We start from the raw sequence: 72,089 nt of genomic DNA, 5'->3' as shown, positions 1-72,089 counted from the left end.
TGATGTGAAGTGCATGGAGACGAAGAAATGGCAATCTTTGATCAAGGCCGCCAAGCCGAGCTCGAAGAAAATCCTCGCCTTCCTCGGATACAAACCAACACCTTCCTCCAGTTCTGCCAAACCGGAGGTCAAGTAGATCGCTCTGCCTATCTTTTTCTTTTCTTTCTTTTGACGCTTGTCGCCATAAATGTAGCCTGCGACAGCGTATGATTGGTTCACTAGGATCCAACCTTTTGTAAGCACTATGTAAATATATCAATGGAAGTCTATTTTGCGTGATGATTGATGTCGAGATTTTCTTTCCAGTTGGTATTTGACAACTATACTCCAACTCCTCATTCCTCCGATGCTCTGCCTGCGTCCTTGTACTCGAAGAAAATCCCAGCTGACGACGAATTCATTGAAGATTCTTCGAGTATGGGTCCAACACATGACTTAAAAGAACTCCGCCAACAACTTCAATCAATGAAGAGACAAGCACTCGTGATAATGGAACAACCTCGAAAGTCATCTGAGAGGGAAAAAGTTGCGCTACAGCAAGCTCAGGAAGCTATAGCTTCAAAAGAGGCTGCTGACAAGGTATTAACTTGTCAATGCCTACGGATTGTAGAATAGGGTTTAGTTAGATGTAGAGGGCAAGTAGATCTCGAAGGTTTCAGCCGAAAAGTACTCGACGAATATAAAACTAGGGTTGTGTTGACAGTAGATTCGATTATTTCTTTGTCCCTCGACTCCCCCTTATATAGGAGGTGGAGCCGAGGGATTCGTATTGTACAAGTTACAGAGTCCGGGAAGGTTTCTAACTCATCCCGCAAGATTACAAACATCATCTCCTAATACAACTCTAGCTTTCCTTAATAACAACTTGGGCTTCCGATTCTTCTTATTCTTCGAGTCATGGGCCTTCAGTAAACCCCGGGTACTATCTTCGGCAGGCCCATTGGGGATGCCTATGTCAGTAGCCCCCGAGATTTTGCTTGAATTGCAGAGTCAGGGAAAATCTCCACTGTTTAGATTTACTCTACAACTTTTAAACTTCTCTATATTTCTTCATACGAATTTCTATATTGTACAGGGATAATGGTGATTGGGGCTAGTTCATCTGACGGATCAGGTACTAGTTAACTGCTCTAGTGGCAATCCGCAAAAACCTACTTCAAGATCACGTCCCCGGACATGATCTCGGGATACTGGTGTAAACTTCGACAAGTGCCACTTAAGGTCTTACCATTCTGTCGAGTCCCAGTCATATTTTATCGGGTACCTAACGCGTCCGTTAGGATTTTTCTTCGTATCTGTTGATACGGATAGAAGTAGCAAACCAACGTCAGAGACGGCGCCATGCCACTCAGAATGGATCTGGGGTCTTACCTTCGCAAAGTTTTGCGGCATTCAGAAATTGTTCGCAACTTTGGCGTTCTGAGAATATATTGTCGAGTGCTTATTCGGCTGTTGGAATGGCACATTTTATTGAGTCAACGGATGACTTATATTGCTCTCCCGATGGGAGTATATGTAGAGTTACCTTAACTCGAAATATACTCTCTCGGTCTTCTATCCTTCTTTTTTATAATTTCATCGGGCACGCGAACAGCGTTCCCGATAGGAGTTGCCCCCGAGGCTACAGCCAAGGACTTGTGTTTGGGTGTAGGCTCCACGCTTTATGCCGCTATATTTTCTTTCTCTCCCAAAATTTCCAAATCTCTCGGGTGCGCGAACAGCGCTCCCGATGGGAGTAGCCCCCGAGGCTATGAGCAAATATTTTGTATTTGATCATAGGCTCACACCATATCTATTTTGTCTTTCTCAAACTTTTCATTTGTTTCAAAGTAGCCCCCGAGCATTTGGGCAAAAACTTGTACTGTCGAAATTTTTTGCTGTCGAAATTTTTTATCATGCGTCTTTGTCGAAAATTTCTCTTGTCAAGGTGACATCATTGCTTACGATAGCCACGATTACTGTATCGGGAACATGCGAAAACCGCTTCTCTCTCTGCCTTGTGGGTCCAATTTTCCTATCCAATTGACACGTCGTGCAAGTGGGGGACACACGTCCTCCGCTTTTACGGCACTCATCTTGTATCGCTCTGTCCGTTCACTTCTCAGTAAAAATCCATTTTTACCCCTTGTCCACGTGTTTGCCATCTGCATCATAATTTTTCCATCCAACGGTTGCGTCGACTCACCGCACCACTACATAAAGCCATTGTCTTCCTCCTTCAACACTTTCGCTCGCGCCGCATCTCTACTCCTCCTCTGCAAATCCTCCATTGCTTCCCTTGCTTCAAGCGCTCAACCACTCTCACACCCTTCGCCGCCAAGTCCATTGATGCCGCCACGCATTCGTTTGACTAGGCATAGCACGCCGGAGTCGAAGATGATGACAACAGATCTGGGAAGCGCCGAGTGGGAGAGATCCAAGATCTCTGCCCAAGACATCAACTTGCTGAGGAAGATGGGATTCAACAAGAAAGAGGACTCGCTCCAATTCCCCAAGGAGGAGAGCTACCCGAAACCTCCAATCGACTATCGGGTTAGTTTCGTTGACCACCTCATCCGAGGTCTTTCTCCTCCAATCCACGAGTTTCTTCGTGGTCTCCTTTTTGTCTATGGGCTTCAGTTACATCATCTGACGCCCAATTCCATCCTCCACATCTCGATTTTTATCACACTATGTGAGTGCTTCCTCGGGGTCCAACCCAATTGGGCTCTGTGGAAGCGTATCTTCTGCATCCGCCGTAATGGCTCTCACAACGTCGGCTATAACATTGGCGGCGTTGTTATCTGTGTTCGTTATGATGTCGAATATTTCGATGTCAAATTTCCCGACTCCGTCCAAGGTTGGCGGAAGAAGTGGCTGTACATCCATGAAGAAAGCTCTAATCCAGTGGAGGAAAACATCGCCCCTTTTGACGGAGAAGCCAAAATCCTTCGCCGCCGTTCTTGGGATGCTGAAGCTACTGATGCTGAGAAGTTGGCGACAGAGGCGTTGATGACTCGCATCCACGAGCTACAAAACACCCGTGGCAAGGAACTTTCGGGTATTGAGATTACCGCTTATTTCCTTAGGACTAGAGTGCAGCCTCTTCAAGCTCGCAAAAACCCCTTCTGGAAGTACGCTGGTGAAAAAGATGTCGATAGGCTCTCAAAAGATCTTCCTTTGAAGGATTTTGAAAAGCTTATCCGCAAAATCTCATCGCTCAACAAGAAGGATTCAGTTCCAAGTTCTTGCCGTATTGCGCCATATAGTAGCGCCAATCCCCTTCCCGAGGTAATTTTTCTCTTTTAATTGCTATATTGCTTCCTCGAGTTTATTATTTGTCGACTACTATGTTGTTAACACCTTTTTGTCGACGTTTTTTTTTTCTCAGGACCACCCTGTCCTTGTTTCTCTTCCTCCTCTTCCTGAAGGTGGAGAAGTTGAGGACCGTACCGTTGTCGATGATGACAACCAAGGCACCTCGCGCCCTGCCACTGAAGTCGCGGGTTCCCACAAATCCACGGCTTCCGCTGAGTCAGAAGCCACTGCCTCGACACACTCTCTTCCTCACGCTTCTCCAAGGATGAAGAGGAAAAGGGATGAAGTCAAAGATTCTGGCACCTCCACAGCCGAAGAAGCTGAGCCTTCAGATAGGAAGGCAGCTTTCAATCCATATACTGATGCCCTCGTCAGCTCGTAAGTTACTTCTTACTCTTTACTTTTTTGTTTTGACGTTTCTTGTCTATCTTGCTTCTTATACTCGCCGCCATTTTTATTGTAGTGATGACGAGGAAGAGGAACAACCTATCGACGCGGCTGCTCGAACGAGTACGTCGCGTACTTTAGTTGTGTCCGAAACTCAACGTGATGGGGAGGAAACTTCGCCTCCTCAACAAAACGTCGAGCATTTGACTCCACCTGCGAGCCCCCGTGCCTCTTCGCCAAAGAAGGCAAGGGTCGAGCCATACAAGGAAACCATCATGTTCCCTGGTGACTCTTCGACACCTTCATTAGTTGATGTAAGTGTTTCAATCTTCTCTTTTTTGCTCACGTGCCGAGCCTTTCAGTGTTTTTATCTCTGCTTTGTTTCTTACGATATGCTGTCGACTCCAGACTAGCTATATTGACTTATTTTTCTTTTGGTCCTCCTTTCAGCCTTTAATGAAGGAATTTATCCGTCTTGGTACCCAATTCGTCGGGTATCGTGATCATAGCACGAAACTGGAAGGTACTATCTTCATCCGTCTCCTTTGTTGCATTCACTCCACTATTTTTGTCATAACATTTAATTGTTGCGTATTTTGTCAGGACAACTTGCGGAAGCCAATAAGCGTGCTAACGCTCTTGCTGCTAAGTTAGAGCAGAGCGAAAGAGCCCGCAAGAAAGCTGAAAAAGAGGCTGCCGCCATTGAAGATCTTCGAAAGAGGCTTCATGACGCAGAAACTTCCTTGAGCGAGAATATATCTCAGCAGTCAGCTCGAGAAGCAGAGATCCTCTCTCGCTTCGAGTCGCAGAGTCGACGTTTTGTTAGTAAGTGCCGAATCCTTGTGTATTTCCTCGGGTTACTTCACATTTTCCCCGCGTTCTTTATTTATAAGCTACTCTTTGCTTGTTTTTAGGGAGAACTCATCAGGAATACGAAGTTGAGGGTCCTGAGGGCGACGAGCTTCTTGATGCGTTGACCCTTCTTGAGATTCATGGGGATGAAGCACGCGACGGCATTGAAAACACTTAGGCAGGTCTATCGAAGCTTTTCCCCTACTTCTTCCCGAAGAAAGAGGTCCCCATTACCTTTGTTGATCTCGCCAAAGCCTTCAATGAGCCGGAAGATCTTGGGCTAAAACTTCGCCAAGAAGGTCTGAAGATTGGCGTTGAGGGCATGATCGCGCTGATCGCTAATAGTCAGCAAAACGTTGACTGGGCCAAGGTTGGCGACATAGGGGAGATGGAGACGAAGAAATGGCAATCTCTAATTAGAGTTGCCAAGCCTTCCGCTAGACCAATCCTTTCCTTCCTTGGTGTGAAACCAACACCTGCTCCAAGTGCATCCAAGCCGGAGGTCAAGTAGACCATCCTGTCCTCTTGTTTTTTAGTTCTATCTTTTGATGTTGTCGCCTTAGTAGTTTCGGCGACAACTGCTTCAGTAGTCCAGTAGTGACCTTTCTTTTGTAATAGCAATGTACATACCTTGAAATTTAATGGAAATCTATGCTTGCTGGATGATTGACGTCGAAAAATCTTTATTTTCAGTTGATTTTTGACAACTATTCTGCAACTCCTCGTCCTTCCGATGTTTTCCCTGCCTCTTCTCACTCGAAGAAAGTGCGTGTTGATACTGAACTTGGTGAAGATTCCTCGAGTAAAAATTTAGCTCAAGAATTAGAAGAACTTCGTCGACAACTTCAATATACGAAGAAGCAAACACTTGTGATGATGGAGCAAGCTCGCAAGGCATCCGAAAAGGAGGAATTTGCACTCCAGCAAGCTCGAGAAGCCATAGCTGCTAAGGAAGCCGCCGTTTCTGAGGCTGAAAAGGCAGCCGCTCGAGAAAATTTAATGCTAGATTTGATGAATGAAGCCAGTACAGATATGTCAGGAATGCTTTCCCAAATCAACACTTCCCCTGTCTTCTTGTTTGTTCTTTTCTCTGAAATTCCTATGCCATCGCCAAATAGGTTCTTTCCTTGATACTGCTGCTGAAGACGAGAGGGTGAACACAAGGACCAATCTCCTCGTTAATCTTTCTCTTGACCATGGGTCTCTTTTCTGGGCCACTCCAGAACGTACCCGACAGATTGTTAGGTTTCAGGACCGCGCCTGTCAAGTTCGCGAATTCCTTGATTTCTGTACTAGGACCTTGTCCCTGGTGTACAAGACAATGTTTCCTCGGAACGAGGCACCCGATACTCTTCTTGGTCTCATAGAAAAATTTCGGGATGCTCCTCGTATTCATAACTTTGTGCGAGCTCAACTGTCTGCTGGAGCAAGATTCGCCATGATTATGATACAAATCTGCTACCGAAAATTAGACCTAACGACGATTGTCTCCAAGTGCCTGGCTAAGCAGTCGAAGAGGAAAAGGAACATCGACAAGATCAACGATATTGTAACTCCTGTAGCCGAGGAAATGATGGACGAGCTTCTTCGGATGGACTCTGAATTTTTTGTCAAAGGAAGTTATGCCGAACATACGACGACTGCTGCAAATAACAAAGGGCTGTCCATAGATAGTATATTGGGTAGGGATTGATATTTTTCCTTGTAACTTGTCGAATTTTTTCAGGAATTGCATCTTGTGTGTTGTGAACATATTCTATATTGTAAAGCCAAAGAATATATTTATTTTCCTTCATCTAGCCCCCGAGTACTTCAGAGGTGTATTTTTACCGTGGATGCGAGGTTTTTAAACCAAGGCAACCGAACTATATTTGCGGGTACTAGACCCCGAGTGTTTTGCTCTGTTTTGACTGCTATTTTGTATCTTTGCTTTATCTGGCGAGGTATTTGGTGCCAAGGCGAAATAACTTTGTCAGCTAAACTCATCTATATTGTATATATATTGTAACTTCAAGGCGTAAATCCTTGAGCATGTCGAAGGAAAAAATATATGTCTCCACTATCTTTATTATATTGCAGCACCGCGAGCCCGCCTCATTAAAAACCTTTCCCGGCCCCACTCGGTGCCCCGAAAAAGGAAAAGAGCGCGTCTGAAAACTCGCGGGCGTTTCAGTACATTGTATTTTTACAAGGAGGACTATATTTCGACACTAAGCGTAAAAACGCCTTAGCTGTGCCACGTTCCAGGGGTTCTTCTCGAGATTCCCTGTCTTCTTGTCCTTGATCCTGTACGCTCCTCCTTCGATGACTTCTGTGATGACGTAAGGGCCAAGCCATGGCAACTCGAGTTTTTCAGTGCGCTCTTGATTGAGTCGCAAAACTAGGTCTCCAACCTGAAAGGATCTTGGTCGCAAACGTCGACTGTGGTAGTTTTTCAGGTCCTGCTGATATTTAGTTACCCTTGATAGTACTTCGTCTCGAGCTTCGTCAAGTGCGTCGACGTCATCTTCCAATGCTCTCCTGGAAACTTCTTCATTGTACTCTGTAACTCTAGGAGAGTCGTGCTCTATTTCTATCGGCAGTACTGCCTCTGCTCCATGGACCAGAAAAAACGGAGTTTCTTGTGTCGCTGTATTTGGTGTTGTTCGGATGCTCCATAGCACACTTGGTAGCTCCTCTGGCCAAGTATGTCGAACTTTTTCCAGTGGCCCTAATAAACGCTTCTTGATGCCATTGCAGATGATACCATTGGCTTTTTCGACTTGACCATTGGTTTGAGGATGTGCAACTGACGCGAAGTGCAATTTGATGCCTACCTCTGCACAGTACGCCTTGAATTCCTTGGATGTGAAATTACTGCCATTGTCCGTGACGATGCTGTGGGGTACGCCAAACCGAAAAACGATGCCCTTCACGAATTTTATTGTTGATGCTGCATCTGGTGAGTTTATCGGCTTTGCTTCTAACCACTTGGTGAATTTGTCGACAGCAACCAACATGTACTCGTATCCTCCTGGCGAAGCCTTGTGTAACTTTCCCACCATATCAAGGCCCCACTGAGCAAAAGGCCAAGATAAGGGTATTGGCATGAGTTCTGCTGCCGGAGAGTGGGGTTTTGCGGCAAATCTTTGACACGCGTCACAAGTTCGCACTATCTCCTTCGCGTCCTCGATTGCTGTCAACCAGTAAAAGCCAGCCCGAAAAACTTTGGCTGCAATAGCTCGGCTGCTCGCATGATGACCACATACTCCTTCGTGCACGTCCTTCAGGATTATCCTTCCTTCTTCGGGTGTGACGCACCTTTGTAACACACCCGAAATACTTCGTTTGTACAACTCCCCTTTGATCACCGTGAAAGCTTTGGATCGTCTAATAACTCGCCTTGCTTCAACTGGATCGTCGGGTATTGTTTTTCTTAGGATGTATGATATGTACGCCTGCATCCATGGGATTTGCACCATCAGTACTAGATCCTGTTCCTCTTCTTCTTCTTCTTCCAATGCTTCTTTCGCAGCCCCCGAGGGTTTCTCGTTCTTCTCCTTCTTTGTTGATTTCTTCGGCTTTGTGGATCTCTCTGTTATCTCCTCCCAGAACACGCCTGGAGGGATTGCGAGGCATTGTGACCCGATGTTTGCAAGAACGTCGACTTCATCATTACTCAGCCTGCTGATGTGGTTTACCTCGCATCCATCAAACAGCTTCTCTAGCTCATTATACATCTCTTTGTACGCTACCATGCTATCATTGACTGCATCGCATTGGTTCATGACTTGCTGAGCCACCAATTGTGAGTCGCCAAATATTTTTAATCGAGTTGCGCCGCAGGCTTTCGCCATCTTCATCCCATGTATAAGAGCTTCATATTCTGCCTCATTATTAGATGCGTTTGGGAACGTCATCCGCAGGACATATTTCAATTTGTCGCCTTCAGGTGATATGAGTATCACCCCTGCTCCAGCTCCTTCTAACCTTTTGGACCCGTCGAAGTTCATAGTCCAGGTTCTCGATAAATCCGGAGGTCCTGTGTTTTGCAACTCCATCCACTCTGCGATGAAGTCTGGTAAAATTTGCGACTTTATTGCCTTTCTTTTTCATACGTGATGTCCCGAGGAGAAAGTTCTATTCCCCAAAGGGAGACACGGCCTGTAGCTTCTGGATTGTTGAGTATATTGGATAAAGGCGCCTCATTGACCACTATTATCGGATGCGCCAAAAAATAGTGCCGCAATTTTCTTGCGGTTGTGAATACTCCATATGCCAGCTTTTGGTACTGCGGGTACCTCTGTTTTGAAGGCGATAATACTTCACTAATGAAATATACTGGCCTCTGCACTCCATGGAGTTTTCCTTCTTCTTCTCTTTCAACAACTAGCGCCGTGCTGACCACCTGAGGTGTAGCCGCAATATATAACAGGAGTGGTTCCTTCTCTTTTGGCGCCACTAAGATTGGTGGTGTCGAAATTTTCCGTTTGAGGTCCTCGAAGGCCCTATCTGCCTCTTCGTTCCACTGGAACCTCTCTCCTTGTTTGATTAAGGCATAGAACGGTAGCGCCTTTTCTCCCGACACTGGCGACGAATCTGCTAAAGCTGCGACTCGCCCAGTTAACTGCTGTATTTCCTTCAACTTTGTTGGCTTCCTCATTGTTACGATAGCTTGGATTTTTTCGGGATTTGCTTCAATCGCTCTCGCTGAAACTAGGAACCCGAGAAGTTCTCTTGCAGGGACACCGAAAGAACATTTCGTCGGATTTAACTTGAGACAAAATTTGTCGAGGTTGTCGAAAGTTTCCTTCAAGTCCTCGATTAATGTTGCCCCCTTTTTTGATGTGATGACGACGTCGTCGATGTACACTTGTACATTTTTCCCAATCTGTGTTGCTAAGCACTTCTGCATCATCCGTTGATATGTTGCTCCCGCGTTTTTCAACCCGAAAGGCATTGTCTTGTAACAGAATACGCCATACGGTGTAATGAACGATGTCTTGGCTTCGTCATCTTCTTTTAATCTGATCTGGTTATAACCAGAATATGCGTCCAAGAAGGAAAGACGTTCACATCCTGCCGTGGAGTCGATAATTTGATCGATCCTTGGGAGGGGAAAGTGATCCTTTGGACAATGTTTATTGAGGCATGTAAAGTCGACACACATGCGAAGGACTTTCGTGTTTTTCTTCGGCACCATTACTGGGTTAGCTACCCAAGTGGCCTCTGTGGATATCTCTTTAATGAAACCAGCTTCTCTGAGTCGATCAATTTCTGACTGCATAGCTTTGCGGTTTGGTTCCGAAAAACGCCGCAAAGGTTGTTTGATTGGTCTTGCTATTGGATCCAAGTTTAAGGGATGCTCGGCAAGTTCCCTGGGTACTCCTGGCATGTCAGCAGGACACCATGCGAAGATTTCCCAGCGCTCACGGAGGAACTCGACGAGCGCGCTTTCCTATGCGAGGTCCATGTTGGTGGCGATAGCTGTCGTCTTTTTGGGATCTGTCGGCTGTATCTGCACTTCCTTCGAGTTCTTGGTAGTATCAAAGGTTGGTTCCTTGAGCGGCCTCCCGACGTCTGGCAATACGTCCTAATCTGTTGTCAGTTTTGACGCCGTATACTCTGCTTGCATCCCGAAAGTTTCCGACAGGCGATGGAAGTCATTGTCGCACTTGTCCGCTAGCGCAAAACTACCTTTCACCGTAATTGGTCCCTTGGGTCCAGGGAGCCTCCACAGCAAGTACGTATAGTGGGGTACTGCCATGAATCTGGCATATGCAGGTTGCCCCAATAAAGCATGGTACTGTGATGGAAAATCCACGACCTCAAATTCCAACCTCTTGATTCTGTAATTCTCTCGGGTCCCGAACTGAACGTCGAGATTGATCTTCCCCAATGGATAACTTGGCTTGTCTGGTGTGATACCATGAAAACGCGTGTCCGTTGGTTTTAAGTTCGCCAAGGATATATTCATCTTCCTCAATGTATCTGCGTACATAAGGTTTAGACTGCTGCCGCCATCTATAAATACTCTTGACACGTCGAACCCTGCGATCACTGCAGGTAAGATTAAGGCTGATTGCCCTGGCCGAGGAACTTGCTGCACGTGGTCCGCTATGGTGAAGCCAATGTCTTGTCCCGACCTATTTAGATACTCTATGGTTGGTGGCGGCATCTTCTCTGCCATAAAAACTTGTCGCGAAATCACTTTCTGAGCTCTATTGGATGGCCTAGCCTTCTGAATCATCGAGACCGCGCCGTTGGCGTGGGTGTCGATATATGGAGTTGGATGTGGTGCTGCCGCTATTCTGAGCTGTGCCGATTTTTGTCCGTGATTGCGGGAGGAGGCGGAAGGTGAACCTCGCTCCTTGGTCCCTGAGGGTATATGTTTGCTGCCTGTGCGTTGGCATGCCCTGCAATTCTGTTCAATGCCTGAAAAGTTCTGCAATCTTTCTGCAAGTGTCCTGACTGCCTCTTTCCATTGTTGTCGAGATAAAAATGCATTTGGCATGGCCCGTTCATCATATCTTCGGGAGATGTGTACGACTGATACGTCTCAAACATATCTATAATTTCTTATGTTCCATGCTAGTTATATGACAATACTCACATGTTTTATATACACTTTACATCATTTTGATGCATTTTCCGGCACTAACCTATTAACAAGATGCCGAAGCGCCAGTTCCTGTTTTCTGCTGTTTTTGGTTTCAAAAATCCTACACAGGAAATATTCTCGGAATTGGACGAAACAAAAGCCCACGGTCTTATTTTGCACGGAGCCTTCCAGAAGTCCGAAGAGGAGATGAAGAGGGGCGACGAGGCGGCCACACTCTAAGGGGGCACGGCCCCACCCCTGGCCGCGCCGCCCTATGGGGTGGGCCCCTCGAGCGTCCCCCGACTCTGCCCCTTCGCCTATTTATTCTCTCCGTCGCGAAAACCCTAGTACCGAGAGCCACGATACGAGAAAAGTTACTGTGACGCCGTCGCCGCCAATCCCACCTCGGGGGATTCAGGAGATCGCCTCCGGCACCCTGCCGGAGAGGGGAATCATCACCGGAGGACTCTACATCATCATGCCCGCCTCCGGATTGATGCGTGAGTAGTTCATCCTTGGACTATGGGTCCATAGCAGTAGCTAGATGGTTGTCTTCTCCTCTTATGCTATCATGTTTAGATCTTGTGAGCTGCCTATCATGATCAAGATCATCTATTTGTAATGCTACATGTTGTGTTTGTTGGGATCCGATGAATATGGAATACTATGACAAGTTGATTATTGATCTATTATATATGTGTTGTTTATGTTCTTGCATGCTCTCGGTTGCTAGTAGAGGATCTGGCCAAGTTGATACTTGTAACTCCAAGAGGGAGTATTTATGCTCGATAGTGGGTTCATGCCTCCATTGAATCTGGGACAGTGACAGAAAGTTCTAAGGTTGTGGATGTGCTGTTGCCACCAGGGATAAAACATCAATGCTTTGTCTAAGGATATTTGTGTTGATTACATTACACACAATACTTAATGCAATTGTCTGTTGTTTGCAACTTAATACTGGAAGGGGTGCGGATGCTAACCCGAAGGTGGACTTTTTAGGCATAGATGCATGCTGGATAGCAGTCTATGTTCTTTGTCGTAATGCCCTAAGTAAATCTCATAGTAGTCATCATGATATGTATGTGCATTGTTATGCCCTCTCTATTTGTCAATTGCCCAACCGTAATTTGTTCACCCAACATGCTATTTATCTTATTGGAGAGACACCACTAGTGAACTGTGGACCCCGGTCCATTCTTTTACATCTGAAATACAATCTACCGCAATCATTGTTCTCTCGTTGTTCTTTGCAAACAAACATCATTCTCCACACCATACGTTTAATCCTTTGTTTACGACAAGCCGGTGAGATTGACAACATCACCTGTTAAGTTGGGGCAAAGTATTTTGATTGTGTTGTGCAGGTTCCACGTTGGCGCCGGAATCCCCGGTGTTGCGCCGCACTACACTCCTCCACCAACAACCTTCACGTGGCCTTCATCTCCTACTGGTTCGATAACCTTGGTTTCTTTCTGAGGGAAAACTTACTGCTGTGCGCATCACACCTTCCTCTTGGGGTTCCCAACGGACGTGTGCATCACGCGCCATCAACGGCCTCTGGAACCTTGGACCATTATTTTGCCTATTTTCGCGGGAACCATCCCGCTGCTCACCGCTCTTTTGATAATCCTCTCGATTGTTTCCTTCATTATTTCCTCGGAAGCCGGCCGATATTTGGCCGGGACCGTTGTGATCTGAATACTGACGAGGAAAACATCGTCTATTTTGGAAGGTCCTGTTACGATCCTCCTCTGGCGACCTATGTTGCTTGTTGTTGACAGCATCCTCTCCATCTGCCCACCGATTAGCTATCTCCATGAGTGCCGCTATTGTCTTTGATTTAGTCCTTCCGAGGTCCTCGATGAAGTCCTTCCTTCGGATCCCATCGACAAAAGCATCTATCGCTCTCTCATCAGATACATTTTCCACTGAGTTTTTGATAATATTCCACCTCTGTATGTACGCTCTCATCGACTCGTCATACTTCTGTCGACAGGCTCTCAACTCCTCTATTGACGCGCGTTTCTTGCATGTGGATAAGAAATTCTTTACGAATAGGTCCTCGAAGGTTTCCCAACTGTCGATAGATCCAGGTGGTAACTTCTTGATCCAAGATCTAGCTGCGCCACTTAGATACACCTGTATGCTTTGCATAGCTGTCGCCTTAGTTCCACCTGTTAGCTTTACTGTTTCCAGGTAATCAACCAACCAATCCTCGGGATCTTGCAATCCGTCGAATTTCTTATAACTATCAGGCAACTTGAATTCTGACGGTACTCGCGTTTTGCGAACTCGTCGGGTGAAACAAGGGAGTCCACACAAATCTTCGTCATCCACTACACCACAACACTAGAACACCAACTGCTAAGTTGGTCGGGAAAGCCGCTTACGCCAACAGAAAGTCGGTCGGGGATTAGTTTTGCCGACCAACGTTGTCGGTCACTGTAAGTCCGGTCGGCAAAGGCCTTTCCCGACCGACATAGGTTTGCCGACCGACGGTTCGACACCATTCCTCCAGCTTTCCCGACCGACGTTTTCTTTGCCGACCGGCAATGGTTTCCCGTCCAACATTTCTTTGCCGACCGAACTTCGGACGAGGTTAGTTTTACCGACCAACTTTCTGTTAGCACTTACCAGAGAATGCTTCTTTCTAACAGTCGGTCGGTGTTTCTTTTGCCGACCAACATTTCAGTAATTTAGATATATGAATGGAAAAACTCACTATATTCTCATATTCGACACAATCATAAATGCATACCACATAAATAATAGCACACATGACTCTGATATGGATTAAACTCTTACAATATCAATTGTTCATATGTTCTCATCTGATTACAACATAGTCAACATAACATAGATAAGTTGTCACCGCATATAAGCAGGTTTTACAAAATGGAAGTCGATGACTACTATAGTCAACATAACATAGATATCCCCTTCAGGTGATTGCCGACATTCTCTCCTTTCTTGGCGCGCCCTGTCAACTCGTGTATGCGCCACTGTATCTCTAGCCGATGTTCTTGAGGGTTGTTGGACTGCCCCTGTAGGTCGTGGACTATTTTGTCTTGCGGCACCTTCGGGAGTTGTGCTCGCACTTGCAAACGCAGTTCCAATGACTCCTACTCCTGCCAAAGCCATGTTATACAGTGCCTCTCTTGGATCTCCTGCCGGTGGCCTGTTCGCCAGTATGAAGGCCTGTGTCGCCATATATCCTGCTTCCGGGGTTTTTGGGATAATGTTCCCTCTCGTGTCGATTGACATGAAAGACATGTCGAGGTTCTGGATCAAGGTCTCCCTTTCAGCCTCAGGTATATTTTGCAGCCGAGATCTTGCTCTGTTTTGAGCTGATCTGTGACTATCTCCGGAAGTCCTTGATTGTCGGCTCAACTCCGCCCTTCGCCTGCTTGACGCGGAAGCCGCGGCTTGCCTCCTATCTAGCTCAATTTTCTGTTTTGCAAGCTCCCGCCTAGTACGGGCGAGTCTATATTGATATGCCTGTAGCTCTTCAGCTGTCGCCGTTACAGTCATTGGCTCTGTGCCATCAATGGCTCTTGTGACTCTATCCCACACTGTTTGCGGGAATTGCACCATCTCCCGTGTTTCAGGTCCAATATATTTGGTTCCCAAACCTCGCGTAAGATCCGCGGGGTCGACATATGGATTCCCTGCGTCATCGAATTTTTCTGATGTTTCTTCTTGTGGGAGACTTGTATCCCCTATTGCGTATATTTGATGATACTTTGAACTTTGATCTTTGTCGGGATTGGTGACACCATTATATAGATCGGTGAAGACCACTCCAACAATAGTGGACCTGTCGATGAAATCGAAGGCGTCGATGCTGTCGGAATCGCTGCTTATATTTGAGTCCGCAAACGACCCGACGGATATGTTGTTGAAGATCTTGATAAATTCACCGCTTGATGCAAGCTTGGTGGAGATTGCCAACGAAATCTCTTCATCGCCAGATTCGAACGATGAAATCGATCCTGATGAACCGGAACCAGCTGCATCCGATCCCGCCGAATCCGATCTTGCGAGACGATGAGATCCTTCCTTCCCGACGCGGAAGTGGAACTTTCCGAACGCCATGTCCATGGGCTCATCCAGATACGCATATGCATCCATACGGGAGGGTGGGTGAGGAACAAAATCGACTAGATTGGTTTCGATCTATTTACCTCGATCCATCGCGTTGCTTGCTACCGAAGATGTTGATGATGTCGAATGTGCCATCGAGATCAGAACCTTGTCGCCTCTAATCCCCACGGACGGCGCCAATTGATAAGGCATTAACTTATCAATGCCTGCGGGTTGTAGACTAGGGTTTAGTTGGAAGTAGAGGGCAAGTAGATCTCGAAGGTTTCAGCAGGAAAGTACTCGACTGCTATGAAGACTAGGGTTGCGGAACACAATGAATCGATCCTCTCTTTGTCCCTCGACTCCCCCTTATATAGGAGGCGGAGCCGAGGGTTTCGTGATGTACAAGTTACAGAGTCCGGGAGGGTTTCGTAAACCATCCCGCGATATTTACAAGTTGATATTCCTAGTACAACTCTATCTTTCCAAACTATGTAAAACTTCGGGTCGTGGGCCTTCAGTAAACCCCGGGTACCTTCTTCGGCAGTCCCATTGGGGATGCCTATGTGACTCGGTCAATGCGCAAGGACTAGTCATTTCCTAACTGACCGCGCAGAAGTAGGGTGGGCCAGTCCAGTCACGACCTGTCAATCGAACTGCCGCAGTAGCAACGTCATTGATGATGTCATGAAAGGTATCGACTCGTCATGAAGCATCCGAAGGAAATTAAAACATCGAGTTGCCCGACTTGAGTCTACGCACGGTTGCAAGCATCCGTCCCTAGACTCGGGGGCTACTCCCATCGGGAGCGCTGGACGCGCACCCGATAAAAGGCTAAGGACTCGAAGATTTCAAATTATTTCCAGAGTCATGCCCGGGGACTTGATTCTGAGTAGAGTAACGTTGTTGTGCCATTGGCAGTTAACCAGTGTCGATTTATCGAGTAAAACTGGGCACGTTACTCAAAATCCTTTACATACAATCAACAGGCATGGCCTAATTCGATGGTACTGAAGACCCGATATACAAAAGGTATCGGATGACCACGTCAGTTTGCAGAAAACATCGACAACATAAATAGCATTCGAGTAGTGCAACTTGAGTCTATGCACTGATGAGGACACCCTACTACACTACTACCTCCGTCATTACAAGATGAAGACGATGCTGCTGTGAAGCTCAAGTCCAATGAAGACAGGATTGGACCAATGACATGCGCTCGTGCGAAGCTACTTAAACAACAAGTGAACTTGTTCCTAAGTGATACTTTGATCGATGAGAACTTTATACTGCCTAAGTCGTATTACTTATGTATGATCAGGTATGAAGAGGAAGCAAGCATTGCACGAGGAGGAGAGGATCAACTGGACAAGAAGATGGACGTGAAGCTGGACATGGAGCTGGACATGAAGACATCCCATGGACGCGCGAGGGAGGAGCGGGAGGAATGCGCGAAAGGAGGAGATGCAGTTCAGGCCGGCGCCAGCCCGGTCAGACCGGCCGTGCCACCGGGCCACCCGGTCCCAGCCCCGGTACGACCGGCTTCCACGCCGAATCCGTCCAGTCCAACCCGGACGCCACGCTTGTGCCAACCGGGCACTATCCAGTATGCCTGGAACAGTAGCCCGGTCACCACCCGGCGCCAGGCCCGGTTTCAACCGGCCTGACCCTGTCCCAGGCCCGGTCGACCAGCTCCTGAGCCGGCCGTGTCCGAGTCTGTCTCGACCAGATCCCGATCTGGGTCGGTTATTCTTGTATTTTCTCGAACCTTGGTCGTCCTGAACCCCTATATAAGTGCCCAGGATGCCCCCAAATTAGGTTTAGACCACGTTTAAGATAAACCCTAGTTCATAGTTGATTGCTTTGCAACTCTATCGAATTCATACACCATATTGCATTGATATTGGTGTATACCCTGAAAAGTCTTGTGTGATCTGCTGTTCCATAGGGAATTAGACGGTTGCAACTTACCGCTTCGTGGTTGGCGGCTACGTGCGCAAATGTGTGGAGTTGCGAATATCTTGCAGGGTTGAGAGCTGTTGCACTGGCGACAGGGACCAATCGAGAGATCTCTTTGTGTCATACAAGTTATCATCCACTTACTCATCAAGTTATCTCTGATGTGTTCATCCCGTGATCATCATCACCACCTCGCTTACTGAGAAGATCGGGCAACCCCATATCACGCACGGTTGCAAGCACCCGTCCTTAGCCTCAGGGGCTACTCCCATCGGGAGCGCTGGACGCGCACCCGAGAAAAAAATGTGTTTTTGTTTCAAAGAACTCAAGATCTTCCGGCAATTATGAATGTTCGACATAAGATAACTTTAGTCCTTGCCCGAAGCTTCTTCGACCAGTCACTCAGGGGCTACTGATGTGGGCATTACCCTTCCAGTAACTAGTATTACACTACCTCCTACGACCCAACCAGGGGCCCATGAAGATCATCCACCAACCAAGGCGGGCCGTTATGTCGGTTCCAAAGAAGGATTCTTGAAGAACAAGGCAAGAAGACGAAGAAACAAGGAAAGTTTAGACATATAACTCTTTGTAACCTAGTCGTACCCGGACAGACCTCTCGAGACCTGGCTCATGATATAAGGGCCAGGAGAGGGTCTGCCGAGGGACACACAATCAACTTAGCCATAACCTAGAGCTAGGTCATACGAAATCTTAGCCTCTCGACGAGTTCATAGTCGAAGTCTTCGGCTACCCCATTGTAACCCGATATTCTCGATAATCAAGATCAGACAAGCAGGAAGTAAGGGTTTTACCTCATCGAGGGCCCCAAATCTGGGTAAAATCTCTCTCCCCGTTTGTTTGGTATCCGATGACTCGTGTCAGCATGCAAGATTCTGTCAACCCTAAGCCCCTCGAGGTGGGCATTGTCGAGGAGTACCCTCGACAATTGGCGCTGTCTGTGGGAAACCTGTTGGCGCAAGACCCGGCATCGGCTGTTTCGGCCAGGTCATCAGCAACTTCATCAGCATCGCCGGCGTTGTCGTCGGCCCCTTCATCGCCAAGCTCAGGGAACTCGATTCGATTCAGTTCCTTTGATTTTACTCCGCACAGCGAGTCGTCTCGCCCGGACTTTTCAGATCTACAAGGAGGGTTGGGCATGACGTTCGGGAGGGTCCACTACAGCATCAACACCGAGGGCATCTTTCGGCTGCCCGAACCGATCGTCTCCAACTCAGCAAAGACTCCATCCTCGTCAGCGAAAGGATCAACCGCGTCGACTCCGGTCCCGGTCGATCTGTCGACTGAATTATCTGCATTGACAAACTCTTCACCGCCAATGACCCCCCGATCAATATCCTATGATTCTCTGTCATCCAACATGACTTCGTATTACTGCTTAAACTGCGATACCAGGCACGGGTTGGGCTCAGACGACACGCCATTTGTCTGTAGCGCCAACTACTCTTCGGGTGAGGAAAGTATCGACAGCGCTGCCAGGACATCCAGTTGGAGGGTGGCGCATCATCAGATCTACGCTATCCTCAATACAGCGGACGAAGGAGAAGAAGGAGAGCGCACACCACATGCTAGTAGGCGCCGCAACGCCGAAAACAACGCCAACAATGATGACAACGATTACACTATTGCAGAAGAAGAGTGGGCAGCAACTCGAGCTGCTATATTCAACAATACTCGGCTCCCTTCCGGAACTTCGGTGGGACTCTTAACGCATATCATTCCATATTGGAGAGGAATCGAGTGCGGCTGTCGGTAGGGACTCTTAACGAGTACCCTCGACATTTGGGGTGATAACTTTTTTGCCTAAAAAAGAAGATGCGGTTCAAATTCAACAATATAGGCCTATATATCTACTTAATGTGAGTTTTAAAGTTTTCACTAAAGTAGGCACTAATAGAGTGACTAAGATTGCCCATACAGTGATTAAGCCTACACAATCGCATTCATGCCAGGGCGATATATACTCGAAGAAGTAGTTGTTTTGCATGAGACCATCCATGAACTTCATCGGAAGAAAATGGATGGAGTTATTTTTAAAATTGACTTCGAAAAAGTCTATGATAAAGTTAAATGGCCATTCCTTCAACAAACAATGCGCATCAAAGGCTTCTCACCAGAGTGGTGCGAAATTGTTGCAAAGTTCGTTCAGGGAGGGTCAGTTGGAACAAAGGTTAATGACGACATTGGCTATTATTTTTGTAACATCCCAAATTTTACAACAAAGAGAAAATGAATTTCTTTTTTTCCAAAAATGAGAACCAACAAAAACTTTTCTTACATGGGGTGCTATGCATAGTGCTCATACCTAGTATTTGTGTTTTGCCATGATGAGTGTTCTTATGCTTAGGTAATAAACCCTAAAACCCTAAAGTGATCAAGTGAAGATCACAAACCAAATAAAATAAAAGAGAAAGAAATCAAATAAGAAAAACCCTAAACCCTGACCTTCTCAAAACCAAGGGGATCTATTTTGAGAAACCTAAAATAAAAGAAAAGACATATGTGGGCACATAGCCCTAATATGTAAATTTTGAACCCTACCATTCTTACTTTGCTAAATGGTGGTGAACCATTGCAAAACTTACTAAACCCAAAACCCCATCCCTCTTGTCACCAATCTTTGAAAAACAAAATAAAAAGGAAAGATCTTAAATAAGAAAAAGGCATATGTAAGCCTATGGCTATTTTTGCAAAATGATGAACTTTGTTTGTCTACCTTGGTAGATGGTTTGGAAATACCTCAACACACTCAACCAAGTACTTACCAACCAATTCAAGTGAGAAACAAAATAAAATCAAACATATGCATAGAGGTATATGTGGCACTTAGCCAAAATATCAAATCTTACCCTAGGCATCCCCATTGTCCTAAAATGGTTTGAACCTTTTACCCAACTCAATCTAACACCAAATAAACCTCACTCTTGTCAAAATGAAGCAAAGAAAAATAAAAGAATAAGAAGTAGGAAATCACAAAACCCTCACATATGGTTTATGCCATTTTTCCAAATCTTTGACCTAGACCATTTTGGCCTTCACCATTAGTTGTATTATGTTACTAAACACTTATTAAAACTTTTGGAATCAAAGAAACACAAATCAAATCAAATTTAAACTCAATTTGTGAACACATAGAATAATGGTCAAATATGTCTTTTATAATCTGGTCACTACTTTGAGCCCCTCTATCTCAAGTTTTTCAAACTCAACTTTCCCAATTCTTTGCATGTCATCCAAGAGCACATCAAGGTGAACAAATTTGGTAAAGAACACCATGCCAAAATCATCTTGGATCAAAAACTATGCTCATGCAAAGTTGAGACTTTTTAATATGAGCAACAATCCCACTTTGTCAAATTTTGCTATTCTTTGATTTTTAAAATTCCACCACCACACATGGTTGTCTCTGGTCATTTACAACTTAACCAAACTCACCACTTTCAAATTTTGAATCCATTTGAGCTCAACCAAATTTGGGCAAACTTTACAAATTTTAAATATGGAATAATTTCAAACCCTAGTTAAAATAATGTTTTGGCCAACCCTAGTGCCCTATTTCACTCACCCTGGTTCCCTGGTGCCCTCTACACCCAACCAATGCACAACAACCCTAAGAGGGAGGACACACATGGCATAGCCATGGCCATGCCAGCCATGTGCTACACGTCGAGCCACCCCTCTCTCCCTTCTTCCTCAGCCACGGCCAGACCATGCCGCTGGCGTCGCACAAGTACGCCGCGGACATCACAGGCCACGCGTTGCATCGCCGTACCCCGACCGCCTCCGCTCGCTATGGTACTCGCCACGCCACGTGGAGCGCGCCGGACACGCTCGCGTCACTTGCCTGTACCCGCCATCGCCGGAGAGGACGATTCCGCCCGCCACGGTCGAGTCAGTACACGCGCGCGCGCGACCAACGTACACCCTACCCTACCGCGCCGTTGATGCTCACTGAGTCGCCGTGACGAGGAGAACACGACCGCACCCTCGCCTAGCCCAACCGCACGTCGGAATCGCCGCGCGCTTGTCGACTTCAACCCTGCCCCGCAGCACCCAAGCTCCCCTATAAATAACGGCCTCCCCAGAGCAATCCAGGCACCACACCTTCCTCTCCTCCCATCCCTGACTCTTCACCACCACTCCACCCATCGAATCATCACCGGAGTCGCTGCAATTTGAAGATCAGAGCCGCGGAAGCCTGGTGAACATCGCCGTCGATTGGAGCCGTTCCAGGAGCCGCCGCCGGTACCAGGAGCTTCGCCGTCGACTACACCTTCCCCGAGCATACTGCCAGCCACCGCGGGAGCCCTGGTTAGCCCTCCGACCTCCTAGCGCCGCCGTTCCCGTAACCCTCTCTCGCCGGAGAAGATGATGGCTTCGAGCCGTCGATCTGCTTTCTAATCCTACGCCCCACAATGACTCATACCGATTCGGGATTACACAGTCGCTGACTGGTGGCCCCCATGCTGTCAGAAAGCCCACGCGCGCTGGACGCGTTACTGGGCTGAATTGCTGCATTTCAAATAGTTTCGGCCCACTTCGTTTCCTCGCCAGCCCGTTAAATTCAAATTCGGTTTAATCAATTCAATTCAAATTCAATACTGGCTCCAACTTTGAAAATTCATAGAATCTGTTTGGCTTGGCCAAATTTAACAAATTTCATATTTTTTGAAATCTAGTGAAAAGTTCTACAACATGCCACTGGTTTGAACCCTAGATCTGTTATATAATTAAAGTATAAAAATAAACAAGACAGGGACTTTTCTGACTTAGAATAATTATAAAAAATCAACCAAAAATGCTTTTGAGTTGATTCCAACTCCTATAATTCAAATTTCACTTGCACTAATTGTTTCTGCAAAAATATTCCATGCTTACTTTGAATGATCATGGCCTAGCTTAATTAAAGGACTATATGGCTATTTCTAGTCAAAGATATTGTCCAAAACTATTAATAAATCACATGGGAGTTTTTCTCTCATTTAAATCTTGTCACAAACATTTCAAAATGAGGTAGAGACTCTGGCCATTTAGGTCTCATATGAATTGTTTGATGATATTAAATCTTTACCATGTTGAGATTAAATTGTATGAGGTGCTACACCTCATTTAAATCATTTTCTTAAATGATAAGTATGAAGAGGTTGACTTTGGTCAACCTAGGTCATATATTATTCATGAGAGAAATTAAATCTTAATAAGATAATGAGAGGAAATTATTTCTCTAAGTAATTCAAAATAACACATAAGTTAGTATGAGAGGAAATTATTTTTCTTAAATAAGAAAAAAAACACATCCACCAACTCAATAGTAATGTGTGATGCTAGTTTAAGTTGTGTGAATCATGTGTGTGCTTAGTAAATAAGTTTGGTATGATGATTGTGTACCCCGTATTCGTATTTTAGACGCTAGTACCGAGGAGTATCAAGAGGAGGAGGAGGTCTACTTCCAAGGAGAAGAAGACCACTTTGACCAATTCCCCAACCAAGGCAAGATAATACTCTTGCAAAGTGCAAAGCTCACCATGAGCAAGGCATTACCCATTTACTTTATGTTCATGATCCTATTTCCCAGTTTTACTTTACAAGCTTTACTTACTTTTGTTTTATCAAAGTACTTTTTGATTCATGATTCATTTGGTAGTATTGGATTAGTACAAGAGTATCAAGGTTAGCCTAGAAGCAAAGCGAATTACCTAGCACCCCTCATACTTAGATGCTAGTGCTAAATTAAAAATTGACTACTCTAGATGGGAATATGTGAAATGAAATGACTTTGAAAACCTTGGAATGATGATTCATTCTATTGAAAGATTTTGAAGGTGAATAGGACTGGTGATTGACATGGTGAATTTTACAAAAACTGATGGTTGGGTTCGGATGCGATACCATTCCAATTTTATAAGTACCCCCACAATACCTGATTATGGGTAAGGGCTTAACTGGAAATTTATGTATCTTAGTATGGGTTCCCTCTAAACAAGCATCATCGGGGTTATGCCAAGGGCTGCCTCCAAAGAAATATGAAATGATGTGATATGACGTGAATATGAGGTGAATGTCCGGCCCAAGCCCTGTGCAGTTCCCAGGCTGACAGTTTGTCTTCACTGGGAGGCCAAGCTCATGGGGAGAGATGCCTATACTAGGGTATGTAAGTGAAAGGTTATGGTTGGTAGTCCGCACACGGAGTGTGATAAATCGAGGGCCGATTAACCACGACGGATTATTGCAAATGTTGTGGCACAAGTGTACGACCTCTGCAGAGTGCAGAACTATTCGAATAGCCGCGTCCATGGTTATGGACGGTTGGAAAGGCCATACTGTTCCGTCATCAGACCATTTTCAAAAATGTGACATGTGAAGGGTGACTTGTGATTTGAACTTGAAATGGTGACTTTGACTTGAAACACAACTGAGTTGTGGGAATGACACTAATGTTCCCACTTGAGTTAGTTAGCACATGAAAGGTCTTTATTTCAAATACTTGTGAACTAAAATTGGCTTTATGCAAAAGAAACTAGAGCTTAGCACCCCTTACTAGAAATGTTAGTACTTACATTAGTATTAGTTTGCGAGTACTTTAAAGTACTCACGGCTGTGTCCCTGGCTATTCAAATGGCCAGACTATGAAGAGGAGCAGCAGTTTGAAGATGATGGATAGCAGGACGTCTACGACAACTAGGACTACTCCTAACGTCAAGTGTTGGCCTGTGAACTAGAGAGTCCCTTTATCTTTACACTTCCGCTATGAACTTGTGTGTGTTCGTTGATCAATAGATCAACTATTTGTGTAATTGGATCATGTGATCTCTATTTGTAAGACGACTATGGTATGTAATGAATAATGACTTATGATATTCAACTGTTATGTCTCGCAACAACAATATTCCTGGGATTGCGATGTATGGCATAACAGGCATCTGGACTTAAAAATCCGGGTGTTGACAAGTTGGTATCAGAGCCATTGTTTGACCTTAGGAGACCCTAGTTAGAATGGACGTCTGAAAAACTTAGTTTAAATACCAATGAAGTGAATATTTATGAAACTTATTCTCACTCTTACCATTGAGATCTTTTCCAAAATAAGAAACCCATGCTCTACCTTTCTTGGTAAGTCTACATAAAATTTTGCACACTTGATCACTTCATTAACTTACTTATCCTAATTGCTCACAGATGGAGTACCAATGGGAGTTCTATCAGTCTGGTCACGGAGGCGACCTAAGGTTCGAAAAGGGTTTGAAGCAACTAGTGGAATATCTAGGACACCCGTATCCCGAGTTCTTCGGAACACCTCTCAATGATCAGTTGGGAGGACCCCCTCGGTGGGAAGTGTCTACAGATCTACGAAGAAAGCATGGAGCCCCGATATGGGAAACCATATGGTTTTCTGTAACGGGAAGCACCTGGAAGGAAGGACTAGTCAGAGCTATGCAAGAAGCCATTGCCCGTCTATGTGGACAAAATGAGAACAAGATCCGGAACACTCGCTTCATCTACTACCCAAGACATAACTCCATGGGAAGATCGATGACCATGCCACCACACACGGAGATGAACCACTATGTAGCACACCAGGACTTCAGGATGTACAAAACCTGCAGGGATTTGGACAACGCCCTCGCCTCTCCCCAAGCACATTACCCATGAAGACGAAGAATTCCCCCCTGAAGAGTAGTATCATTAAAGCACTTTAGTAGGTGTGAGTTGTATCAGGATCCCCTTGTATCGTAGAGCGAATGAATGGTTCTTCAAACCAACGGCGTGTTAGATTTGTAATGTGTGATGTTTGGTATGAATGAAAAAGTGTTGCTTGGTTTTTACCCCCTCAACACTACTCCGAGTTTTCAAGTTTTGAACTTTTTGAACTTTAAATCAAACAAACCATAGAAATTTCCCTCTTATCTTATCATCTACCTCAATATTCAGATGGCCCCACCAACCCACAACGCCAACCAAGACGCCATGATGCAGATGCTAGAGATGATGATGGCTGACCGAGAAGCCGAAAGAGCTGAACGCCAAGCCAACATTGCCGCACTGCAGCAGATTGCTCAGAACAACAACGGCCATGGAAACCACGACCACCCTGGGTCAAAACTGAAGAACTTTCAAAACACCAACCCACCTATTTTCAGCAAGACCGAAGAGCCCCTCGACGCAGATGACTGGCTCCAGACAATGGAGAACAACCTTGAAGTTGCTGGAGTTGAAGCCACAGAGAAAGTACTGTTCGCCACCCACTACCTGTCAGGACCTGCACGAGCCTGGTGGACAAGCGCTCGCGCAATGAATGCGGGACAGATGATGACCTGGGAGGACTTCAAGACCAAGTTTAGCAAATACCATGTGCCCCAAGGACTGATCAAGAAGATGAGAGACGAGTTCCGCGAACTCAAGCAAGGCAAAATGTCCGTGGTAGAATACCGCGACAGATTCCTCACTTTGTCAAGGTACGCCCCGGACGAAACCGACACCAATGAGAAGCGGAAAGAAAGATTTCTGAACGGATTACACGACGAGATGCAGACTGTACTGGTCAACATTCCCTTTGCTGACCTAGAAGCCCTGGTGGACTCGCCATCCAGATGGAAGGGAAACTTCACCAAGCCAATGAGAACCGTAAGCGCCGGATGATGAACCAGCATGGGTCCAGCAATACCCAGAAGTACCGCAACAACTCATCTGGAGGATTTACTCCCAGATACAACAAGCCCACGGCCCAGACTTACCGCCCAAGCTACACCAACAACAACAGAGGACCCCCGAAGCCCGGAGGTAACAACAACAACAACCACAACACCACCACCACCACCAACAACAACCCCAATATTGCCCAAATGACTGGAAGCAACACTGCTCCCGTCAACCCCAAGGACAAGTCCACCATCAACTGCTATGAATGTGGAGTTGTGGGTCACTACTCCAATGAGTGCCCCAAGAAGCTTGCCAAGATCGCCGCCAATACCGCTGCACCTGCTCAGCAACAGCGCCGCTTCGCAGCCCGAAGGAACCAGAACAACCGCAACGGCCGCCTCTACCACATGAATGCAGCTGAAACCCAGGAAGCACCCCAGACCATGCAGAGTATGTTTTCCTGTTAAATCATATCGCCTAATCTCTCTTAGGAACCTAACTTTTCTTAAAATCTTGGGACGAGATTTGTTTAAGGGGGAAGGGTTTGTAACATCCCAAATTTTACAACAAAGAGAAAATGAATTTCTTTTTTTCCAAAAATGAGAACCAACAAAAACTTTTCTTACATGGGGTGCTATGCATAGTGCTCATACCTAGTATTTGTGTTTTGCCATGATGAGTGTTCTTATGCTTAGGTAATAAACCCTAAAACCCTAAAGTGATCAAGTGAAGATCGCAAACCAAATAAAATAAAAGAGAAAGAAATCAAATAAGAAAAACCCTAAACCCTGACCTTCTCAAAACCAAGGGGATCTATTTTGAGAAACCTAAAATAAAAGAAAAGACATATGTGGGCACATAGCCCTAATATGTAAATTTTGAACCCTACCTTTCTTACTTTGCTAAATGGTGGTGAACCATTGCAAAACTTACTAAACCCAAAACCCCATCCCTCTTGTCACCAATCTTTGAAAAACAAAATAAAAAGGAAAGATCTTAAATAAGAAAAAGGCATATGTAAGCCTATGGCTATTTTTGCAAAATGATGAACTTTGTTTGTCTACCTTGGTAGATGGTTTGGAAATACCTCAACACACTCAACCAAGTACTTACCAACCAATTCAAGTGAGAAACAAAATAAAATCAAACATATGCATAGAGGTATATGTGGCACTTAGCCAAAATATCAAATCTTACCCTAGGCATCCCCATTGTCCTAAAATGGTTTGAACCTTTTACCCAACTCAATCTAACACCAAATAAACCTCACTCTTGTCAAAATGAAGCAAAGAAAAATAAAAGAATAAGAAGTAGGAAATCACAAAACCCTCACATATGGTTTATGCCATTTTTCCAAATCTTTGACCTAGACCATTTTGGCCTTCACCATTAGTTGTATTATGTTACTAAACACTTATTACAACTTTTGGAATCAAAGAAACACAAATCAAATCAAATTTAAACTCAATTTGTGAACACATAGAATAATGGTCAAATATGTCTTTTATAATCTGGTCACTACTTTGAGCCCCTCTATCTCAAGTTTTTCAAACTAAACTTTCCCAATTCTTTGCATGTCATCCAAGAGCACATCAAGGTGAACAAATTTGGTAAAGAACACCATGCCAAAATCATCTTGGATCAAAAACTATGCTCATGCAAAGTTGAGACTTTTTAATATGAGCAACAATCCCACTTTGTCAAATTTTGCTATTCTTTGATTTTTCAAATTCCACCACCACACATGGTTGTCTCTGGTCATTTACAACTTAACCAAACTCACCACTTCCAAATTTTGAATCCATTTGAGCTCAACCAAATTTGGGCAAACTTTACAAATTTTAAATATGGAATAATTTCAAACCCTAGTTAAAATAATGTTTTGGCCAACCCTAGTGCCCTATTTCACTCACCCTGGTTCCCTGGTGCCCTCTACACCCAACCAATGCACAACAACCCTAAGAGGGAGGACACACATGGCATAGCCATGGCCATGCCGGCCATGTGCTACACGTCGAGCCACCCCTCTCTCCCTTCTTCCTCAGCCACGGCCAGACCATGCCGCTGGCGTCGCACAAGTACGCCGTGGACATCACAGGCCACGCGTTGCATCACCGTACCCCGCCGTACCCCGACCGCCTCCGCTCGCCATGGTACTCGCCATGCCACGTGGAGCGCACCGGACACGCTCGCGTCACTTGCCTGTACCCGCCGTCGCCGGAGAGGACGATTCCGCCCGCCACGGCCGCGTCAGTACACGCGCGCGCGCGACCAACGTACACCCTACCCTACCGCGCCGTTGACGCTCACTGAGTCGCCGTGACGAGGAGAACACGACCGCACCCTCGCCTAGCCCAACCGCTCGCCGGAATCGCCGCGCGCTTGTCGACTTCAACCCTGCCCCGCAGCACCCAAGCTCCCCTATAAATAACGGCCTCCCCAGAGCAATCCAGGCACCACACCTTCCTCTCCTCCCATCCCTGACTCTTCACCACCACTCCACCCATCGAATCATCGCCGGAGTCGCCGCAATTTGAAGATCGGAGCCGCGGAAGCCTGGTGAACATCGCCATCGATTGGAGCCGTTCCAGGAGCCGCCGCCGGTACCAGGAGCTTCGCCGTCGACTACACCTTCCCCGAGCATACTGCCAGCCACCGCGGGAGCCCTGGTTAGCCCTCCGACCCCCTAGCGCCGCCGTGCCCGTAACCCTCTCTCGCCGGAGAAGATGATGGCTTCGAGCCGTCGATCTGCTTTCTAATCCTACGCCCCACAATGACTCATACCGATTCGGGATTACACAGTCGCTGACTGGTGGCCCCCATGTTGTCAGCAAGCCCACGCACGCTGGACGCGTTACTGGGCTGAATTGCTGCATTTCAAATAGTTTCGGCCCACTCTGTTTCCCGCCAGCCCGTTAAATTCAAATTCGGTTTAATCAATTCAATTCAAATTCAATACTGGCTCCAACTTTGAAAATTCATAGAATCTGTTTGGCTTGGCCAAATTTAACAAATTTCATATTTTTGGAAATCTAGTGAAAAGTTCTACAACATGCCACTGGTTTGAACCCTAGATCTGTTATAGAATTAAAGTATAAAAATAAACAAGACAGGGACTTTTCTGACTTAGAATAATTATTAAAAATCAACCAAAAATGCTTTTGAGTTGATTCCAACTCCTATAATTCAAATTTCACTTGCCCTAATTGTTTCTGCAAAAATATTCCATGCTTACTTTGAATGATCATGGCCTAGCTTAATTAAAGGACTATATGGCTATTTCTAGTCAAAGATATTGTCCAAAACTATTAATAAATCACATGGGAGTTTTTCTCTCATTTAAATCTTGTCACAAACATTTCAAAATGAGGTAGAGACTCTGGCCATTTAGGTCTCATATGAATTGTTTGATGATATTAAATCTTTACCATGTTGAGATTAAATTGTATGAGGTGCTACACCTCATTTAAATCATTTTCTTAAATGATAAGTATGAAGAGGTTGACTTTGGTCAACCTAGGTCGTATATTATTCATGAGAGAAATTAAATCTTAATAAGATAATGAGAGGAAATTATTTCTCTAAGTAATTAAAAATAACACCTAAGTTAGTATGAGAGAAAATTATTTTTCTTAAATAAGAAAAAAACACATCCACCAACTCAATAGTAATGTGTGATGCTAGTTTAAGTTGTGTGAATCATGTGTGTGCTTAGTAAATAAGTTTGGTATGATGATTGTGTACCCCGTATTCGTATTTTAGACGCTAGTACCGAGGAGTATCAAGAGGAGGAGGAGGTCTACTTCCAAGGAGAAGAAGACCACTTTGACCAATTCCCCAACCAAGGCAAGATAATACTCTTGCAAAGTGCAAAGCTCACCATGAGCAAGGCATTACCCATTTACTTTATGTTCATGATCCTATTTCCCGGTTTTACTTTACAAGCTTTACTTACTTTTGTTTTATCAAAGTACTTTTTGATTCATGATTCATTTGGTAGTATTGGATTAGTACAAGAGTATCAAGGTTAGCCTAGAAGCAAAGCGAATTACCTAGCACCCCTCATACTTAGATGCTAGTGCTAAATTAAGAATTGACTACTCTAGATGGGAATATGTGAAATGAAATGACTTTGAAAACCTTGGAATGATGATTCATTCTATTGAAAGATTTTGAAGGTGAATAGGACTGGTGATTGACATGGTGAATTTTACAAAAACTGATGGTTGGGTTCGGATGCGATACCATTCCAATTTTATAAGTACCCCCACAATACCTGATTATGGGTAAGGGCTTAACTGGAAATTTATGTATCTTAGTATGGGTTCCCTCTAAACAAGCGTCATCGGGGTTATGCCAAGGGCTGCCTCCAAAGAAATATGAAATGATGTGATATGACGTGAATATGAGGTGAATGTCCGGCCCAAGCCTCGTGCGGTTCCCAGGCCGACAGTTTGTCTTCACTGGGAGGCCAAGCTCATGGGGAGAGATGCCTATACTAGGGTATGTAAGTGAAAGGTTATGGTTGGTAGTCCGCACACGGAGTGTGATAAATCAGGGCCAGTTAACCCTGACGGATTATAGCAAATGTTATGGACGGTTGGAAAGGCCATACTGTTCCGTCATCAGACCCTTTTCAAAAATGTGACATGTGAAGGGTGACTTGTGATTTGAACTTGAAATTGTGACTTTGACTTGAAACACAACTGAGTTGTGGGAATGACACTAATGTTCCCACTTGAGTTAGTTAGCACATGAAAGGTCTTTATTTCAAATACTTGTGAACTAAAATTGGCTTTATGCAAAAGAAACTAGAGCTTAGCACCCCCTTACTAGAAATGTTAGTACTTACATTAGTATTAGTTTGCGAGTACTTTAAAGTACTCACGGCTGTGTCCCTGGCTATTCAAATGGCCAGACTATGAAGAGGAGCAGCAGTTTGAAGATGATGGACAGCAGGACGTCTACGACAACTAGGACTACTCCTGACGTCAAGCGTTGGCCTGTGGACTAGAGAGTCCCTTTATCTTTACGCTTCCGCTATGAACTTGTGTGTGTTCGTTGATCAACAGATCAACTATTTGTGTAACTGGATCATGTTATCTCTATTTGTAAGACGACTATGGTATGTAATGAATAATGACTTATGATATTCAACTATTATGTCTCGCAACAACAATATTCCTGTGATTGCGATGTATGGCATAACAGGCATCTGGACTTAAAAATCTGGGTATTGACAATTTTCAAACTAGGAAAGGTTTGAGATTGGGGGTCCTCTTTCTCCTATCATTTTTAATATTGTGGCCGATATGTTGGCAATCCTCATTACACGAGAAAAAGCGGATGACCAGTTGCGTGGGCTCGTCCCTCATCTTGTTGAAGGGGGGCTATCCATTCTACAATATGCTGATGATAAAATTCTTTTCATGGAGCACAATTTAGAGAAGGCCATTAACATGAAATTGATTTTGTGTATCTTCGAGCAATTATCCGGCGTTAAGATTAATTTCCACAAGAGTGAAATCTTCTGTTTTGGAAAGGCTAAGGTGCAAGAGGGACAATATAAGCAAATATTTGGTTGCGAAGCCGATTCTCTTCCCTTTCGATACTTGGGTATGCCTATTCATTACAGAAGACTTCTTAAAGGGGTACAGAAAAGATTAGACTTTTATAGATCTAGATTTTTTTGGCAAAATGATCAATTAAAGCGTAAATATCGGTTAGAAAAATGGAATATAATATACCGACCTAAAGATCAAGGTGGTTTAGGTGTGGAAGTGTTAGATATAAAAAATAGATGCTTACTCAGCAAATGGTTATTTAAGCTCTTAAATGAAGATGGGGTATGGAAAAAATTACTGGATAATAAATACCTCCGAAATAAAACGCTATCACAAGTGACGGCTAAACGCACGGACTCCCAATTTTGGAAAGGGTTGATGGGTGCGAAAAACGAATTCTTTGCGCGTGGTTCATTTAAATTAGGCGATGGGCAGAAAACACGCTTTTGGGAGGGCATGTGGTTAGGAGAGCAATCTTTAGCGCAACAATATCCAACTCTTTATACCATCGTGCGTCGAAAAAATGTTTTGGTTGTAGATGTGTTATCGGGGGTTCCCATAAATATCGAGTTTAGACGAACTTTATCCGCTAACAAGTATGAACTTTGATTGCATTTGTTGCAGCGCCTAATCTCGGTTAACATAAACGGTGTATCAGATGTTTTTTACTTGGAGTTTAACTACCTCTAGTACTTTCTCAGTGAAGTCTATGTATGCTGATTTGATGAATGACCATACGGGTTTTTTTGCACAAATATATTTGAAAAATTAAAGTGCCACTAAAGATTAAGATCTTCATGTGGTTTCTTTATAAAAAAGTGATTCGAACCAAAGATAACCTCGCTAAAAGAAATTGGGATGGTTGTAAAAAATGTGTGTTTTGTGAGGCTAATGAATCTATCAACCATTTATTTTTTGATTGTCCCTTCGCTAGGCTCATTTGGAGAACTATTCAATTCACTTTTAATGTTCCCCCACCAACCAATGTCACAAATATGTTTGAAAATTGGTTGGATGGGGCTCATAAAGCATCTAAAGAACATATCCGAACATGTATTTGTGCTTTGATGTGGGCTATTTGGAACTGTCGTAATAATATTGTTTTTAACAGGAGTACGAATGCTCATTATCTACAGGTTATCCGTATGGGTTACACATTGGATCCACGAGTGATCCTATCTTCTACTAGTGGCGCAACGAGCGCATATAGATTCTGGATGTATCCGACTGGAAATGGTTACTTGGGATATTTACAACCAGGGTGGCTGGCGGCTTTCTAAAAGGATACAAGATGCATAGACGATATAAGTTTCTATTTTTTCGCTGGTTAATCGTTATGTCCACATTATGTGATCCTTAAGCTGTAATAGTTTTAAACTTTGATATTATTGAATAAAATAGATGTGTGCATTAATTGATGTAGAGGTTGGGGCTTTGATCCCCATTTCGAAAAAAAATATCAGCAATTTTCTGAAATCCAAATGTCATTTCCCCGTGAATTCCATAGGATGCTCTCGCTAGTCCTTATCCCCTGTGGCCCAATCAGATGCCGCCCGCTCGTCTGCAGTGTCCAGCGCGCTCCCGAAAGATGGACATGTTTTCGTGGACGGTGCGTGCTGACCGGCCGGCGCGCGGCTGCTCTCAATCCACGCGTTCAGACGAATCTCAGACGAACTTTGGTACAGGCCCTGTGCGGCGTCCTGGTCGGTCGACACGCATGGCTTGTGGAACCGGTACGTGACCGGCGGACAATCACGGAAGGACGGCACGGCAGCGCCGCCGCCAGTCGGCCGGCCGTACAAGCAGTGACCACCGCAGGTGTAGTGTAGGCGGGGCGGAGCACCGCTGAGGAAGAAACAGTGCGGCGTGATGGAACCGATGATCCATGCCCTGCGTCAGCGCATATGACCTCACCGCCAGGGACGGCGCCTTGCCTGGCCGGTTGGGCCCCGGCCGGGGCGGCGCTCACCGCCCGCATATATCCTCGACCCCTATCGTGAAGAAAGGGAGGGCAGGTACGGCCTCATTTTTCTTCCTCTCACTAGGCCCGCGCCGTCACTGGCTTTCCCACACAGGATGGAGGCTTCGTTCTTGCCGCGTGATTAATCAATTATTAAGATGGTGCAGGCTGACGCCGACGCCGACCGTGTCGACCCGGCCCGGGATGGAACCCTCTTCGTGGCCTGTTTCCTGGCCGAGGAGCCGACGTCGAGTCCACCTGGCTTGGAATTGTTTGTAACGGAATAAACCGCACGCATCCTCCTCCAATCTCTGGTTTCTCTGGACAAGGAAACCGTCGTTTGCTGGGTTTTCTTTCCTCTGCCGTGGTTTCACAGCCAAGTGACGCTGTCATCGTGCATCCTCTCCTCTTTACGGCGTGCTTATATGATGAGAAGAGGATTCAAAAAAAAAAAAGTCCTAAATTTTGCTACGTGCCCTAAGTTTTAGTGTACATAAATGTGTATATAGACAAAGTTAAATTAATTAATTTGAAACATATTTTAGAGGATTGAAGGCAAAAAAAAAATAAAGTTAACTTCCCATGCATGCAGCTACGACAGTCCGGGCGTCGGGCCGCGGAAATAACCCATGACATGAAGCAATAGTGGCCGGAGACTTTCTAGTCGTCCGAGCTCGCCGCCCGCACAACAGGCTTAACTTCCCGCATAACTTCCCGCAGGTGGAGAGCCTGCAAGAGGCCGAGTTCCTCGATCTAGAGAATCGGATGGTGGCACACGAGAACGTGCGGGTGAACGGCGGTGCGTAGTATTGTAGTCGAGGGTAGTTGACGTGGGCATTACCCTTCGGGTAACCAGTGTTGCTCTACCCTATACGACCCAGCTGGAGGCCCATGAAGGTACTCGATGGCAAGATGGGGCACTAAGACGGTGCGGCGGAAGGTTCTTTGAAGTGCAAGACACGGAAGGAGCCGAACAAGGAAAGTTTAGAGATAGATCTACTGTAAACCTAGTCGTACTCGATTAGACCTCTCGAGACCTGGCCTCCTATATAAAGGCCAGGAGAGGGGCTATCGAGGGACACAATCAATCTTAGCGATTTTAGCCAACAGAAGCTTAGACCTAGGTTACCCTAGCACTTAGCTATCTCGACGAGATCTCAGCCGAACTATTCGGCACCCCATTGTAACCCATTATCATCATAATCAAGAACGGACGGGCGGGACGTAAGGATTTTACCTCATCGAGGGCCCCGAACCTGGGTAAATCGCTCTCCCCGCTTGTCTGTGAACCGATGTCTCGTGTCAGCTTGCAGGATTCCATCAACCCTAAGCCCCTATCGGAGGGCATTGCCGAGGAGCACCCTCGACAATTGGCGCCGTCTGTGGGAACCCTGTCGGCACAAGATCGGTTATCGGCAGATCTAATCATGGCACCGGTGGCTTCATCAGCAACTTCATCGACACCATCGTCGCCAATCCTGGGGAGCCCGATTCAATTCGGCTCCTACGAATTTACTCCGCACAGCGATTCTTCCCGTTCAAACTTCTCAGATCTACAAGGAAACATGGAGATGACCTTCGGCAGCGTCCACTACAACGTCAACGCGGAAGGAATCCTTCGATTGCTGGAATCGCCCATCTCCGGATCGACGAGTCCAAACGAGTCATCATCACTCGACCTATCGGCTGGTCTGACAGGATCGACGTGTTCGCCCCAGCCTTCGACTCCACGCTCCGCGTCTTCCATGTCGGTAGGATCCGACGACCCCACGTCTTCGGAATTAACCTCGTATTACTGCCTGAACTGCGACACTAGGCACAGGCTGGGATCGAGCGACACACCGTTCATCTGCAATGCCCAGTATTCATCGGGAGAGGACAGTATCGATAGCATCATCCAGGGAACCACTGATGACCCACAAGTATAGGGGGTGTATCGTAGTATTTTCGATAAGTAAGAATGTCGATCCCAACGAGGAGCAGAAGGTGTTGACAAGCAGTTTCGATGAAGGATTCCCTGTAAATGCTCACAGACAAGTATTCGGGGGTTTTGATGTAACAGTTGAATAAAGTACGAGTAAGTAAAGTGCGAGAGTAACAATTGCAGCGAGTGGCCCAATCCTTTTTAGCACAAAGGACAAGCCGGGTTGTTTACTTATAATGACCAAACGTTCTCGAGGACACACGGGATTTTAGTCTAGTGCTTTCGCTACATATGGCTAAATAATCTTCATTGTTATGATAAGTGTTGTGTGGGTGAACCTATGCTAATGTACCGCCCTTCCTAGGACTAATACATACTTGTGATTATACCCCTTGCAAGCATCCGCAACTACAAGAAAGTAATTAAGAATAAATCTAACCACAGCCTTAAACTCTGAGATCCTGCTATCCCTCCTGCATCGATATACCAACGGGGGTTTAGGTTTCTGTCACTCCGGCAACCCCGCAATTGGCAAACGAGTACAAGATGCATTCCCCTAGGCCCATAAAGGTGAAGTGTCATGTAGTCGACGTTCACATGACACCACTAGAAGAATAACACCACAACTTAAATATCATAGCATTGAATATTACTCAACCATAGTTCACTACTAACGAGTTAGACTTCACCCATGTCCTCAAGAACTAAACGAACTACTCACGAGACATCATATGGAACATGATCAGAGGTGATATGATGATGAATAACAATCTGAACATAAACTTGGTTCAATGGTTTCACTCAATAGCATCAACAACAAGTAGAAATCGATACCGGGAGAGTTTCCCCTATCAAACAATCAAGATCAAACCCAAATTGCTACGGCGGTGACGGTGTCCAGCGGTGGAGACGGCGGTGATGATGGTGGAGATGATGATGATGGTGATGGAGATGATGTCCAGCTCGATGACGGTGACGATGGCGTCGATTTCCCCCTCCGGGAGGGAATTTCCCCGGCGGATCTCAGCCCGCCGGAGAGCTCTTTTCTCTCTGGTGTTCTCCGCCCCGCAGAGGCGGCTGTAACTCTTCGTGAGGTACCATCTGTGGCTTAGGTCTTCGGGACGAAGGGTTTCGCGAAGAAAAGGAGGCGAAAGGGGCTGTGGGGCCCCCACACCACAAGGTGGCGCGGCCAGGCCATGGGCCGCGCCGGCCCGTGGTCCGGCCCCACCTTGGGCCTTCTCGGCTCCCCTTCGGCTTCCTTCGTCATCCGGAAAAATAGGATTTTTGGTATAATTTCCTTCCACGAGTTGATCTTCCGAAATATTGCGTTCTGATGGTGCTTTTTCTAGCAGAATCTGGCTCCGGTGCTTGATCCTCCAATAATGATGAAACATGCAAAATAGATGAAATAACATAAGTATTGTATCCAAATATGAAATATATCAATGAATAACAGCAAATTATGATATAAAATAGTGATGCAAATTGGACGTATCAACTCCCCCCAAGCTTAGACTTCGCTTGTCCCCAAGCGAAACTGAACTCGGTAAACAGGACCACATGTTTATGGAGTGAAGAGTCGATAAATAAAATACGGACAAAAAGCATCATATTCATTCACACAAGACATTATAGTAAACAACTTTCTCATATAACTCAACTTGAAACAAGTATAAGGTAATCACAAATAAAGGTGCATAAGAAATCATAGTTGGTGATGGCAAACTTCGTTCTTGGTCAGAGAACAATTAACAGATTATATTTATGTCATTGAGCAGCGCTCTCATGTTAAAGTTTATAAGGCACAACTTGCATACTCAATCATAATGGTCTCCTCATGATCATTGATAACTTGCAAAGCTATATTCATTCAGATAAAACTTGAACTAAACAAGGAAAAGTAAAAGACATGATAAAGCAAATCACAATATAATGGTTTGATCACAACTACTCAAATGCTTGCTTGAGATGGAGGGAAATAGGTTTACTGACTCAACATAAAGTAAAAGGCAGGCCCTTCGCAGAGGGAAGCAGGGATTAAATCATGTGCTAGAGCTTTTTCAGTTTTGAAATCATATAAAGAGAATAAAAGTAACATTTTGAGAGGTGTCTGTTGTTGTCAACGACTGGTAGCGGGTACTCTAACCCCCTTGCCAGACAACCTTCAAAGAGCGGCTCCCATATTATTTAAATTTTATGTGGCACTCCTTCCAACCTTTCTTTCACAAACCATGGCTAACCGAATCCTCGGGTGCCTGCCAACAATCTCATACCATGAAGGAGTGCCTTTTTATTTTAGTTTTATTATGATGATGACACTCCCCCCAACCTTTGCTTACACAAGCCATGGCTAACCGAATCCTTCGGGTGCCGTTCATCAATCACATACCATGGAGGAGTGTCTATTTAGTTTAATTAATTTGGGACTGGGAATCCCATTGCCAGCTCTTTTTGCAAAATTATTGGATAAGCGGATGAAGCCACTAGTCCATTGGTGAAAGTTGCCCAACAAGATTGAAAGATAAAACACCACATACTTCCTCATGAGCTATGAAACATTGACACAAATAAGAGATAACAAGTTTTGAATTGTTTAAAGGTAGCACATGAAGTATTTACTTGGAATGGCAGAAAATACCATGTAGTAGGTAGGTATGGTGGACACAAATGATATAGGTTTGGGTTAAGATTTGGATGCACGAGAAGTATTCCCTCTCAGTATAGGTTTTTGGCTAGCAAGGTTAATTAGCAAGCATAAGAGTTGAGGGAAACAAACAAATATACATGTGATAGAAACAATCATGCATCTTCCTTGTAAGCACAAACAATTTTAACTTCAGAATAATAAGCTATGAGCTAACAAGAAAGAAAGACAATGAAACAACTACATGTATTTCTCTTTTCTACTTAAACCTCAAAGTGTTGTTGCTATTGACCAATGCTAAGTTTGCCAAAACCAAATAGATTTATTCAATGCTCCCAAAGTGATACCAATACTAATGACAAGATAAATCATATAATAGAGATTGCAAACTAAAATAAGATGTGCAATATGTAAATGATAAGACTTCTTATTAATATTCCATAACGATAACTCACACCAAGGGATACATAGATAACCAACTAAAGGAGAGATACTTCCAAACTGCAACCCATCTTATATGATAACTTCCCTACTCATGATATGACACTACTTGACAATAAAAAGTAAAATGTAGTGATGATGTGATACCGCGGCACTCCCCCAAGCTTGGGACAAACCAAGGGGATGCCAATACCGATGATGAGTTACTCCTGCGGAGATGGTGGTGATGAACTCCCATCATCAAACTTCCAAGGAAGAGGCTCTCCATCAAGAAACGACATCTTGGTCTCGGGAATCCTGAAACTAGCAAGCACGGCATTATGTATTTAAACCTGTTTTCATACTCACGGTTCGATTCGAACGTCATAGAGTTGTGCTTGGAGCTTGTTGGTGGTGTCGTGAAGTGAGAGGATGTCGCCCCAAAGCTTTGCAGTTTCCTTCTCATGTTCAGCAATGAGTTCAGACACAATCCTGTGGAAGATATCCACCTCACGCTCAGCCATCTTCTTGTATTTGAAAACCTCTTGTTCTAGCTTCTCCATCCTGTCTTCCAAGCTTCCTTCTCCTTTAGGACCCTGGACATCCTTGATCTGCAGTTCTCCTTCAACGAGCAGCAACTCCTTGGGGTGCATCCTCAGCTCCTCCATGTACAAGTTGCCAACATCCTTGCAGGAGCTGTCCTTCGGAGTTTCCGACGAAGACATGATGGCTCTAGATCCGAAGCAAATCCAGGCGAAACGACTCGAAACAAAACACGTCGAGAAAACGATATACGGGCCTCCGGGGGTCCGGGGGATTATATAGCAAAAATTTTCACGACAAAAGGAAAGTACCGGATCGAACCAGAGTCGGAAAGGGGCGACGAGGCGGCCGGACCATAGGTCGGCGCGGGCCCGGAGTCGGGCCGCGCCGGCCTATGGTGGCACGCCCTCGTGCGTCTTTTCCACTCCGTTTCGATCTCGTAATTTTTCATATTTTCCAAAAACAGCAAAAATATTGTTCGGAAAGTAAATTGCGTACTTTTCATTACCAGTACTGTTACCTATTCAAAGTCGAGTTCTGGCGGACTGTCAATTTGCCCTTTGATGAAAGCCTCCGGTGTTTCCACTCGAATAATATCAACATCAACATTATAGGAATCACCTGAGATATAATGCTTGAGTCTTTGTCCATTCACCACTTGCGTGGCATTGCCTTGGAGAGAGCTAATTTTGATTGCTCCTGAACGATACACCTCCTCGACAACATATGGTCCTTCCCATTTCGAGAGTAATTTCCCGCAAAGAATCCGAGACGAGACCGATACAATAGGACTTTATCCCCAATATTAAATTCTCTTTTGATAATCCTCCTGTCATGCCATTTTTTAACTTTCTCTTTAAAGAGTTTAGCATTTTCATAAGCTTCACTTCTCCATTCATCTAGAGAACTTAATTGCAACAACCTCTTATCACCGGCAAGTTTAGGATCTTTATTTAATTCTCTAACTGCCCAATAAGCTTTGTGCTCTAGTTCTAAAGGTAAATGACAAGCTTTTCCGTAAACCATTTTATAAGGTGACATTCCCATGGGATTTTTATAAGCAGTTCTATAAGCCCATAGTGCATCCTTCAATTTACTAGCCCAATTCTTTCTAGTTTTATTAACAGTCTTTTGCAAGATAGATTTAATCTCTCTATTTGATAATTCTACTTGCACACTAGTTTGAGGATGATAAGCGGAAGCAATTCTATGATTAATACCATACCTAGCAAGAGTTTTTCTAAAACCTCCATGAATAAAATGAGAACCTCCATCGGTCATAATATATCTAGGAACTCCAAATCTAGGAAAAATAATATCTAAAAGCATTCTTAAAGAGGTCTCACCATCAAGCACTTTTTGTAGGTATGGCTTCCACCCATTTAGTAACATAATCAACGAGCAACAAGTATATGAGTGTTACCTTCCGAAGACGGAAAAGGTCCCATGAAGTCAAATCCCCAACAATCAAATGGTTCAATAACAAGAGTATAATTCATAGGCATTTCATTACGTCCGGAGATATTACCAACCCTTTGGCATTCATCACAAGATAAAATAAACTTTCTCGCATCCTTGAAGAGAGTTGGCCAATAAAAACCTGATTGTAGAACCTTTTGCGCGGTTCTTTCTCCGGCGTGATGTCCTCCATAAGCACTACCATGACATTTACTCAATATCTCTTGTTGTTCATATTCGGGAACACATCTTCGCATAATACCATCCACTCCTTCTTTATATAAGTGTGGGTCATCCCAAAAATAATGCCTCAAGTCATAAAAGAATTTCCTCCTTTGCTGAGCTGAAAAGGTTGGAGGCAAGTACTTGGAAACAATAAAGTTAGCATAATCAGCATACCAAGGACTGTCTCACGAGCTCACCTTTATTACAACCAATTGTTCATTTGGAAAACTATCATTAACGGGAACAGGATCATAAGCAATATTTTCCAATCTAGACAAATTATCAGCAACCGGATTATCAGCACCTTTCCTATCTACAATATGTAAATCGAATTCTTGCAAAAGAAGTACCCATCTAATAAGCCTCGGCTTTAGCATCTTTCTTTGTCATAAGGTATCTAATTGCAGCATGATCAGTATGAATCGTAACTTTTGAATCAACAATATAAGATCTAAATTTATCACAAGCAAAGACTACAGCTAATAATTCTTTTTCAGTTGTAGCATAATTTCTTTGAGCAGCATCAAGAGTTTTACTAGCATAATGAATAACATTCAGTTTTTTATTTACCCGCTATCCAAGAATAGCGCCTACAGCAAAATCACTAGCATCACACATAATTTCAAAAGGCAAATTCCAATCAGGAGGTTCAACTACAGGAGCAGTTGTTAAGGCTTTCTTTAGAGTTTCAAAAGCTTCCTTACAATCATCATCAAAAACAAAAGGTACATCTTTTTGAAGAAGATTAGTAAGAGGCTTTGAAATCTTGGAGAAATCTTTAATAAATCTCCTATAAAACCCAGCATGACCAAGAACACTACGAATACCTTGAACATCCCTCGGATAGGGCATCTTCTCAATTGCTTCAACTTTAGCTCTATCAACTTCAATACCTCTCTCAGAAATTTTATGTCCCAATACAATTCCTTCATTAACCATAAAGTGGCATTTATCCCAATTAAGAACAAGGTTAGTTTCTTCACATCTCTGCAAAACTTTATCAAGGTTTCGCAAGCAACTATCAAAAGAATTCCCATAGACGGAAAAATCATCCATGAATACCTCTACAATACTCTCGCAAAAACCATGAAAAATAGCAGACATGCATCTTTGAAAAGTAGCAGGAGCATTACATAAACCAAAAGGCATACGTCTATAAGCATAAGTTCCATAGGGACAAGTAAAAGTGGTTTTCTCTTGATCTTTAGTTTTAACAGCAATTTGTGAAAACCCAGAATAACCATCAAGAAAGCAAAAATGAGTATTTTTAGACAATCTTTCTAGCATTTGATCAATAAATGGTAAAGGGTAATGATCTTTCTTAGTAACTTTATTAACTTTTTGAAAATCAATGCACATTCTATACCCTACAACTACTCTTTGAGGGATGAGCTCATCATTATCATTAGGCACAACGATCATTCCTCCTTTCTTGGGAACGCAATGCACAGGACTAACCCATCTACTATCGGCAATAGGATATATAATACCAGCTTCAAGAAGTCTTAATACCTCATTCCTTACCACTTCCTTCATCTTCGGAATTAGACGACGCCGATGTTCAACAACGAGCTTTGCATCATCTTCCATATTAATAGCATGTTGGCAAATAGAAGGAGAAATCCCCTTCAAATCATCAAGAGTGTAGCCAATAGCTCCTCGGTGTTTCTTCAATATTTCCAATAACCTTTCTTCTTCAAACTCTGTAAGCTTAGAACTAATAATAACAGGATATATTTTCTTATCATCAATATGAGCATATTTAAGATTATCAGGCAAAGGCTTTAAATCAAAGACAGGATCTTCCTTTGGTGGCGGTGTTGTACCCAGATCTTCCACCGGTAAATCATGCTTAAGAATAGGTTGGCGAAGAAAAATTTCCTCAAGCTCATCTCTTTCTTTCCTAAAAACTTCACTCTCGCTATCCTCCAAATGTTGCTGCAAAGGATTATTAGGAACAAGAACAATAGATGCACACTGTTCCATTTTAAAATCATCACTAGGCAAATCAGCTTTATAAGGAGTTTTGGTAAATTTAGAGAAGTTAAACTCATAAGATTCACCAGACAAATTTAGTCAAAATTTTCTCTTTCTTGCAATCTATAATAGCTCCACAAGTATTTAGAAAAGGTCTACCAAAAATAATAGGACAATAATCACTAGCAGCAGAACCAAGTACCAAAAAGTCAGCAGGATATTTAATCTTACCACATAGAACTTCCACATCTCGAACAATACCAATTGGAGAAATAGTTTCTCTATTAGCCAGCTGAATAACCACATCAATATCTTCAAGTTCACAAGAATCAATTTCGTGCATAATCTCCGTGTAAAGCTCATAAGGAATAGCACTAACACTTGCACCAATATCACATAAACCATAATAGCAATGATCACCAATTCTAACGAGATAGCATAGGAACACTAACTTGTTTGGGTTTATTAGGATGTGAAACAATATTAGAAGCATCTTCACGAGAAAATAATATGACCTTCCTCCAAATTTTCGAGTCACAAGATCTTTAACTATTGCAACAAGCGAGTTCAACTTTTATTTGTTCTTCGGGTCCTATAGGTTTCTTTTCACTTTTATGAACCGCACTATTTATAACAGAGTACTCCTTCATTTTAGCGAGGAAAGGGGTTTTTTCAATATAAGCTTCGGGAATAACATGATCGGCAGTTTCAACTACAACGCATTTATTAATAGATGAATCAATTTTATCTTTATACGGTTCATGATACTTATCAAAATTCTTCTTTGGCAATTCATAATGAGAGGCAAAAGCTTTATAAAGATTTGCGAGCAACTTGAGAATCAAGAACATATGTAGCACTCATATTACGAAATTTATCGGTATCCATAAAAGCTTCAATGCATTTATAATCATAAATTATACCCGATTCTCTATCCTTGTCGTTCTCCCAACCTTCGGTATTTTCTTGGATCCGATCAAGAAGGTCCCTTTTAAACTCTTCTTTGTTGCGTGTAAATGATCCGGAACAAGAAGTATCCAGCAAGGTCTTGTCTTGAAAAGAAAGTCTTGCATAGAAATTATCAATAATAACATTACCAGGAAGCTCATGAATGGGGCATTTGAGCATTAAAGACTTCAATCCCCCCCAAGCTTGGGCAATACTCTCTCCATCATGAGGCCAAAAAATATATATGTGATTCCGATCCTTGTGAATTTCACTTGGAGGATAGAACTTAGAATAAAACCGGGGCACAATATCATTCCATTCAAGAGAATCCCCATTATCCAGTAATTTATACCAATGCGCCGCCTTACCAGACAGTGATATAGAGAATAGTTTCTTCCTCACTTCATCCATAGCAATACCTGCACACTTGAATAAACCGCATAATTCATGTAAGAACAATAAATGATCTCCAGGGTGGACAGTTCCATCCCCTTCATAGCGGTTATCCATAACACGTTCAATAATTTTCATAGGTATTTTATATGGTATCACTTCCTCACCTGGCGTCTCATCCACTACCATTGCAGTAGTAGTAGATTTCCCAAATAGAAATTGAAGAGAAGATCTCTCCATAATGACTTATAGCAGCGAGCGAGAAATAAAATCAGCACAAACAGTAAAGGTTTTCCTTACCAATTCCACTTACCAATAGCGCTTCACTCCCCGGCAACGGCGCCAGAAAATAGTCTTGATGACCCACAAGTATAGGGGTGTATCGTAGTATTTTCGATAAGTAAGAATGTCGATCCCAACGAGGAGCAGAAGGTGTTGACAAGCAGTTTCGATGAAGGATTCCCTGTAAATGCTCACAGACAAGTATTCGGAGGGTTTTGATGTAACAGTTGAATAAAGTACGAGTAAGTAAAGTGCGAGAGTAACAATTGCAGCGAGTGGCCCAATCCTTTTTAGCACAAAGGACAAGCCGGGTTGTTTACTTATAATGACCAAACGTTCTCGAGGACACACGGGATTTTAGTCTAGTGCTTTCGCTACATATGGCTAAATAATCTTCATTGTTATGATAAGTGTTGTGTGGGTGAACCTATGCTAATGTACCGCCCTTCCTAGGACTAATACATACTTGTGATTATACCCCTTGCAAGCATCCGCAACTACAAGAAAGTAATTAAGAATAAATCTAACCACAGCCTTAAACTCTGAGATCCTGCTATCCCTCCTGCATCGATATACCAACGGGGGTTTAGGTTTCGTCACTCCGGCAACCCCGCAATTGGCAAACGAGTACAAGATGCATTCCCCTAGGCCCATAAAGGTGAAGTGTCATGTAGTCGACGTTCACATGACACCACTAGAAGAATAACACCACAACTTAAATATCATAGCATTGAATATTACTCAACCATAGTTCACTACTAACAGTTAGACTTCACCCATGTCCTCAAGAACTAAACGAACTACTCACGAGACATCATATGGAACATGATCAGAGGTGATATGATGATGAATAACAATCTGAACATAAACTTGGTTCAATGGTTTCACTCAATAGCATCAACAACAAGTAGAAATCGATACCGGGAGAGTTTTCCCTATCAAACAATCAAGATCAAACCCAAATTGCTACGGCGGTGACGGCGTCCAGCGGTGGAGACGGCGGTGATGATGGTGGAGATGATGATGATGGTGATGGAGATGATGTCCAGCTCGATGACGGTGACAATGGCGTCGATTTCCCCCTCCGGGAGGGAATTTCCCCGGCGGATCTCAGCCCGCCGGAGAGCTCTTTTCTCTCTGGTGTTCTCCGCCCCGCAGAGGCGGCTGTAACTCTTCGTGAGGTACCCTCTGTGGCTTAGGTCTTCGGGACGAAGGGTTTCGCGAAGAAAAGGAGGCGAAAGGGGCTGTGGGGCACCCACACCACAAGGTGGCGCAACCAGGCCATGGGCCGCGCCGGCCTGTGGTCTGGCCCCACCTTGGGCCTTCTCAGCTCCCCCTTCTGGCTTCCTTCGTCATCTGGAAAAATAGGATTTTTGGTATAATTTCCTTCCACAGTTGATCTTCCGAAATATTGCGTTCTGACGGTGCTTTCTCGATCCTCCAATAATGATGAAACATGCAAAATAGATGAAATAACATAAGTATTGTATCCAAATATGAAATATATCAATGAATAACAGCAAATTATGATATAAAATAGTGATGCAAATTGGACGTATCAACCACCCGAAGAATGGCACACCATCAGGTTTATGTCGCCAATAACACGGGAAACACAAGGCGCATAGGAGATGGGGACCATACTCCCCGTTCCAGTAGAAGGGCAAGTTTTGAAAACAGCGCCAGCCACCGCGATAGCGACTACACCATCGCGGATGAGGAGTGGGCAGCAGCCAGGGCGGCAGTACTCAACAACACACCGCTCCCCGCAGGAACTTCGGTCGGAACCCTTAATGCTTATCGCTCTATACTAGAGAAAAACCGGGAGCACCTGTCGAAAGAGCAGGCCACCCTCGAGAGACGCCTATCTGCGGCAGATCGATCCAGTGAACGGCGAAGGGGCTCACAAGGGAGTGCCTCCCGAAACACTCAGGGAACAGGCAAGCACCGGTCGAGACTATCCAGGCTTTCGGAATATGATGATAGAGAGATAACGTCGAACCTGACTAAATCATTTATGACTATGGATACCGCGGGCATGCCACGGCCGAAAACCGTTGCAGGAGCAACGGCCAACCTCGCCGCATACCTCATTAACCAGCGCCCCGAAGGTTCCATGGCTCAAGCTCATCGAGGTGCCCTGGAGAGTCTCGCGATATTAGGGAACAACCTAGTCCCGCAAAAGGAAAAGACCACGGTACAAGTTAGTGGTTCAAAACATCATGCGAGAGATGCTCGGGATGAAATCACCCAAAACAAAATCGACAAAGCAAGGCGACGACGCGCCGCTAGAAAGGACAACGATAGCGACTCTTCGGATGAGGATCAGGAGTACGACGGCGAGCTCAGGCGAGCCGACTGTTTAAGTTACAAAATCCGCGAGACGATGCCGCCCAAAAAGTTCAAGCCTACCCCTACCGACGCTGCAAAATACGATGGGCAGCAGGAACCAAGATCTTGGATAGACGACTACCTGCAGACTGTAATCCTGCACAAGGGAAACCAGATAGCAGCAATGCAATGCTTGCAGCTCTACCTGAAGGACTCAGCGCGAGCCTGGCTAAGGGGGCTGCCGAAAGGTTCCATTAAATCATGGGACGACCTAGTAGATGCCTTCGTTGCCAATTTCCAAGCAACGTACAAGAGACCCGTCGGGATTGAAGAATTACGGAGTTGCTAGCAAAAGCAGAAGGAGTCGATGCGCTCATACATCGGGAGATTCACCAAACTCCTGAACGCTGCTGAAGACGTATCTGTCGACAGAGCAATCGACGCTTTCAGCGATGGCGTCCGGCGGGAGAGCTACATAGAAGAACTCGGACGCAAAAAGCCAAAACCATAACCAAGTTAATGGAAATCGCCAATAGTTGGGCTGATGGTGAGGACAATGTACGAAGGCCACGACAGCGCAGTGACGACGAAGACAATGACCAGCCGAAGCACGACTCTGGTGGCCGAAGGGATCGTCACAAGAGAAGGAAGAACCGCAACTATGATCGATACAACGAGAGAAAGGACGATCGACAGGACGATCGATACGACGAGAGAAAGGACGATCGACAGGACGGTAATCGGAACAATTCTGGGAACCGTGGCAACTATAAACCACGGCAGCAGAGGACTCCCGAATTACCCTACGCTGAGCAGATCAACGCCCCCTGTTACCTACACTCGTATGTCGATTCCAAGGACGGCAAAACGAAGTCGAGTCACCTGCTCAGGGACTGTCGACAGTTCCTTGACATGCACAAACTCATCCAGCAGTCAGGTCAGCAACAGCTACCACCGCCACCCCCACCTCCGCCGCAACATCAAGTCCAGCAGGCTCAACCTCATCAACCCAACGAGGCGTTTCCACCACCACGTGGGCAGATGAGTATGATCCATAGGACAGGTGTCTCGAAGAGAGAGATGAAGAAGCTCACCCGAGAGATCAACTTGGCAGAAACCATCATGGCAAACATCCCTGAGTATGTCGAGTGGTTCTCTCAGAACATTACGTTCAGTCGAGCAGATCACCCGATGACCATACCAAAACCAGGACACGCTGCCTTAGTAGTCGAAGCACAAATTGGGGAGTTCAAGATGAGCAAAGTCTTCATGGATGGTGGAAGCGGGTTAAACCTGATATTCGTCGACACAATCAGAAGTATGGGGATCACCATGAGGATGCTAGAAGAAACAGACACTTGCTTCCATGGGATCCTTCCAACCGCACCGGGCTACTCTCTTGGCAAAGTTTACCTGAATGTCGTCTTCGGCAAAGCCGACAATTTCAGGAAGGAAAAGATCGAGTTTGAAGTAGTGAACTGGGAGTCACAGTATCACGCTATACTCGGGAGACCAGCTTATGCCAAGTTCATGGCTGTGCCGCACTATGCATACCTCAAGCTGAAAATGCCTGGGAACAACGGGACAAACATCACAGTCTATGGAAGTTTTTCACGCTCGGACAATTGTGATCGCGACTTTCAGAGGATTGCTGCGAAGTTCGGGTCACAGCAAGAAATCGTCGACCCTTTACCCAAGTTGTCATTACGTGAAATCAAGGAGGAAAAAGATATCAGAGAAACCAAGAAGAAGCCAGCGGCTCCTGTCCTTAAAGCTCTGACAGCCGAAGCTTCGGCAGCAGAAGCTTCGGCAGCAAAAGCCTCGGCAGCAAAAGGTCCGGCAGTTAACGGCACAGAAGGCATAGGAGACAGCAAGACGCTGCCAACCACTACCCAAATCCCTGGTGAAACCAACAACGCTGTAGCAACCACTAACGTGGTGAAGAAGCCAGAAGAAGAGAAGAACCCCTTCCTTGCTTAAGCAATTTATCAGCATTTAATTTTTTTCTCTTTTATTCTAAACAGGGCTTTCCTTTTTCGCCCTCTAGTCTCATGCTTACCTTATCAATAAGATTTCAAGCTTCGATTCTTTGCTAAAGCTTTGCAGTAACTCAAAACGACTAAGCCGCATCACTATGCAAACATAGTACAAGGCAGAAGATCGTGCTCCAAAAGAAAAGCCTCTACGAGTGCTAAAAAACATTAACCTTTCTCCTTGCTATAGATGCCTCTACGAGTGCCGTAAATAGCAAGAGTTCGGAAATACATATAAATACAACCCACGTTCGATATTTTACTTATGGAAATATCAATGAACAACGGGCTCATCGGCAGCATCATTACACCCGAAATATTCGGGAGTGACTGCCGAAACATACATCGGTTGAAAGCAAAGTTACGCATACAACAGGTTTAGCAAAACCTGCAACGCGAGCTGATCACTCAAATGATTTGCTAACCAACCAATACACATACATTTAAACGAGCAACTCAGATTCGCTCAGTCAAAACTTGCCAACGGCATTAGCACGGTAAAAGTACATATGCATGTATCTACCGAACAAAGGGGCTTCATTACATAATCCAAACGCTTGGATAAAGTAGCCAAAATTACCTATTTTACAAAACAAACCTTAATCCCTGAAATCACCCTTGCGGAGTTCCTCTTTCTTCAGGTACCTTTGAGTCCTCTTCAAGTCTGTCGACAACTATATTGGCAGGCAACAATACCTTCGGATACAGCGCCTCCAAGTCTCCAGTTGCGTTGGCAATCGACAGCAAACTTGCTGAGGGATAACGGGCGAGTACAAGGGCAAGTGTAAACTTGGCCCCTGCAAAAACTTGTGCATGCACCAAGTCTCGGATCTTCTTAGCATTACCAAACTCAGACATCAAAGCCAGGAGCGTGGGGGGAACTGAGTTCAAAGGAAACATCGTCTTCCAAACTACCCTCATAGCCTTGTAGCACTTGTCGAAAAAGTGGTGGACCTGCTGAACCCGATCCTGAAATTGCGCGACAGCCGAAGCCGAGTGCTCCCGCTAGAAAATCTCTTCGGCTGAGGATAGCTGGGTTAATGCACGCACACGCTCGTGAATCCGCTTGTTCTCTTCAGCACGGTTCAGAGCTATGACTGGCAAAGGAAATGACATGAAGGATCAGATAAGGCGTTGTTGACAAAAGGGCGTGGGGATCAAGAAACTCACAGTTCAAACTCTCGGTAGCTTTATGCAGCTCAGTAAGAGCGTACCGCTCCACGTCGGCTGCAATTTCGCTCTTCTTATTAACAATAGCAGCTAAGGCGTAAGTGCTGCGCAGGTCCTTTTCCATCTGGGTGATCTGATCCTTCATTCGCTGGATCCGATCACCTTCGGGAAGAACACCCGAAGAGTCGTCGACAAATGAGGGCACCGGAAAAACCTGCAGGAAACAGCGTTAAAAAGGATGTCGGATACGGTCAAATTGAACACCCAACGTAAACTCCCATCGGGAGAGGTGCAAGAAACTACTATTGGGAGAAGTGCAAGTGAAAATATTATGATAAAGGTGTGCCAGCAACATTGCCAGCGCGAAGTTCATTACAAACATAAAGTTTTGCAACAAGAATGATGTTTCGCATCAGCTCGAAGAATAAGTTTGTTACAAAGATCAAGGGGCCTGGGTCTGATTTGACAAACTAGGTCCAGCCGATGTCTTCCCTGACGAGACTAGTCCAAGGAGCTGACGAGCACAGATGAGGGCAGACGTTTTAAAGGCGCTTAAGTCAACAAATCGCCCATCTTGCTCTTTCGGCAGCTCCTTAGTCATTTCTTCGATGTCAGCCTTAAAGCTGTAACCCATCATAAGTTGGAAGGCAAGGAGGGCACCATAGGTACGCGAAGTACGCTTGAATACCTCGATAACCTCCTTGGTGTCAACCGCGAAGGCATCAATCAGCTGCCCCAGATTCTTCTCCTGCTTGATCTTGGGAAAAATCATCGAGTGCATCCGCGCCAGGGCACCCTTTCCCTTTTCAAGAAGCTCCTGGGTAAGCTGGTGGGAGGCGAGAGCCATCGACACACCATTTGCCGGAGAGTTGCTCGGAACTTTGTCCAAGGCAACGGCGAGGGATGCTGGCGGTTTCTGCAAGAAATCGAATCGGAAAAGATCATTGATGAAGAAACGAATCCATAAGAGTAATAATCAACAGAGATATACGAAAAGGGCTTACCAAGCAGAGCCAAAGCAGATTGACGAAGGAGCTCATCCTTTTCAGCTGCCCGAGCTTCCTCCTCCTTCAGCCTCTCCTTCAGTTTGCTCAGCTCCTCTTTCAGGGAGTCGACCTCCTGGCGAGCTGTGGCAGCCTTTTTAATGGCGCCGTCCAACTTTGAAGAGGAAGATTTAACTTCCTCCTGCAGTCGAACGTCGTCCGCCTTTAGAGAGGTAAATTGAGAGGCAAAGACCTCCAAAGAAGATATCACACCACGCAGATCCTTAAGGGAAAAAGGATGTTTTACAAACAATCATTAGGCAAGGCATATTCCAAGAGACTCACGCTGTGTTCAAAAAGGGCTTACCGAAGAAGGAACCATGGTGGCGACAGGAACGCCTTTCCCCTTGGAAAGGGAGGAAGCAGTCGACGCCTGGGCTGTGGGAGCTGCCTTAGGAGCCGAAGCTTCGGAAGCTGCAATGGCCGGCGGAACAACATCGGACTTGGATTATTTAGACGGAGGCTCGATGAAACCTTCGTCACTACAAAAAAGAGGAACGGTCGACAGAAGTTATGTAGAGAATGCGAGGAACAAGAGGACAAAATATAGTAAAGAAGAAGAAGGTTATTTACATGTCGAGAAGATCGTCCTCGTCAGCAAAGCCACCGATCGATCTCTTCGCGGGCGGAGCCCTGGCCTCCTCCACAGCTGCATTAACAAAGGCATCACGATCAGCGTCATCATCACGCACTGATCCCTCTGTGTCGCAAGCGCCATCGGCTGTAGGAGGGAGATTTGTGTGGGCAGTTTCTGAATCTATCGGATCATTGTAATCGCTTTCTGGGCTTATATGATCGACAGTTTGAAAGTCAATGGGTACTGAGGAGCCTCTCCCCTCAGAAATGTCGTTTGGTGAGTCGTGTGAGTCTCCAAAGGCTATGGCGACCTGTCAAAGAAAAATAAATGAGAACGATGGTACTTATGTTGATTAAGCAAGAGTAGCATAATAAGAATTTGAAAGGGGAAAGTTACCTCTGGCGGTGGATGTTCGGTATCGAAAGGAGTGTAAGAAGATGTCAATGGAATCAAGTCCTCTTGGCTAAAGAAAGTGAGGCGACGGACTTCATCGAGTAGTTCCTTTTCCGACAGTTCGGCAGCATTAATCCTGGTCTCATCCTTTGGGCCTGAATACGACCACATCGGGTGAACTCTGGCCATGACTGATTGGACTCGACGCTTCAGGAACACCGCTGCCACCTCTGTGCCGACCATGGTTTGGCCATCGGCTTCCTTGATCCGAAGAAATTTGGCAAATAATTCATCGGCTGCTACTTTTTCGTCGGGAGAGAGAATATTCTTCCAGGAATTCTTTGGCTTGGCTTCAAGGACATCGACAAAGCAAGGAAGCTGGGATTCGGGTGACAAGGAATCCTTGACGTAAAACCACTTCAATCTCCACCCTTGCACGGATTCTCTCATTGGGAAATTGAAGTAGTTGACATACGAACGGGCTACAAATCCTACTCCTCCGGTGACAAAGGAACCATTACTACTGCTGTATCTCTTCACATAGAAGATCTTTTTCCACAACCCAAAATGAGGCTCAATGCCCAGAAACGCCTCGCAAAGGGTGATAAACACAGCAACGTGGAGGATGGAGTTGGGAGTAAGTTGCCATAATTGGATCTCGTAAGTCCGAAAGAGATGGAGGAGGAATTCATGAGCGGGAAGCGAAAGGCCCCGGTATAAGAACGACAAGAACATCACGGTAAAGCCAGCAGGGGGATTAGACCGAGAAACCGCACCTGGAAAGATCACATTCCCCTCGTCGGAGGAGATCAATCCCAGGCTCCGTGATCTTTTCTCATCACGCTTGGTGACGGTTGATGCTATCCAATCTCCAGGCCTAGCCACTGAGCTTGGTGGCGCCGGCGGCGCCGGAGCTGGGGGAGGAACGCTTGGGGCACCCTCCTTCGAAGGAATCGATGAGGATCTGGCGGCGGCACCACCGCTCGTGGAACTAGCGGCGGCGCTAGGGTTCTTCTTTTTCACCATCGCGAGATCTGGGAAAAACTGGAAAGCAGTGGTGGCGGCGCAGCAGTTGCGAAAGGAGAAAGAGGAAGAACGACGAAGGGATGTTGTGACGAGTAAAGGAGAAGATTAGAGATTTTTATCCTTTGAAAGATTTGAGGAAAGCCCCGCACTGTTAGTGGACCTTTTCTTCAGTTAATGGTTGCAGAAATCGAGGAGGCGCCTCGGTAACTGTGTAAGAGGAGCAGGAATTGCTCGAAAAAAGGGCCGGCGGGTCGCATCTTATCAGTCAGAATCGAGGTGTCAGCAAAACGTCATTAATGACGTCATGTGGAATAATTGCATACGAAGGAATAAAAAGCTATCGGATGCTCAATTTGAGTCTATGCACAGATTGCAAAGCATCTGCACTTAGACTCGGGGGCTACTCCCATCGGGAGCGCTGGACGCGCACCCGACAGAATGAGGGCTCGAAGGAAAAACTTGAATCAAGTCTGCACCCGGACGCAAGCGCCCGTGCCCAGACTCGGGGGCTACTCCCATCGGGAGCGCTCGAAGCGCACCCGACAGAACTTTTTTCATACTCCAGGATCATGCCCGGGGACTTGATTGTGTGTAGGGTAACGTTGTTTTATCATCGGCAGTTAACCAGCAAAAGTTGGGCACGTTACTTATTATCCCTTGCATAAGGAAAATATGTCGGATGACCTGCAAAGGCTCGTAGGAAAACCCTCGACAAAGGAAAACGTTCGGGTGGTACAACTTGAGTCTACGCACGGATTGCAAGCATCCGTACCTAGACTCGGGGGCTACTCCCATCGGGAGCGCTGACGCGCACCTGATAGAAGAAAATGGTGCAGACAGAAGGAAAGCAAGAATGATCAAAGAGAAAGACGTCGGAAGAAGACATGCTTCAGTCTCTACCCGAACTATGTTCGGCTAGACACTCGGGGGCTACTGACGTGGGCATTACCCTTCGGGTAACCAGTTTTGCTCTACCCTATACGACCCAGCTGGAAGCCCATGAAGGTACTCGATGGTAAGATGGGCCACTAAGACGGTGCGGCGGAAGGTTCTTTGAAGTGCAAGACACGGAAGGAGCCGAACAAGGAAAGTTTAGAGATAGATCTACTGTAAACCTAGTCGTACTCGATTAGACCTCTCGAGACCTGGCCTCCTATATAAAGGCCAGGAGAGGGGCTATCGAGGGACACAATCAATCTTAGCGATTTTAGCCAACAGAAGCTTAGACCTAGGTTACCCTAGCACTTAGCTATCTCGACGAGATCTCAGCCGAACTATTCGGCACCCCATTGTAACCCATTATCATCATAATCAAGAACAGACAGGCAGGACGTAAGGGTTTTACCTCATCGAGGGCCCCGAACCTGGGTAAATCGCTCTCCCCGCTTGTCTGTGAACCGATGTCTCGTGTCAGCTTGCAAGATTCCATCAACTCTAAGCCCCTATCGAAGGGCATTGCCGAGGAGCACCCTCGACAGTAGTATCGGTGTCGAGGCCTATGTAGTGTCGTATTAGTGTCCATCTAGTGTTGAACTAAGTGTCGAAGACTCCGTAGTGTCAAAATCGAATTGAAACCCAACTGTCCAAATAACTATTAATTGAAATTTTGGAAATTAAAATCTACCTAAGTGTCAAACCATGTGTCGAAACTTATGTAAATTCGTTTAGGTTTTTGAAAATAGTTGAGGCCATATTTTATATCTTGTGGAAACGTGTGCTCGTGCATTAAAACACAAAAGCAGATGCTATAAAGCTGATTTTCGGTGCCCTGTTTTTATGTAAATAATATTTGATCTTCTTTGCGATTGAACGGAGCTGTAAAAGCGAACGTGGTGTTTTTTCTCCAAACACGAGTAGAAATTCAATGAGAACATACTTGTCAGAACGGGTCCGGAACAGAGGAGGAACGAAGGAGAAACTTTCAGAACGGAACACCGAAATACGTGGGAAACAAAACTTTTCCATTGCATGGATTCGATTACATGGTATATCTCTGTCTGAGTTCGAACAGACTTTGTTCTGACGATCAGTGGAACGATCATCCGCCAGGATATCTCCACCGAAAGGCGGCTGGTCCTCTGCATCCATTTGTTCATCACTCGAAAGGCCACCGACGACAGCTACGCCTTCAGCTGGCACCGCCGCGGACTTGATCGCTTTGCCTGGCGCTGTGCTCGCCACATCAGCCGGCTCCTTGGTTGCCGGCGAATCGCGAGCCTCGTCGCACCGCTCGCCGCCGAGCACCTCGATCCAGCCTTCGTCGGAGTCCAAATCCGGCAAGGCCGAGACGGAGCACGCCAATGACTTGATCCTCTCGGACGCGTTCACCGAAATCTCCTCCTCCTCGTCGGCTTCCTCGTCGGATTCCGATTCCCAGAATGCGGCGTCCAGCGTGCTCTTGGGCGATACCCACCGCCCGGCCTTGGCATCTCCTTCTTGCAATGCCAGGAACGGATGTTCCAAGAGCTCCGCCGCCGTGCCCCGGTCACGGGCGTTTCTCGCGAAGCACGCGGCGAGGAAGCTCTTCGCCTCGGGCGACAGCCACGCCGGCACCTCCGGCACGGCGTCCGTGTAGCCTATCCTGTGGACGGCGGCGAGGACGTTGTCGACGTCGCTCCACGGTGCGCGCCCGGTGGCCATCTCGAGGACCGTGCAGCCGAGAGCCCACACGTCAGCAGCTGGGCCCTGCTCCTCCCCCCGGGCCACCTCCGGCGCCATGAACGCTGGCGTGCCCCCGATCGGCCGATCAGAACCCGCCGTCCTCGCGCATCCGAAATCCGCGATCTTTGCGCGCCCGTCGGCGCCGATCACTATATTCCTTGACTTGATGTCCCCGTGCACGAGCGACATCCCGTGGACATACGCCAGCCCGCGCAGGACGTCGGCCGCGTAGGTGCGGATGGCGCTCTCTTCGAGGCTGCCCCCGTTCCTGGCGACCTCGTCGGCGAGCGAGCCGCCGGGGGCGAACTCGAGGAAGAGGTGGTACGAGCCGTCGCGGTGGCCGCCGCCGATGCAGCGCACGACGTCAGGCGAGCAGAGCCCGGTCATTATCCCGTGCTCGCGGCTCAGCGGCACCGCGTCTGCCGTGGCGGCGGACTTGACCGCGAACAGCTCTCCCGACGCGCCGTCGGCCGCCAGCGACACCACGGCTCCCGACGAACCGCAGCCGAGCGTGCGCAGCCGCGTCCATTGCCCACTAACGGCGATCGCCATTCTCCTCCCTCTTTGCTTGTGTTGCTGCTCTGGGATGGATACGGTGGTGGTTTGAATCGGTGATATTCTTGTTCCTTTTGTTTGGTCTGAGTTGGTTCTGTGTGGCCTGTGGTTGCGCGCGCTTATATATACAACATCCATGGAGGATGGGAATGGGAAGGAGAAGACGACTTGGAGCTAATTGGGTGAGGTATTAGATTAGGGTGAAGGTGTTTGGTGTGTGTCAAAGCTCAACTTGGCGAGCCAGAAAGAAAAGCGTGGATCTTGCGTTCTCGCCACGCGCGGCAATTGGAAGCTGCGATTTGTGTGGGTGGGAACGCGCGGCTCATGCTGCCAATCACCCACCGCCGGACACATGCCGCCGTCAAAGCATCTCGCTCCTCGTCGCCAATGAATCTTCGAGTTCTATTTTCTGTGGTGCGCTCTGTTTCAGCGTGTTTTTCACCATTTGAGTTCTAGAAAAACTAGCTAGCCTGCTCGTGTTTCTCGTGGTGTGAAAATTGGACGCGCGAGCTGAACCCAATAATAGCGCTTACGGCTGTTACATGTGAAGCACGAGTGTGTGTGTTGGTACAATGGCGTCAGGTCAGCGATGGTTCGCTAATTAATCCACGGCAGGCACCGGTCGATATTGTTTGATTCTGGGTCAGTTCATCGGCTGTGCCAAATTAAATCATCAGTGCCGTGCCGCCGCACCGGTCAAGACTGGACGGGCAACGGCCGTATCGTAGTGGCTCCTTCTTCTTCCCGGCCGGTCAGAGACGATAGGATCAACCGCCGCGAAAGCAAAATGCAGCGACACTACTACACTAGTGGTTGGTGATTGGGTTGACACTGGAAGAACAACGATCTCGAGGTATAATGAGCATGGCTGGAGCGGATGTCAACGCGCGCGCACGCCCAAAAGGGGCTTTTGGGTTAGGCGATATGGCCGATGCGTTGACATTGCGTCTTGAGAGTCTGCAGCAGAGTGATGCCGTGATGGTTTTTTTTTCGTTTGAGCATCAGAGTGACGATATGTGAGAGTAAGCAGAGGTTTGCTCCACCGAACCCACCGTCGACCCGATAGGCAGTAGGTGCTTGACTCCTACGGCTGGAGTAACAATATCAGAGTGACGACCATGCAGTATGAACCCAACAATATCCTGAAGAAATTTCTCCGGAAGAATGAGAGGAGATCAAGATAAGACCCCAGTGTTCATAACAGAAATCTATACCTGCGTTCAATGTGACCGTTTCCACCGAGCGTTGGTGCGTTCACCGACTATCACCCGCTTGCGCCACTAGCAGCTTCAGGCTGTGCTTACATTCCAGCAGTGCGTTCGACCGCTGTCACCTACGCTAGCTAACTGTAGTTTCAGGCTGTGCAAACTGCTTATGCACTTCACCGCTGTCTTCGATCCAGTCCTAGGTCCTACTGCTGCTGCGAGTAGTTGTTTCAGGCTGCGCAAATTGCTACGTACTACAGTAGTAATGCACTCACACAGCCTCCGCCTCCAAGTACAGGCTGTGCAAACACTGCTGCAATCCATATCTTGTGTGGAACTCTCGTGATCAGATGGTTCGTGTCTGATCCTGCGGAGCCAGTGGGGTTTAGAGCATCTCCAGTCGCGTCCCCAAACCATCCCCAAATGGCACCGGTTGAGCGTTTAGGGGGCGTGTTTTATCCGTGTCGTGTTTGGGGGATGCCGCTCCCCATTCTCGTCCCCAAACACCGCCCCAAATATTAAAATATTATTATTATTTGTTTTTTTTGCATTTTTATTTCAATAAAGAGAAGAAATATTTCACAAACTGATACATAATTGGGTACGTAGTTTACAAGAAGACATAATTTGGAACATGTTTTTTCCATAGTTTAAAATAGCCGGCTATAGCCGGGCTTCCCGCATGATGCGGCTAACTGCATTAGCCGGCTAAAAGGTGTCAAAGTCCTTAAATAGCCGGCTATAGCCAGGCTATAGCCAGGTTATAGCTGCTTTGGGAGGCCGCGGCTATATCCTGTAGCCGGCTATTTTAAACATTGGTTTTTTCACAAACTAATACATAGTTTGAACCATGGTTGACACAAATATAAAATATTGCAAAAGAACTAAACCTAACTAGGTCGGGCATCGAAGGTTTCGTGTCCGGCTGCGCGTTCGGTTAATATGGTTAATTCGGTTCGGTAAATACGGTTTTTCGGTAAATATAATTTTAATACTTCGGTAAATACGGTTACGTATAAAAATACGGTTCGGTTTCGGTAATAACCATATAAATTCGGTTCGGTTTCGGTAATAACCAAATTAACCAAAGTTGACGCGAATTTTTAAATAACACCTACTTTTTATGGACATATATTTTGTTTATGTATTTTTAAAGACCAAACTGATTGTGTTACAGGAGAAACAAATGATAAATAATAGAAATGCGACCAAAATAAAAATTACAAAGTTATTTAGGACTTAAACTGAGAACTTGTCCACATATATATGTATACTTACACATCCAAACCACCGCACTAGACTACCTTTGTTAGCACAACATGCACTTCTAAATGATATATAACGTTAACATGAATTTGTGATGGGCCTGGAAAGCAAAATTCCTTGTTGGGATGTGCTATTCGGTTTTGTTCGGTTAACCACGGTTTTTTCAGTTTTTAACTGAATTAACTGAAGTGTATATGGTTAGCACTTTTGCTAACTGAAACCTAACCATAAAACCATAAAAACTGAAAATCCAGTTCGGTTAGGTTTTTTTCGGTTCGGTTTTCAGTTTCGGTTCGGTTATGTGCAGTCGGAGTTTCGTGTGTTCGCTGCTAAGAAAGAACACTCGAGGGCACACCCAGTCACCCAAACTGGAAAATTCAGCTGGTGAGGATGCCCCTGTTGATTCTTCCGAGGAAGAACGACCAGAAACCTTTGTGCATATATTCGCTCCGAAGAAACAACACTCTTCGGTCGCCGTCCTCGTCGGTTATGTCGCCGTGGTAGTTCCGGCGGCAACGCGTCTCGTCGAACACCTTGACGCTCATGTCCCTGTCGCCAAAGTAGGAGAACAGGAGGACGAAGCCGGCTTCGAGGCGGTGGTAGTGCACGAACTTCTCCCAACCGATGTGGAGGTACATCTTGCCGTGCGCGTCGTAGATCACGTCGACGATCCACCGGCAGCAGCCGCAGCCATCCTCCCGCAAATGCAGCGAGCGCGGGCGCTCGTCGCCGGCGACGTAGTCGACGAAGGATTCCGGCAGCCTCTGGATGCCGTGCGGGTCACCCTTGAGGACGACGCTGAACTCGAACAGCACAACCCCCTCCTCGTCCTGCATGCCCGACGATGAGGACGACGACGGCGTCGCAGGCGACGGCGAGCGTGTAGCTCTGCCGCGGCCACGACCACGACTACGGCCGCGAGCTCGGCCTCCTCCTCTACCAGCCATGGCGGCGACTCTTGAGATTGTGGCGGCTAGGGTTGGGGAGAGAGGCGCTAGGGTTTGTGTGGGAGAGGGACGATGAGAGGCGGCCCTTTTTATAGGCTGGAGGGAGGCGGGGGAGCGGTGGCGCTCATTAACGCCGGCACGCAGAGCTAGGCACGACGAAGTCGCTCGAGAGGTGAGGACAGACTTGACAAGGGCCCCGCATCCGGCTGCATTAATGTTCTTCCCCTCCCAATTAAGTGAAAACTTCCCGGCCATCTTATCTTCAAAAGGTTGATAATCCACCCTATTAAGTTGCCAAACCGAAAGAGGTAATCCAAGATGCTTCATAGCGAAGCAGGTACAGATCACCGACAAACCACTAAGAGCATCATCAAGGTCAATGTCTTGACACCTAATAGGCACCACCATATTTTTTTGGAATTTTGTGTGTCAATGCCGGTGACCGCTCCGAAGGTTGCAAGAACGAAAGCAAGGTTGCAGATATCCTCTTTGTTGGGCGCCACAAGAAAAAACCATATATGTTGAGTGGCCAACTCAAGGATGCGTTGAAGGGGGTCAATGGCGAAGTCGGAGAGGGGCTGGGAAAGGGGGTCTCCTTGCCTAAGACACATCCCAAGCTTGATAGGCAAGCCGGCGACCCCGTTGAGAATGACCCTCGAAAGAGGAGGTGCAAAACAATGCGGTTACCCAATCTCGAAACTTTTGTGGTAATCCATGCCTCTTGAGGAGCTCAACAACGAACTCCCCTATAGCAGAGCCGAAAGCCTTGAGAATGTCAAGCTAGCTTGCAGAGGAGCGTTTGTATTTTGCTTTTGTGGAGTCTTATTGTAAGGTTGTGAACATACATGAAACCGTCATGGATAATTTTGTTCTTTATGAACACACTTTGATCATTTAAAACAAGGTTGTTCATGAGCGGCGCGAGAGGGAGGGCCATCATATTGGAAATGATTTTTTGCAATGTAGTGGATGACGCTAATGGGCATATAGTCGGAGACATCCTAACCCGCTCCTTTTTATGTAAAATCTTAATGTTGGTCGAGTTAAGCGACGTGGAGGCCACACGAGAGTAGCATCCACGTAGTTGAAGCCTTGGGAGTCTGTCTGTGAAGCAAGCACGAACCAATTCGGCTTGGTGGCCTACTGGTAGTGGTCAAGGCGACCTACAGTTGAGGTTAAGGTTTGCGTGTGGTGGGCGACGGAAGCTAGGATTTCCACGCTGGCAGTGGAAGAAATGGATCGGAAAGAACAAGATGGTGGCGGGTCTTATTTTAATGGAACTGCACGTTGTCCGCCGGTCCCCCAATCCATCCCAAATTTAAGACAAGGATAGGAGCGATGGGTGCGAACTGGGATGCTCCAACTACCACCAAACAATATCCTCTCTCTCGAAACAGGCTTTCGCCCCGCTATATTAATGTAGTAACCACATCATACAACCAACGGTAGTTTCGAAACAAAAAAGGTGCCAGGGCATCATCAAAATGTACTCAGAAGAAAAGAAGAAACAAAAGGAGACTAAGATGGATCAACTAAGAAATGGTGATACACAACTGTTGCGCCCTCTGAAGAAGTTCCACAACGCTCCCAGAATCTACGCATATGTACCAAGTAACACCTTGACAAAGGAAATCGAGATGTTGCTCGCCAGATCAATTGATCCTAGGATTTCCCAGACACACAGAGGGGAGTGGACATGGGGTTGCCACGACACCCTTCAGGGAGGAAAGGTGCCACACGAAGGCGGCACCGTGTTGGTGTCAATCGACTCGATGGGGATTTCTCCCGAAAACTACATCCACAACCCTCGGACAATCCAACACACAGGAGCCCCGCAAGGCTGAACCCTCGACACCACCGAACTCGTCACCCACCAGCATGCATCACCACGGTCACGAAGCCAGCATCATCGTGTCAACGAAGCTACCATCACGAGGTTTGCATGATGAGGCAAGAGGTAGCTTGAATCAAGGTCAACAGAACCATGGACGCCGTACAACCTCCATCCTTGAGGGGGTAGTCGACCAAATGCGGCAGCAGGGCACAACATTTCCACTTTTGTCCAGCCGGGCCCAACATGCCCGTAAAGCTCCCACGGAGGCACACGAGTCCCCCGGCTAGCTAGGCCTAGATAGGCCCGTAAAGCCTGCTGCCATGTCGCAATAGGCCGACTGCCATCTCCACCTTCCCAACCTCGAGCTCAACTTCACCGTCATCCCAGGAAGCGCTGTCGCCGTCGCGGACAGGACTGCCAGCCGCAACCCAGATGGGGCTCTTATAGCTCAGATCTGGGGAGGGCGCGGGGCACCCACCCACACTCCTGCGCCGCGCCACCTGACCTGGGGGTACCGCGGCAATGCCTATAGATGATGGGCTTGGCTTTTGGGGAGAGAGCGTGATGGTGGTTTCGTCGGCGTACAAACGACATATAGAACACGATTTACTTAGCTTCAGGTCCCCAAAGCGAAAACCCTAGTTGCTTGTCTGTTCTTGATTGATAGATGAGTTATAGGGATGCCTTGATAGCTATGGTAATGTAGGTCAGATTTTGGCATAGCGTGACTAGGGTTTCATATTAGATTTCCCAGAGGCCCCTCCCAGCCTTTATATATATATAGGAAGATGTGTCTTAGGTACTACGTGACCGAGTAAAATACAAGGTAGGGCTTCATGTCTTAGGTTTCATCTTGCTCCGCACGCTAGGTTCTAGGTTTTGGCTCCTTAGTAACCGCCAAGCCTTCTTGGGCTTCACAATCCTTACATGGGCCTCCGGTTGGAGCACACCCGATATGGTAACAGTGGGTACCCAATAGGATATGCCCACGTCACCACCGCTCCACCGCATCGCTGACGCTCTACCGTGTCGACTGCACCGCTAATTCGTTGCCCTAGGCCGCGATCTAACCGTAGAATCCTGAGGTGCACCCCGTCAATAGATTATTTTTTCGAAATGACCCCGTCGATAGATAGGTCCACGCGCACCACGCTACGAGAGGGGAAAGGCAGGGGCCTACTATTGCCCGGTGGCAATTGCCGGCGACGACAGGGATGGGAGGGGGTATGGAGAGGAGGGGGATGGCGACGCTCGTCGCGAGAGAGACCATTTTCCTAAGAGCGGAACAATATCCTGGAATTTTTTTCGCAAGGCCGAGAGGAAATCAAGAAAGGGCCCGAGTTGAGAACAGAAATCTACTAGCGTTCAATGTGACCACTTCCACCGAGCCTTTGGTGCGTTCGGCTGCTTGCGCCACTGCCCCAGTAGCAAGTTCAAGTTGTGTACACACTGCGGCAGTGCACTGAACCGCTGTCACCTACGCTAACAGTAGCTTCAGGCGGCGCAAATTGCCTCTTATGCATTCACACCGCCGTCTTCTCGTCCTACTGCTGCGAGTAGTTGTTTCAGGCAGCGCAAATTGCCAATGCACTCGACCAATGTCTCCTAGTGCCAGTGGTAGTTCCAGGATGTGCGATCACTGTTATGGAGTAGTACCTCCAGTATCTTCTCTTCCGTTTCTCGCTGGCTCGTATCTCTCGAATGGTTAGGGTTTAATCGTATAGAACTTTCTTAGTATCTCCAGTGTAATGCCAGCGCTCTTGTGGTGCCCGAATGGGACCAGACCAGGCAGCAACATGCCGACAATTGGGCTATGCCTTGGAATATCGATGGCTTCCATTCCGCAGCGAGCATGGAGATGGTCGGCGCTGAGCAGTGCCGGCGCGCTGTCGGCCCCTCCCCGGCCGTCCCCCACTGCTCCACGCCCACGCAACGTCGGATCGGACGTGCGCGCACACTGACTGGGCGTCGCCGTTGCCTTCCAGCACGGCGCAATCTGGCAAACTGGCAACTGGATGCGCATCCGATTCATCCACTCCGTCGCAAGGAGGCGGGGAACACGTATATATGATGACATGGACATGGTCACGAGTACGACGCACAGGAGCTGGAGCTGGAGAGACAAACATCTCGAGGACGATGCCAGCCGCCGATCCGAATTGAATCAGGAGGCGGATTCGATTCGGCGGCCGCTCTCGCCGGTCGGTCTAGCCCCAGACCGCGCATGTCGGTGGTGGCACATGCCTTGCCTGCACTGCACGTTGCCAACGCGTTAGATCTGGTGACGCCGGCGCGCCGAGAGAGGGTGAGTAGTAGGCACGCGACCAACCAAACATGTGGAGATATGGAAGACTTCACGTTGCTGCGCCCAACCCCAACTCGACGACGCTCGGTTCCAACGGCCCAAGTCAACACGCGCCAGAATGCAGGAAACTCCCAAAGTCAAGTGTTCGGTACGGATTACACGTACAAAATCTTCTGAATTTTCGTAGCCTCACCAACCTACGATTACATTAGCCATTTTCCACAACTCCGAGGCCAAGCTGTTCCATTGGGCATTTGTTAAGCCATTTGCGAGTATGCTCCTTTTGGTTGAAGAACCAGCGCGCGCTAGGTCTTGGAGCAGGTCAACCGTTTAGAGTTCGCTTACTTGGTCACACAATACCCACTAGACCAAACAAAGAAAGCACTCATTTCCCGCAAAAGATAAAAGAGAAGTACTGTAGAAGGAACTTGTGATTTATTTTCCCCCATTTATGTTTGCTAGGCGTGCCCATTAATCCATGCATGAATGTGAGGTTGTTGACGAACATCGTGCGAGATAGGAGATGACCCATGGCTCCCATTTCATCATCAGCCGAAACGGACTGATTTAATTTCATCAAACATATGAATTAAGGAAGTTAGAGCACATCCAGCTGTCTCCCTGCCGGGAGCCCTTTTTTTCATCTGGACGACGAAAAATGCCCCAGTCGCGGCCCCAGATCCTCGTTTTCGTCCGTATTTGGGCTTTCATCCATCCGGCCTACCCCCCCCCCCCTCCCCCCGGGCACGCCCGGGGAGTCTAGAGGAACAAAAGCGCGAGAAACGTCGAGGAAAGTTTCAGCGCGCCTGGTGGCCCCGACTTGTCGACGAGAAAGGCCGATCGTCGTCCTCATCGCATCGCCTTCCACGCGATGTAAAAGCCTGCCGCCGGCGAGGAGGTGGAGCAGCAGCGGTGGCTGCTAGACCTAGCGTCCGCGTGGCGCGAGATGGAGGACTCTACCAAGGACGAGTGGTACCGGCCGACGCCTACGCCACGACGACCATGGGCAGGGGTCCAGCCGTTGGGCCCCCGGCCAGAGCAACTGCCAGCAGGCGCCGCCACCCCAGGACGGCAGCGACTCCAGTGACGACTACGGCGGCGACTACACGGCGTTCTACCGTCATTTCGGCATGTAGAATGCCGTTCTTTAAGTTTAGTTTATGTTTTCCTCTGGCTGAATTCAAATATATTACGAATTCAGCCTATATATGTATGAACTCGCTTATATATATTAAATATCTCTAAATTTCGCCTAAAATTGAACATTTTTCGTCTGTTTATGTTTAAATTCGTCTATATTCGTTCTTTGCTCTGGGTTCGCCGCCGGGAAAATGGCCTCCTAGACCAAATTTTGCATCCATCCAATGCTAAATAGCGCCGGATTTCAGCCTAGGGAGCACCTGGAGATGCTCTTATGGATCATGGTCACAGATTCTCTGAACCATGTAGAACGCTGGAAGCCTCATTCCAAGTAGGCAAGTAGCATGCTACTGTACTGTACTCACGGTTAAACAGACCGATTCGTGCACCCACCATGTGCCGATCGTTCTCTGCAGGTTGCAACTGTAAAGAGACTACAAACCTTCAACAGTGCATTAACTTGGACTTGGGCAAATGTGCTTCATTTCATATTCAGTGTACCGATGTTCATCGATCGCACGAGTGGCCAAGTGTTGAATACCGAGGCAATTCTGACAGCGGCTGGGAGAAGATTTCAGTATTAGTCAGGTCCAATCACGTTTTGCGAATAAAAGAATGTCCACGATCCCGTTTTTGTTTTCAACTTGAAGAAACGATTGCGAGTTCCATTTTGCTACTACCTATCCTGAACAAATGATAGACTATGCTGATTCCAGCTAAAGGCAACTTGAACGCTTTGCTTTTTTTTTCCGACAAGAAAACGCCACTTTCCAAGTGTTTTTGCTGGTTCCTACAAGACTTCTTGAACTGCCTAATACCCGGCGAGGCGTTGACGCTGCCGACTGGCAGGGCCAGGGCTTTAGCAGCTGTAGTGGAGTCAACCTCTAAAAAAAGGAGATAATCAAAATGATAACATTAATATTGTCAACGCCTCAATGAAATACTAACAGAGGTTGACATGTATCGGCAGGCGGTGGGCTGATGGCAAGCTACCTTTCAGACTTGAATACAAGAATATTGGCAACTCGGGAGAGTAGTTGTCAGGGACTGGTAGTTGTAGTTGTGGTTATGGCTTTGGGTTAGTATGGAAAGCCGTCCTGATTGCAATAGATAGATATACCGCCCCGGCCTAACTCCATCACATTAGTGGCTCGCTAGTCATTAGTCAATCGCATGCCAAGCCAAAAGGCCATTGTATAACAGGATAAGGCATCTTGGGTTCTTGGCTTGGAACTGAACCTGGGGGATCTGGCAGCTGAGCAGCCAGCCTCTTTTGGTTGAGACGAAGTAGTTGTTGCCTCCTGAGTCAGGTCACTGTGTAAAGAAGCTTTGAATTACTAGCAGCATAAAACTACAGCTAGACTGCACCTATTGTCAACTTGTTGGTGGCTGCTGAGGCGGCGCCGTTCTACAAATAGGCCAAGAGAAGTGTTGGACGCCGTTTGATTTTTTGAATGTTCAGTTGTAACATTGCTAGTTGCTAAAATAGATACGACGTCGTGTTAGGCTTTTCGTCTGAGGTGTCTAGTGTAAGTAGTGTTGTCATAACTGAATTGAGTAGTTGGAAGGCTTCTTGTTGCTTGGCATACCACTGTATTGCATTTTTCTTAACCTTTGTGGGAGATCAAAGTAGTGTTGTCATACCAAAGTAGTGTTGTCATGATCTTCTGCATTACCATCTACCCAGTTAAATCAGGAAACCCTCTTAATTGAGATGTATTTGTGGGAGATTTCATATTGATGATATTAGAGATGTTAGTGGGGTTTGTAGCCACTCTAGCAACTGAGATAACATGTCCGATATATTCCATCTAGGGAGTGTAGAGAAACTACACTTAGAAGGGGTACTGGGAGATAATTTTTATGATTTCTTCTATGAAGGTGGCAACATTTTAGTGGGAGTACAACCTGGAGATACCCTAGGTTTGTCTGTCGACTCTCGTTCTTCTCATTCCCTTAAGAGAGCACGTGTGGAGAATTCTTCCTCTATGGAACATGGGGATTCTTCTACTGGTGATGTGGGTGGTGGAGGACACTATGGATACGGAGGTGGCAAGTCATATGCTCATAATTTACGCAAAGTTGTTGAACATGATTCTGAAGATGAAAGTGAGGAGGATCAAGGTCTGTTGATTGAACATATAGTAAAGCAAAGGCAACAAAGTGAAAATAATTCTATCTCTGGTACAAATCTCGAGGAAGATGGTAACCGTGGAAAATGTGATGCTTTGGTGGATGTTGGGAATGTGTTCGGTGGCAAGAATATGGAGAAATTACAGCTGTGGTTGTTGAAGAAAATAATGCTATGGAAGATTTTTTTCGATAAAGAATGCTATGGAAGATCTCATGGATAGTGACTCTACTCCTCCTGAGAATGGTGAGAAAACTTGGGTGGTTCCTTTTGCATGGGTTCATGTGTCCCCTGTTGTGTGTAAGGAACATGACCAGTTTCTTGTTGGAAGTCAATTGGCTCACTTCTGCTCCGGTGCTCCTCCCCTGAAAAAATTCAGGACACGTCAAACACAATAACGGTGGAGATTTTCTCATATCTGTTTGTAAGTGGGGACACGCTCGTAATTTTCGTGTAGGTCCACCGTCCGTACAACCATGTACAGGCCCATATGGCCTACGTACCTTGTTTTTGTATGTATCTACGGTCACGTGAAATAGAAATGTGCTATAAAGATCTTGCTCACATGACCTTTTTTTTTCTTACACGACGTACACATACCGTATCAATACAGACGGGTATATATGGGCTGGATATGGATTTCGGCGGATCAACACAGGGAAAAAAAGACAACTATGACCATTCATCTTCTTTTAGGGGGGGGGGTCACTGGAGCAGCCCTCCAATTGGCTAAGGATGAATGGCCTCCTATTATTAAAGTGACAGAACTTGATGCTACTTTCGTCTCTCCTTTGGAACATAACTCTAAACATGTGGCCGAATCACCTGATAATTCTCCATCAGCTGCAGTGAATGTGGATGAGGGGGAACACACTGGTAGAAAAACGCTCATCTATACCGGTTCCAGAGGGGCATTAGTACCGGTTGAGCAACCGGTATTAATTATCCGGCACTAAAGGCCCCCCCCCTTTCGTAACGGTTGCTTACGAACCGGTATAAAAGGGGCCTCCACGTGGGCCACCAGGAGAGCTCAGGGCCAAGGAGCTTTGGTACCGGTTGGTAATACGAACCGGTACCAAAGGTTCCCACCCGCGGCAGGGAATTTGCCCAAATCTCTGCCGCGGCGAGAATTGGATTTTTAGGGTTTTTGGAGGGGTTTAGGGATATCGGTTTGTTTCATATCGCGTCGATGCACCGAAACGCGTTTGGGTTTAGGTAGTACATGAAGATCAAGATGATGCATAGCAAGTTGGTGCATATAATATAACACACATGTAATTGCATAAGATCGCAAATTAAGTAGCACTATGCATGAAGATCGATCTTCATGCATAGTGGTACTCTCCGAGGCGTACTCTATATATGTCTATTACATGTAGCATAGTGGTACTCTTCGAGTCAACTATATATGTAACATGTACATCTTCATTCATAGTGGTACTCTGCGAATGGTGGTATGACGTCCCGAAGGAAAAATCCCGCCAATTCCTCGCCTATTGCTATGAAGCGGTCATCGATTGAGAGCTTGTTCCGCTTTCTTGCCAACTATAAAAGAATAAGATACAAATGAATACATGAAACAACTATTACTGAAACTCAGCACAACTTATGATAAGAAAACAAATTTGTGAAGATTGTTTTTGTACCTCTTTATTTCTTTCATTATTCGTTCTCTCGCTGACAATTCTGCGGATGTACTCGCAAACGAAGAATCCACAGAGATCGGTCCCTTTTGGTTGTTGCTGGCATTTCTTTACAAGAATATAATTCAATCAAACAATAGTCAAGTATGATAATTAAAAGGTGTGTGGACCTATAGGTAGTACTACTTACTTTCGCACGCCATCGCAGCTTCGGTGTCCATTCACGGGACGTATCTTCCTTGATGAAAGTTTGCCATACGCTGCTCGATAAAAGAAAATGCATAAAAGAGTCATCAATTAGTTCATAGCAGGAAATTAACGAAACAAACCGATAAGAATTAAAATTACCTTCTGAGCATTAAATAACAAGACACGTATAGTTCCGATTTTTTGCTTAGTGAGTCATAGACTTCAACTTCTCCAATTTCCATATTGATGACGAGAAGAATAAAGTGAAACCTACGCACGTTTCAATATGTAGTGTCATATATATAAGTCATTAGTTAAAATTTTGACATACGGTGAGCAAAATATAATGTGTTATAAGACAGTAAGACTCACTCGAAGTTGTAAGGCCAAATTATTAGCTTTTTGTCACGTTGTCGCTTCAAAAACCTTAGCAAAGTCTGCGGTGTATCATTGTGATACGTCTCCGACGTATCGATAATTTCTTATGTTCCATGCCACATTATTGATGATATCTACATGTTTTGTGCACACTTTATGTCATATTTGTGCATTTTCTGGAACTAACCTATTAACAAGATGCCGAAGGGCCAGTTGCTGTTTTCTGCTGTTTTTGGTTTCAGAAATCCTAGTAACGAAATATTCTCGGAATCGGACGAAATCAACGCCCAGCATCCTATTTTTCCACGAAGCTTCCAGAACACCCGAGAAGGATCAGAGGGGGGCCACAGGCACACCAGACCATAGGCCGGCGCGGCCTAGGGGTGGCCCGCGCCCCCCTATGGTGTGGTCGCCCCGTTGACCTTCTGGCGCCACCTCTTCGCCTATTTAAGCCCCCTCGACCTAAAACCTCGACACGGAAAAGCCACGGTACGAGAAACCTTCCAGAGCCGCCGCCATCGCGAAGCCAAGATCTGGGGGACAGGAGTCTCTGTTCCGGCACGCCGCCGGGACGGGGAAGTGCCCCGGAAGGCTCCTCCATCGACACCACCACCATCTTCATCAACGCTGCTGTCTCCCATGAGGAGGGAGTAGTTCTCCATCGAGGCTCGGGGCTGTACCGGTAGCTATGTGGTTCATCTCTCTCCTATGTACTTCAATACAATAATCTCATGAGCTGCCTTACATGATTGAGATTCATATGATGATGCTTGTAATCTAGATGTCGTTATGCTAGTCAAGTGAATTTTACTTATGTGATCTCCGGAGACTCCTTGTCCCACGTGTGTAAAGGTGACAGTGTGTGCACCGTGTGGGTCTCTTAGGCTATATTTCACAGAATACTTATTCACTGTTACGAATGGCATAGTGAAATGCTTATTTATATCTCTTTATGATTGCAATGTGTTTTGTATCACAATTTATCTATGTGCTACTCTAGTGATGTTATTAAAGTAGTTTATTCCTCCTGCACGGTGTAATGGTGACAGAGTGTGCATCCGTGTTAGTACTTGGCGTATGCTATGATTATGATCTCTTATAGATTATGAAGTTAACTATTGCTATGATGGTATTGATGTGATCTATTCCTCCTACATAGTGTGAAGGTGACAGTGTGCATGCTATGTTAGTACTTGGTTTAGTCGTGTTGATCTTCATGCACTCTAAGTTTATTTAAATATGAACATTGAATTGTGGAGCTTGTTAACTCCGGCATTGATGGTTCGTGTAATCCTACGCAATGGTGTTCATCATCCAACAAGAGTGTAGAGTATGCATTTATCTATTTTGTTATGTGATCAATGTTGAGAGTGTCCACTAGTGAAAGTATGATCCCTAGGCCTTGTTCCTATATACTGTTATCGCTGCTTGTTTACTGTTTCACTGCGTTACTACTGCTGCGTTACTACTTGCTTGTTCTATCGTCCTGGGCAAAGCACTTTTCTGGTGCCGTTGCTACTGCTTATATATTCATACCACCTGTATTTCACTATCTCTTCGCCGAACTAGTGCACCTATTAGGTGTGTTGGGGACACAAGAGACTTCTTGCTTTGTGGTTGCAGGGTTGCATGAGAGGGATATCTTTGACCTCTTCCTCCCTGAGTTCGATAAACCTTGGGTGATTCACTTAAGGGAAACTTGCTACTGTTCTACAAACCTCTGGCTCTTGGAGGCCCAACACCGTCTACAGGAAAAGGAGGGGCGTAGACATCAAGCTATTTTCTGGCGCCGTTGCCGGGGAGGAAAGGTAAAAGGCACTCATACTTCGGTTCCAGGTTAAGTACTTTTCTGGCGCCATTGTGTTTGTGCTCGAAGCTATTTCCTTTAGATCCTGCAATTGCATCTTTTTGTCTCTTGTTTACACTAGTAAGGCATAATGGAAAACAACAAAAATATGAGAGATCTTTATGAACTTTATCTTGAATTAGGACATGATGTGTTTGAAGAGAGAATTAAAAAACCCATGGAACTTTATATGCATGCTAATGGGAATGTTATTAATATGAATATTTTGAACACTATTGTTGCTAATGCTATGGAAAATTCTAAGCTTGGGGAAGCTGGTTTTGATGAGCATGATCTTTTTAGTCCCCCAAGCATTGAGGAGGAAATTTTCTTTGATGATACTTTACCTCCTATTTATGATGATTATAATGATAGTAGCCTTTCGGTACCACCTGTTATGGAGGATAAATTTGATTATGATTACAATATGCCTCCTACACTTGATGAGAAGAATAATGATAGCTACTTTGTTGAATTTGCTCCCACTACAACTAATAAAATTGATTATGATTATGTGGAGAGTAATAATTTTATGCATGAGACTCATGATAAGAATGCTTTATGTGATAGTTATATTGTTGAGTTTGCTCATGATGCTACTGAAAGTTATTATGAGAGAGGAAAATATGGTTGTAGAAATTTTCATGTTACTAAAACACCTCTCCATGTGCTGAAATTTTTGAAGCTACACTTGTTCTATCTTCCTATGCTTGTTACTTTGCTCTTCATGAACTTGTTTATTTACAAGATTCCTTTTCATAGGAAGCATGTTAGACTTAAATGTGTTTTGAATTTGCCTCTTGATGCTCTCTTTTGCTTCAAATACTATTTCTTGCGAGTGCATCATTAAAACTGCTGAGCCCATCTTAATGGCTATAAAGAAAGCACTTCTTGGGAGATAACCCATGTGTTATTTTGCTACAGTACTTTGTTTTATATTTGTGTCTTGGAAGTTGTACTACTGTAGCAACCTCTCCTTATCTTAGTTTTGTGTTTTGTTGTACCATGTAAAGTCTTTGATAGAAAGGTTGATACTAGATTTGGATTACTGCGCAGAAACAGATTTCTTTGCTGTCACGGATCTGGGCAAAATTCTTTGTAGGTAACTCAGAAAATTATGCCAATTTACGTGAGTGATCCTCAGATATGTACGCAACTTTCATTCAATTTGAGCATTTTCATTTGAGCAAGTCTGGTGCCTCAATAAAATTCGTCTTTACGGACTGTTCTGTTTTGACAGATTCTGCCTTTTATTTCGCATT

At 45.8% G+C, this 72,089-nt stretch overlaps 1 protein-coding gene across 1 annotated transcript; it reads right to left on the bottom strand.

The window, feature by feature from the left end:
• Positions 1 to 32,897: 32,897 nt before the first annotated feature.
• LOC124663295 (mitogen-activated protein kinase kinase kinase 18-like) lies at positions 32,898 to 56,010 on the bottom strand. The gene is made up of 2 exons (XM_047201018.1): positions 54,604 to 56,010; positions 32,898 to 33,270 (listed from the first exon to the last, which is right to left on the bottom strand). Exons 1-2 carry the CDS (start codon positions 55,938 to 55,940, stop codon positions 32,898 to 32,900), a joined length of 1,710 nt encoding a protein of 569 aa, XP_047056974.1. The 5' UTR covers positions 55,941 to 56,010.
• Positions 56,011 to 72,089: the final 16,079 nt, after the last annotated feature.

Source organism: Lolium rigidum, chromosome 6 (genome assembly GCF_022539505.1).
Source record: "Lolium rigidum isolate FL_2022 chromosome 6, APGP_CSIRO_Lrig_0.1, whole genome shotgun sequence".
NCBI classification, from domain to species: Eukaryota; Viridiplantae; Streptophyta; class Magnoliopsida; order Poales; family Poaceae; genus Lolium; species Lolium rigidum.
This window is presented reverse-complemented; position numbering and strand designations above follow the sequence as displayed.

Coding starts and splice junctions, on each gene's coding strand:
- LOC124663295 (XM_047201018.1), bottom strand. CDS start 55,940: ATGGCGATCGCCGTTAGTGGGCAATGGACGCGGCTGCGCACGCTCGGC. Junction 33,271..54,603: donor TTCCGGACCCGTTCTGACAA/GTATGTTCTCAT, acceptor GCGCTGACGCAG/GGCATGGATCATCGGTTCCA.